This window comes from Helianthus annuus, chromosome 13, assembly GCF_002127325.2.
Source record: "Helianthus annuus cultivar XRQ/B chromosome 13, HanXRQr2.0-SUNRISE, whole genome shotgun sequence".
Taxonomy (NCBI): domain Eukaryota; kingdom Viridiplantae; phylum Streptophyta; class Magnoliopsida; order Asterales; family Asteraceae; genus Helianthus; species Helianthus annuus.
In genome coordinates this window covers 101,094,218-101,166,306 of record NC_035445.2, presented here as the reverse complement: position 1 = coordinate 101,166,306, position 72,089 = coordinate 101,094,218, and the positions used below count along the sequence as shown (strand labels likewise).

Genomic DNA, 72,089 nt, shown 5'->3' with positions numbered 1-72,089 from the left:
GAATAAAAGTCTAAAACATTATGTTCATCACAGATTAAACGAGAAAGAATTGAAAACAACGACTAACTTATTGCAAAATCTTCAAAGTTCCAAACTTTATGCTCCGTCTTCGATCCAATCACCTTCTTCAGTTGCAAATCACCCTAAGTTTACCTAAGAGTCGTCTGGAAGTGCAAAAGTGCGAACTAGGGTTGAAAAATAGGTTTAAATAGCTAGAAATTCGCTTTTCCGACTTAACATATGTTAATGCATCGCGACGGATAATGATCAACGGATCGTGACGTGCTAAGACCCATAAGATGTCTAAATAGTCGGGTGGCTAAAATTGTAATTTTTGTGAACTTTTTTGAAGCTTCATGTGTCGCGAGGGACAATCCCTCTATGCCTCGTGACATGCCAACATTTAGTTTCCCCGAAATATTGTTTTCTTCTTTCGGATTCTCCCGTGTGCTCGTTTCTTCTCCGTTTTTGCTTGTTTTGGCTCCATTTACACATGAACACCTGCAAATACATAAACCAATACATACAAGCTAAAAACTACTAAAAACGACAATGAAACCACACAAAATTATACAACATACGTAGGACAAGTAGATGTGTTTTGCAACACATCAAACATCAAACATCCCCACACTTGAATTTTTTCGTCCTCGAAAAGAACTACAATTGAATCATTATAAAAGTATTTGTGTTTCAAAAACATTAGATTACTTAATTTCATATATGATAACAAATTAACTAAGATTGCAAATTTTGTTATCCACCTAGACACAATCACCAACAAATCAGGCCCCGATCATGCTTATTCTTTTATGTTCAAGTTAACAATCCATCTAAGGGCCTCACACTCGAGAATCCACAATTCTACCTAATCCCATATCAAGCTTTCAAGGCACAGGCAAGACCATTTAGATTTTCCTACCACTGCAAACGAAACCCTACATGTATTTGAAATTAAACTTTCTAGGTGGATGAATTGATGATTTTATTTTTCATATAGCCCAACTCAATGGTGTTCAATCAAGCTACAACTTGATATATGACACATAAGCTGCAACTTGGTAAGGGTTGTACTTGGGCCTGATCTAGTATCTTCTGATCTTTTCAATTAAGCTTGTATTTTAACTTGGAAAATCCAACTTTTTAACTACAAGACTTGCAAAACACCAATAAACAAACATTTAACCAATTCAAGGTGAAACTGCAATAATCAATTACTAAAATGGGAGGGTAGGGGGAGTTTAGACATTGAAAACTATTTTGTCTTTCATGCACATCAATATCAAACGCTTCAACACATCAAGTGTGCCTACCTACTCTAAAGACTAAAATAATGCTACAATGTCCATCTAGTTTCTAAACCAAAGTAATTTTCTTTTTATTAGTTATACAGGTTCAAAGGAGCTCCGACTTTATGGTTCTCCTAGGACCTCCAAAACTAGTGGACCGGCAATGTCCATGTATTATACGAGGTATACGAGTTGAACATCAGAATACAAATAACTAATATCTTTACAAATATAGATTTTAAATGAAATTACGACAACATTAAATAAAAAAAATACAATAGTAAATAGGTTTAGTTGGGTATAAAGTGTGGTTTAAACAATATTGGGCTATATGAGTTTAACTATATATGTGTGTAAACTAATCAAATGTCGATGGTTTACCAAACAAATTGGGTTTTTAAAATCAAATATAGTCTTTTATCAAAATTTGTGTATATATAAAATATATTAAAAAAATTGGGCTATGTGCGGCCCCTAGGACCGGCCCTTGTAATTACTGGTTGCATACATGTCACAATTCTGTAAGCTAAGGTTTTTTTTCATGTTTATCTTATTTCACACTTTGTAACTTATCTCTTCTCTTTGTAAATATATCTTATCTCAAATACCGTTTTATAATTTTTAAATCTTTATTACTAACTATTTAATATTTAATTTACTTAATCTGTGGAATACACGAGTTTCTAACCTAAGCCTGATTCCATATAAGGCCATGTGTAGTCATAAAGCCCCTTGTGGGCGTTATGCGACACGTGTTGTGCCACGTCACACAAGGGCTTTATGGGGCGTTATATCACTAGAACCCGTAGTTATAAAGCCCCTACCTCATCATTACTCAATTAATTAATAATCCCTTCAATTATACATACATCTGTATGTATATATATGTGTGTGAGTGGGGGGAAAAGTTTGCAAATCCTTCACGCCGCTATGAACATAGCGCTGACATCAAAAAACTACCCCATAGCGCCGCCTGTAATGGTGTGGCGGACGCTATGGGGCGCTATCAGCCACAAAACCCACTCCATGGTGCCCCACTACGTTAGACCTAACAAAATATACAGTGACAACTAGAGTTTAGATGGCTTTTTGGTTTGGATGGACTTGAATTCTCCAAGTTGTATTATGAATCTTTTTGGCAAATATCAAAATCTTATGACTATAATTGTTCGTATGTATAAAGACAAACATATGTCATTAATAATTTTGTAAAGATGCAAACTGAAATGAAAACACATTTGGCCTCATTCCAAAAAGCAACCATGCATGTTACCTCCTTCCCCAGAAAGAACTCTTTGTTGGACTTCATTCATAAGATAATCTCACTTAGAATATAATCATCAGAACTCACACATGCACTCTTCACCCTGTACATGTACTTTTTGCGGAAAATCTATACTATATAATAAAAGAAACCGTATAAGAGACACATGTCATTCTATGGAGCAATCTTCATGAGATTTTTCCGCCTAAAATATTATATTATTAATTAATTAATATTAATATAAGGATAATTATTTTGATAAATATATGATAATTAATTTGATAAATATATATCTGATTTATTTAAATCTTATTTTTCAAATTTCAAGATTTCAAATATATTAATAAATCTCTAGATTATAACGTTTTTCCACAACATCAATAAAGCTAAAAAAAATATTAATAAAAATGTATACTATGCATCACCATCCAATAAAGATTTATAAACACTTGATATCCAGAACAAATCATATGTTACAATTAATGACACCTCAAGCCAACAAATCAAAACAATCATCGTGTGTTTTTATATATATTTTGTAACAATTAGAAGAGGGGGAAAATTGAAGACACCATCAAAATATGAATGTAAACTAGGTTAGAACTCTGTGTATTACACGGGCTGAATAAATACAATTTGATATGCTAAGTAATAAAAAAATTACATTTTTAAAAACCAATGCATTGTATGAATTGAATAAACAAAGAGATACATGATCATTTAGATGTGTTTTTAGCTAAAAGAACACACAAAAATAAGCATAATATATGTCATGTAAATAAGTGAGGAAGAATGGAATTAAAAAAGGCCGGTGGAGAATAATGAAAAGTCAAATGTATTAATATTTTATTTATATATTTTGAAGATAATTTTCTGTGAAATTAATAGATTATTTTTATATATATTTGAAAAAATTATAAGAATAAAGTAGCATATTATCCGTTTCAAAATAAAGATGACGAATTTAAATTTGATACAAAATTACATTCATTTAACCCATGTATTACACAAGATTTTTAAAGATATAACTTTTTTTATTATCTGGTATATAAATTACATTTGTTAAATCCATACAGTACACGAGTTTTTTTAAGGATATATTATTTTTATTATTTAGTATATAAAATTATATTTAGTAAACCCGTATAATACACGGGGTTCTAACCTATTAATAAATAAAAAAACAAAGTAAAATGTTATAAACCATGTAATACACAACTCTCTAACCTAATAAAAAATAAAGTGAGATGTTACAATAAGTAAATAGTACCTCAAAGTTTCTTTTGTTAGAAAACACATCTTGATGACTAAATGTTTTAACGAATTACAGTATTCGTGTAAGACATGTGTTTATTCATATCGTGCAATACACAAGTTTTTAAAAGATGTAACTATTTTATTGCTTAGTATATAAAATTATATTTATTCAACCCGTGTAATACACGGGGATCTAATCTAGTTCAATTATATATAACATAATGTTATTTTGGCGTTATTAATAACAACGTAAATATGTGGGTTTTAAACTCTTGACATTATGGTGTCGCTTGCAAAAGTGTAACTATTATCCACATGACTTTATGTCTTTTAAATAGAGAAAAACAAAAATTAAATTACTTGTTAAGTATATTTATATGACCATTGGGGTTGGTGGTCTAATGGTTTGTCTCTAAAAGCACCTAAGGTTTGGAGGTCACAGTTTAAGTCCTACAATTGACAGTATTAAAGAAATTTGTCATTACACAAGTGTTCATGTTAGATAAGGTTTTTTTTATTAATCTTCATAACCATGAAATACCCAGGGTTTTTTTTTGTTATTAATCTTCATAACCATGAAATACGTAAAAATTATCTTGTATATTTTGTTTATGGTCAAATATAATTATAAATACCCTAGAAGATACAAATATTTCTATTGATATTATGAAAACACTGTGAATTCTAAATTTGTTCACATATCTTATGACTATACAGATAGATCTCGTTTATATTATAAATATAAATATATAGTATGATCATTCTCGTGGTTTTCTAGGTATATATGTTATTAATCTGGTGTCGAAATTTCAAGATTTGATTTACTGAATGAATTATTTATCGAAACAATCACATCAATACCTTTTCACTTTCTTGTTGCTTTGTAATGTGTTATTTTATCTCATTGATGATGTAATGGCTATGATAGAATTTCTTTTCAAGAATCTGAAATAAGTTAATATTTTCTTATACATTCCGTTGTTAGAATTTTTGGTTAAGTATATTGAAACTATCGGATCGAGCAAACAATACAAACACAAAGATTTATGTAACTAATCACTATAGTTACGAACTCTATATTATTATGAACAAAAACTACACATTTCAATTACCCTAGATCATCTATTTATACTAAAGGATACTTGATCACCAAATTAAGAAACCTATCCCAACTAAACCATGACACCTAATTAAATAATAACTCAAATAAACATAATCCTTAAAATTAAGTAACTAGATAAACATTAATTAAAAGATTACAGTTTCTTCAATCTCGTGTTTTTTGTGTTCGATCAAAGATCTGATTCCATCAATTGGTGATAAAATTACATCGTAAAAAGTTGTAAAAGACCGAGTTTTTTTTTTCAAACTAGTGTTGATGGAAAAAGTATTTACTATTTTAGTGTTACTTAAAAATTATTTACCTTGTGTTTTTAATTTGTTTTGCATTTACCTTTTCTTTTATTCACATACTAGACTTTTTTTATTCACTCAGCCATTTTTCTTATTCTTTTTTAGGTTTAGTATTTCAGGTATTTTTATCAATCTAGTGTTTTTAACAATTCCATATTTTTTTTTAACGGCCAACAAACTCAATCCCGAGCACTCTCGGGGCACCCACTGGACAAACGGAGTACTCCGAGAGTAACCCGAGTCCACCACCAATTCCGGGGAAAACCCGGTAACCCACCCGCCCGTAGGCACGACAGTGAAATAACCGGTAAAACCGGTTTGGCTCAAGGATTCAACCCAGGTTTCCCTAGGTCTCCTATCATTGCCCACCAGTGCCTCACTCTGCACCAAGTGGAAGTCGAACCTGCATCTCTCAAAAGAAATGCAAGCCCTCCACCACTTGATCTAGAGATCATTGGCTAACAACTCCATATAATTCTTTCCATTTGCAGTCAACTTATGTGAAAGTTTGACTATACAAATCCCAAATGATTTAACACTGAAATAAAAAAAAAAATAATCAAAATTAAAATCTGACTCATCACCGGTCTCCATATCAAACAAAAACAAAAAGAAATGTCAAATAAAGTCAAATCGCTCCCGTTCTCAATGTCAAATAAAAGCGAGTCAATTCTGGTCTTTATATCAAACAAAATAAAAATTTTAATCTGATTCATATTAAAAACACGTTTGTTAAGCGAGGAAAACCATTTTTATCTAGTTTTGAATCCTATGAAATAATACATTAAAATGGGTTCATTATGTAAAAGAAACCCATTTTATTAAACAAAAAAAAAATGAAATTTGTTCTTCTTTGTGTTCCATCATAAAAATTATAAGATTACAAAGAAAGTCAACTTTAATGATATGTAGTCATTCTGTTCCGTATAACAGATTAATGTTAAAAATTCTAATCTTTCTGTTCGATCATAAAAATAAAAATGATGAATTCATAGACCAAGTCCACGAAGTCAATGTTTAAACTATGTAGTCCTTGTTTTCCATATTAAAAGCTGATTTAGAGTTTTCAATCTTTCAATTATGTTATATTGAGTCAAATATAAAAAGGGTGAGGGTATTGGTACATCCCCTAAAATTAATGACACACCCCCCTAGCAGCCCCATATAAGGTAATGAGGGTTGTATAGGGGTTGAGTGCATTAATTATGTCAGAAAAAGTAAAGTTATACAACCCTCATTGCCCTATGAGCGGTGTATTAAAAAGGTGGTAGTTGGAGCATTAAACCCTATACGCATCTCATTGCCCAATACGCCTCAAACTAATGCCAATCATTGGGTGTCAGCCAATGATTACCAATGATTGGGGTGTAAGTAACTTTATTTTGATAGGGTATTTGTATGGGAAAGTGGTGAAATATTAAGAAAATTAATTTTTTTATATAAAATGTTGTTATAAAATATTTTGTTAGTATTATAAAAACTTTATATTTTTATAAAATGAATTGTGTATATTTTTAATAAAAAAATGTGCATGTTTTTTTATATTGTAAAAAAAAAAAAACCACCACAGCCGACCCACCACCACCACCACAACCGACCCACAACCATCACCACCACCACCACCACAGCCGACACACCACCACAACCACAGCCGACACACCATCACCACCACTGCCACCAACATAGCCGACCCACCTCCACCACCCTAGCAGACTCACCACCACCACAAGCACCCCAGCCGGCCCACCACCACCACCATAGCCGGCCCACCACCACCACCACAGCCGACCCACCAACATCACCACAGTCGACCCACCACCATCACCACCACCACCACCACAGCCGACACACCACCACCACCACCACCACCACCATAGCCGACCCACCACCATCACCACCACCACCACCACCACCACAGCCGACACACCACCACCACCACAACCGACCCACCACCACCACAACCGACACACCATCACCACCACTGCAACCAACATAGCCGACCCACCACCACCACCCTAGCAGATCCACCACCACCACTGCCGACACACCACCACCACCACCACCACAGCCGACCCACCACCATCACCACCACAGCCAAGACACCATCACCTCCACAACTGACCCACCACCACAGCCGACACACCATCACCACCACTGCCACCAACATAGCCGACCCACTACCACCACCCTAGCAGACCCACCACCACCACAAGCACCCCAGCCGGCCCACCACCACCACCATAGCCGACCCACCACCACCACCACCATAGTCGACCCACCACCACCACCATAGTCGACCCACCACCATCACCACAGCCGACCCACCACCATCACCACAGCCGACCCACCACCACCACCATAGCCGACCCACCATCACCACCACCACCACCACCACAGCCGACACACCACCACCACCACAACCGACCCACCACCACCACAGCCGACACACCATCACCACCACTGCAACCAACATAACCGACCCACCACCACCACCCTAGCAGATCCACCACCACCACTGCCGACACACCACACCACCACCACAGCCGACCCACCACAGCCGACACACCACCACCTCCACAACCGACCCACCACCACCACCACAGCCGACACACCATCTGTCACAACTGAGCAGAACCCGCAACAATCCTGATTTCGCACTTCGTTTCTTTCACACGTGGCGCTTGCCAATTTCGGGACGAAATTTCTTTCAAGTTGGGGATGATGTGACAACCCGAACATTCAGGTTAGTATTATGTAAATCACTCGCGAAACCGTTCATGCCGTTTATGCATTTCTTGGCCGTTTGGGCCTCTCCTTCCCTTGGCCCGCATAGTATATCCGACCCATTTCGAATTAATATTGAATTCCTTGTGGCCCACTCCTAATAAGGAGCCCAAACCCACCTCGTTTTAATATTGAATAATTAACAACATATTCCTTTATTTAGTTTAAAAGGTAACCGGTCCAACGCATTCCTTTATTTATCGGCCCAACATATTTATTGTGTAGTCATCCGGCCCAACTCCTTCATTAATTGTTTAAACGGACTAACCAGCCCAACACCCTAATTCTATTAGATATGGCATCCGTATTACACTCTGAAACGAATCCTTATAGTTTAAAATCATAACAAACTTTACTCCATATCTCTCTCTCAAATCGACATACGGCAGCAGGAGATCTACCCCCCTTCGAGTCGACATCTTGTTTGATCGGGCTTCCGGTCAGTATCTTATTATGTTTATTGAACTTGGTTATCATGGCTGCATATTCATTTAATAGAGTTGTGCATTTAATAAAGTTGAGTTGATAAAATCATGGCTGCATGTTCGATGATAATCTGCTACCTAATTGGGCCGCGCTGTGCTACTTTATTTTCAATTTGATTCATGTGGTTAGATAGGGAATTGCATTAAATATTGTCGGTGGTCAACATGTATCAAGTTCTATGTGATTTAATTAAGGGATGGGTTGTCATGCAATAAGTGGACCGAACGATGGCCCAATGGGGCGGCTCGGTTAACTCAAGAAGAATAACATGAATTGATTATCAAATCTTTGCACTCCCCCACATAATCTGTGATAGGGCCGCATGTCTGCTACTATTATACTTAACATGTAATGTAATAATTGGTTTTTGACTTGTATGGTAGACAACTGTTGTAGTCTATATATGCTATATTGATTTGGAGCATAAAAAGTCGATGTATGGTGGTAACTATGATCTCAATCAGACTTGTTAGTAACTTGGTATTAATATTGGGTTGGGTTTACAAAGTTGAGGATCTGGGCCGAAGGGTAATAGTAGACTGCATAAGCTTTTATGTGAAATATTAACTTGATTAATATTTTACATATTCTTATATTGAAGGATTGAGGTTTATGTGTAATGTAAACATGAAATTATGATATGAACCTACTTATGAACCGAATACCTGCTAAGTGACTACTTGATGATAATGGGTTGATGGATCAACTGTTGTGACTTGGATTATATGTGTGTGCTACATATACAATAATTGTTATTATGTGAACGAGGAATGCATGAATTAATTGTACGTGAAATATGTGAATTATGTGCACCTGAGATTGATTGTTGTCGGTAACCATGTTAGGACGTGTGTGAGTAATTGATAAACAAGAAATTAGTCATACCGAGCAAACCAAGGTGAGTTCACTACACTTTTCTCAAGCATGCGTCCCGGTGGTTTGGGACAACTGGTAAACATTTGGAAGGGAAACATTGGGTAAATAACTTAATCGGTTTTGGTATTTTTGCCTGGAGGGCAATGGGGGTGATTAGTTGATAGCGCTATTAGGTACTAATTATCTGGGTTTCACTATGGTTGTTTAGAGGCACACTCCTCGGTTACGTAAGGGCGGTTCCCCTAGGGTAACTAACTGGACAACATAGTGGGTTGCTAAGAGGCACACTCCTCGGTTACGTAAGGGCGGTTCCCCTAGGGTAACTAACTGGACAACATAGTGGGTTGCTAAGAGGCACACTCCTCGGTTACGTAAGGGCGTAGTCCCTAGGGTAACTAACTTGAGCAACATCGTAACGCACCATTGAATCGCATTAACATATAACTGGTAACACAACACGTAAGCAACACTTTGAACTCACCAGCGTAGTCTGACACACTTGTTTGCATGCTTGTAGGTCATTATCGTTTGGAACATGGACTTGCTATCTGGGAGTGCTGGAGTGGTCATGGATCGAGACTCTTGGGTGATTTATAAACGTTACATTGATTTTGAATGTTATCATGAAACTATTACTAAACGAATTAATACATGCTTCCGCTACACAACTTTTGAGAATTGATAACATGTTGACATTTTATAATAGTAGTTAATGTCATGACTTATTTAATATCTATCATTGGTTCAATGTGATTGGTGGCTCGAACTCTGATGCGTAACACGCCTCGCGAGGTTTCCGCAGGTGGAATTTTGGGGGTGTTACAGTTGGTATCAGAGCCACTGGTTATAGTGAACTAGGTTTTAAAACGTTTTGTAAAACCAGACTATAACCGAACAACTTCGAAAATCGATCATGACACTCAGCTCCAGATTGCAAGGTTCGTCTCTCTCTCACTTTATGCGTTGCTTGCTTAGTAGTCACACACTCACAGCATACATGAACTGAAACGTTTAACACCATAAGTGACTTGATAGTGTGACACTACTCTTCGACTCATGTAAACCATAGAACTGTGATATCATCTGTTGTGTTGTTTGAACGGGGGAAACTTCGAGCGCAAGCTAAGAGGCACTGAGATAAGCATGCAAATTGCCTTATTATTATGGGTGCACACTTAATAATAACGCGGGGTGCATGCAAGTCCCAGTGAGGCTTATCGAGCGTGAGAAGGGTTCTGCCTTACTATGTGTGAACTTGGTAGTACGTAAATATCAGTATGATACTTGACTCCTATCTCGTTTCGATTCCTAAATCGGTTTATTCCCAACTATAGAAACATGAGTGGACGAGGACACGGACGTGGTAACATCACCATGACTCAGGCTGAGTTGACTGACCTAATCAATACTCGCGTGGCTGAGGCTTTAGCAGCCTATCAAGCTGGTACGGAATGTACCAAGTACTTTTTACTCTTATACCACGTACACGTCTTTTCATTCCTATAATGTGTTTCCTCCCGTTAATTAGGTCAACAAGCGCAACCTCAACCTAACCAGCCTGCGTGTACATTCAAAATGTTTATGGACTGTAAGCCACAGACCTTCACCGGGACTGAAGGGGCTGTGGGACTTCTAAGATGGTTCGAGAAAGCAGAGTCTGTGTTCGCTATCTGTAACTGTCCCGCTGGGGACAGGGTGAAATATGCTGCGGGTACCTTGGCTGATGGTGCCCTAACGTGGTGGAACGCCCAGGTACAGTTGTTGGGCATCGAGGCAGCGAATGCCACAACTTGGGAAGATTTTAAAGAACTGATCAGGGAGGAGTACTGTCCTCGGGACGAGGTCCAGAAATTGGAAAACGAATACTATAACTTGAAGATGGTTGGATCTGAAGTCGAAGCGTATGTGAAGCGATCGTATGAACTGGCCGACATGTGCCCAAACTTATCCCGACCTATGTCCCGGAGGATTGAGTTATTCATCAAAGGGTTGCCTTCGCGTGTGAAGAGCTTGGTCACTGCAGCCCATCTCAATGATTTGACACAGATTGTTCGTCTGACTCATAAGATTGTGGACCAAGAGGTGGAAAGCGAATCGTTACCTCCGCGTATTTCGGCCGCTACTGCTGCTACACCCACTGCCACTGCGTCCACTAATGATAACAAGCGAAAGTGGAGTGATCATGACAAAGCATCTGGTGCTGGCCAGACTCAGAAAAGGCCAGACAACAGCAGCCGCAACATCAGCCAGTCGTCTTCTGTCAATCCAGGCCAGGGAAGCGACCACAGCCAGGGTTCGTATGCAGGGAGGAAGCCACAATGCAACAGGTGTGGCTATCATCATTGGGGGCCGTGTGGTCGGACGTGTAACAAATGTGGTAAGTCAGGCCATGAGGCCAGGGATTGTAGGGCCTCACAACCCAAACACCAGCAGCAACAGAACCAGCAAAACCAAGGACAACAGGGGCAACCACCCCAGCAGAACCAGGGCTTCAGGAAGGGGTGCTATCAGTGTGGTGATGAGGGTCACTTTAAACGGGATTGCCCTCAGTTAAACCAGAACGCCAACAACAACAACCGCCAGAATAACGACAATGCTGGAAACAACAGCAATGGCAACGAGGCAAGAGGTCGAGCTTTCGTGTTCGGACAAGGGGACGCGATGAACGATATTTGAACTTATAACTTATTTTGGGTTTTCATTATTATGTTTTCGCTACTCAGACAAAGTTTGGTTTGAACATCAATCGTATTGGGTTTTATGAATTATTTTAACTACTATACTTTATGTTTGACATGATGGATGGTTTGATATTATTGAACGCACCTACCGTATTTATGAACATTATGAACAGGGTGTGCAAACCCTATCTTGACAAGTTCTTCATTGTCTTCGTCGACGACATTCTGATCTACTCCAAGAGTCAGGAGGAGCATGAGCAGCATCTACGCCTTATTTTGGAGCTTCTTCGAAAGGAACAGCCGTACGCCAAGTTTTCGAAATGTGACTTCTGGCTTCGTGAAGTCCACTTCTTAGGCCACGTAGCGAACAAGGATGGGATCCATGTCGATCCATCCAAGGTAGACTCGATCAGGAACTGGCCTGCACCACGTACGCCAACGGAGATACGCCAATTCTTGGGTTTGGCAGGTTACTACGGACGGTATATCAAGGATTTCTCGAAGATTGCGCAGCCACTTACACTACTGGCACAGAAGGGTGTCACCTATCGTTAGGGAGAGCCCCAGGAGACTGCTTTTCAGCACCTGAAGGATAGGCTTTGCAGCGCACTTATTTTCTCTTTGCCAGAGGGCACAGATGATTTCATAGTATATTGTGACGCATCTATCCAAGGTCTCGGGTGTGTATTAATGCAGTGTGACAAGGTCATTGCTTACGCTCCGCGCCAACTTAAGAATCACGAACGGAACCACACGACACACGATTTAGAGCGGGGAGCTGCAGTTTTCGCGCTTAGGATATGGCGGCACTACCTGTACGGTACCCGGTGCACGATTTACACCGATCACAGGAGTCTCGAGCATATTCTTAAGCAGAAGGATTTGAATATGCGTCAACGACGATGGGTTGAACTACTGAACGAGTACGCATGCGCTATCAAGTACCATCCAAGCAAGGCCAATGTTGTGACTGACGCCCTCAGTCGGAAGGACACTTTACCTTGACGCGTGCGAGCGCTACAGCTTACGATTCAGCCTAGCCTTCCAGCACAAATACGAAATGCTCAGGTAGAAGCATTGAAACCCGAAAATGTCAAAGCCGAAGTCTTAAGTGGCACACGACAGCGATTAGAACAGAAGGCAGACGGCGCTTACTACGTAACTGGACGCATTTGGGTCCCATTCTTTGGCAAGCTTACTCTCCGACGCGTGAGACATTCGGAATACTGGAACAAACGGTGATTTGGTTCACAAACTCAGGCTAATTGATGACACGGGATAACTATCGTAATGGTATGTATGCCTTAGGGTTACGGCAGTGGTGGCCCGATGAAACCTTAGCGATACCCTCACCGGAATTTAAGGTCATCAGATCAGTTGTATATATCAGGGAATCTATCGAAAGCATGGGCTAAGAAGTCAAGGTTCGTTGTCACAGTCGAAGGTAAATCGTGAGAGTTGGTTGGAACTCAAGGCGTGGACCAGAGTTCACGTGGGAGCGCGAGGACCAGATGAAGCTAAAGTACCCCCACCTATTTCCCAAAGATAAAGCAGAGTCAAGCAAAACTGGTGAATCTCGGGGCGAGATTCCTCTTCAAGTTGGGGATGATGTCACAACTGAGCAGAACCCGCAACAATCCTGATTTCGCACTTCGTTTCTTTCACACGTGGCGCTTGCCAATTTTCGGGACGAAATTTCTTTCAAGTTGGGGATGATGTGACAACCCGAACATTCAGGTTAGTATTATGTAAATCACTCGCGAAACCGTTCATGCCGTTTATGCATTTCTTGGCCGTTTGGGCCTCTCCTTCCCTTGGCCCGCATAGTATATCCGACCCATTTCGAATTAATATTGAATTCCTTGTGGCCCACTCCTAATAAGGAGCCCAAACCCACCTCGTTTTAATATTGAATAATTAACAACATATTCCTTTATTTAGTTTAAAAGGTAACCGGTCCAACGTATTCCTTTATTTATCGGCCCAACATATTTATTGTGTAGTCATCCGGCCCAACTCCTTCATTAATTGTTTAAATGGACTAACCAGCCCAACACCCTAATTCTATTAGATATGGCATCCGTATTACACTCTGAAACGAATCCTTATAGTTTAAAATCATAACAAACTTTACTCCATATCTCTCTCTCAAATCGACATACGGCAGCAGGAGATCTACCCCCTTCGAGTCGACATCTTGTTTGATCGGGCTTCCGGTCAGTATCTTATTATGTTTATTGAACTTGGTTATCATGGCTGCATATTCATTTAATAGAGTTGTGCATTTAATAAAGTTGAGTTGATAAAATCATGGCTGCATGTTCGATGATAATCTGCTACCTAATTGGGCCGCGCTGTGCTACTTTATTTTCAATTTGATTCATGTGGTTAGATAGGGAATTGCATTAAATATTGTCGGTGGTCAACATGTATCAAGTTCTATGTGATTTAATTAAGGGATGGGTTGTCATGCAATAAGTGGACCGAACGATGGCCCAATGGGGCGGCTCGGTTAACTCAAGAAGAATAACATGAATTGATTATCAAATCTTTGCACTCCCCCACATAATCTGTGATAGGGCCGCATGTCTGCTACTATTATACTTAACATGTAATGTAATAATTGGTTTTTGACTTGTATGGTAGACAACTGTTGTAGTCTATATATGCTATATTGATTTGGAGCATAAAAAGTCGATGTATGGTGGTGACTATGATCTCAATCAGACTTGTTAGTAACTTGGTATTAATATTGGGTTGGGTTTACAAAGTTGAGGATCTGGGCCGAAGGGTAATAGTAGACTGCATAAGCTTTTATGTGAAATATTAACTTGATTAATATTTTACATATTCTTATATTGAAGGATTGAGGTTTATGTGTAATGTAAACATGAAATTATGATATGAACCTACTTATGAACCGAATACCTGCTAAGTGACTACTTGATGATAATGGGTTGATGGATCAACTGTTGTGACTTGGATTATATGTGTGTGCTACATATACAATAATTGTTATTATGTGAATGAGGAATGCATGAATTAATTGTACGTGAAATATGTGAATTATGTGCACCTGAGATTGATTGTTGTCGGTAACCATGTTAGGACGTGTGTGAGTAATTGATAAACAAGAAATTAGTCATACCGAGCAAACCAAGGTGAGTTCACTGCACTTTTCTCAAGCATGCGTCCCGGTGGTTTGGGACAACTGGTAAACATTTGGAAGGGAAACATTGGGTAAATAACTTAATCGGTTTTGGTATTTTTGCCTGGAGGGCAATGGGGGTGATTAGTTGATAGCGCTATTAGGTACTAATTATCTGGGTTTCACTATGGTTGTTTAGAGGCACACTCCTCGGTTACGTAAGGGCAGTTCCCCTAGGGTAACTAACTGGACAACATAGTGGGTTGCTAAGAGGCACACTCCTCGGTTACGTAAGGGCGGTTCCCCTAGGGTAACTAACTGGACAACATAGTGGGTTGCTAAGAGGCACACTCCTCGGTTACGTAAGGGCGTAGTCCCTAGGGTAACTAACTTGAGCAACATCGTAACGCACCATTGAATCGCATTAACATATAACTGGTAACACAACACGTAAGCAACACTTTGAACTCACCAGCGTAGTCTGACACACTTGTTTGCATGCTTGTAGGTCATTATCGTTTGGAACATGGACTTGCTATCTGGGAGTGCTGGAGTGGTCATGGATCGAGACTCTTGGGTGATTTATAAACGTTACATTGATTTTGAATGTTATCATGAAACTATTACTAAACGAATTAATACATGCTTCCGCTACACAACTTTTGAGAATTGATAACATGTTGACATTTTATAATAGTAGTTAATGTCATGACTTATTTAATATCTATCATTGGTTCAATGTGATTGGTGGCTCGAACTCTGATGCGTAACACGCCTCGCGAGGTTTCCGCAGGTGGAATTTTGGGGGTGTTACACCATCACCACCACTGCCACCAACATAGCCGACCCACCACCACCACCCTAGCAGACCCACCACCACCACAAGCACCCCAGTCGGCCCACCACCACCACCATAGCCGACCCACCACCACTACCATAGCCGACCCACCACCATCACCACAGCCGACCCACCACCATCACCACCACAACCGACACACCACCACCACCACCACAACCGACCCACCACCACCACCACCACTGCCGACACACCACTGCCACCAACATAGCCGACCCACCACCACCACCATAGCCGACCCACCACCACCACAACCACCCTAGCCGGCCCACCACCACCACCATAGCCGGTCGACCACCACCACCACCATAGTCGACCCACCACCACCACAACCACCCCAGCCGGCCCAACACCACCACCATAACCGGCCCACCACCACCATAACCGGTCCACCACCACCATAGCCGACCCACCACCATCACCACCCCAGCCGACCCACCACCACCACCACCACAAGCACCCCATCCGACCCACCACTACCACAACCGACCCACCACAACCACCACCCCAGCCGACCCACCACCACCACCATAGCCGACTCACCACCATCACCACAGCCGACCCACCACCACCACCACCAAAGCAGACCTACCACCATCACCACCACCATAGCCGGCCCACCACCACCACCACAACCGGCCCACCACCACCACCACAACCACCCCAGCCGACCCACCACCACCACCACCATAGCCGACCAACCACCACCACCCCAGCCGACCCACTACCACCACCATAGTCGGCCCACCACCACCACCATAACCGGCCCATCACCACCACCATAGCCGGCCCACCACCACCACCATAGCCGACCCACCACCATCACCAACCCAGCCGACCCACCACCACCACCACAACCACCCCATCCAACCCACCACCACCACAACCGACCCACCACCACCACAACCACCCCAGCCGACCCACCACCACCACCATAGCCGACTCACCACCATCACCACAGCCGACCCACCACCACCACCACCAAAGCAGACCTACCACCATCACCACCACCATAGCCGGCCCACCACCGCCACCATACCCGATCGACCACCACCATCACCACCACCATAGCCGGCCCACCACCGCCACCATACCCGACCGACCACAACCACCACCACCAAAGCAGACCTACCACCATCACCACCACCATAGCCGGCTCACCACCACCACCACAACCGACCCACCACCACCACCACAGCCGACACACCATCACCACCATTGCCACCAACATAGCCGACCCACTACCACCACCACCCTAGCCGACCCACCACAATCACCCCAGCCGGCCCACCACTACCACCATAGCCGGACCACCACCACCATAACCGACCCACCACCACCACCACAACCACCCAATCCGACCCACCACCACCACAGCCGACCCACCACCACAGCCGACCCACCACCACCACCACCACAGTCGACACACCACCACTGCCACCAACATAGCCGACCCACCACCATCACTACCACCCTAGCCGACCCACCACCAAGACAATCGAGATTATCATGACATATGACATAGTGAAAAATTAATAAAATCTAAGAAAAGATACATTAATCTTATGTATTTCGGCCGTTCCTAACGAACTATTTAATAATACCATTATACCACACAACAAGACATCAATAAACATTTTAATTTTCATTTGTAACATTAATTATTTTTTCTAGTAACCATCAAATTTAATAAGAAAAAACAAAAAACAAATAACCTGATAAAAAAAATTAAACTATATTAATATAACACATCAATAGAGAAAGCACATGTCTAAACTCTAAACACACCTTTTACCCTCAGTGAGAAAGCACACCACATGGATCTCAATCCCAAACCCCTCATCCACCATCCATTCAAACCCCTCATCCAACGGTTTAAAATAACTCTAAAAACACAAAATCCTTAAACACAAAATAACCTCTCAAACAAGCACACCCCAAGATCCCTGCCCCCAAGTTGAAGCTGGTCAAAATTATATCCATCTTAAAATCACTCTTGCACCGTCATCTCCTCCAAACACCCATCTCAAAACCACCTCCAACCTCATCGCATGCCCATCTCAAAACCACCTACTGCACCATCTTCCCACCACCATTGCAATCGCAGATCTAAAATAGTGATTTGGGGGTTGGGCGGTGGATCTGAGATCTGAAATTGCGATTTGGGGGTTGGGCGAAGTGACAACCGTGAATGTTATTAGTTGCAGAGGTTCTAGAAGGGGTGGTTGGGGTAGCAGTGGCGGCAGTTGGTTCTCTTCAAATGATGAAGGGGATAGCTTCAGGCGAGGTGGTAGGAGTGGCGGCAGAGGCGGTAGTGATGGAGTTGCTTATCATTGTGGTGATGGTGTTGGTGATTATGATGGGGCTGTGAAGGATGAGGTAGGTGAGCTGAGAACGTGCATCTATATTTCCTTTAATTTTGTTTGATTGACTCCAATAATTCTCAACAGATTAACGATTGGTTGTGGGGTTTGAAGGATAAAATTGTTGGGGTTTTTTTTTGGGTAATTACTCAAGTCTTTTTAATCACCTTAATGGATTGATTGGGTTGTTAATTTTGGATTGAGTTGATGAATAATTTTGTTGAATATTGGGGATTAAAGATCAAATTTATATACTCTGTATCTGTATTTCGGGGGAAATGAGAAGTTATTAGGGGAAATGATTTGCACATGGTAGGTTGGTAATAAAAGAGACATTAAATGACAAATGTACCCTCATGTGACCTGCACATGGTCACATTTAACTGAAAAAACAAACTGAGTTATGCCTAAAGGACAAAACGTGATCAATTTTAAAACATAAAGTACAAAACTTATCAATTTTGAACATAAAGGACAGCGCCTGAAAATAGGTATAAAGATAAAGGACAATCTTTGAAATTCACTCGTATTCTTATTATTATTATTATTATTATTATTATTATTATTATTATTTTAATTATTATTATTATTATGAGTTTGAAAAATTTTGAATCAAATAAATCATGTATGCTTGGGTAAATAAACATTCTTGGTCGATAAGGGTCATATAGGTCGATAAGTTAACGGGCAATCATCCCGTTAACTTAGACATGATAAAATAAACACCTTCGACATAAGCGATCGATAAAATGGAATGGTTCGGGTAAACCTCCGGACCATCGAACAAATGGAAAGTAAGTTTGATAAATAAAAAATTTGATATTTTATAATACACACAATTCATTTAATAAAATATGAAGTTTTAAATAATAATAATGAAAAAATAAATAATAATAATACTTAATAAAAAAACATATGCATATTTAAAAAACAATGTTATAACTAGTCCCAGCAGACGTTTTATACTAACACTTGATAAAAAAATGTAGAAGTTTTATAATACTAATTTAAAAAAATGTTGACGTTTTATAATAATAATTAAAAAAAATGTTGACGTTTTATACTAACACTTGATAAAAAATGTAGAAGTTTTATAATACTAATTAAAAAAAATGTTGACGTTTTATAATAATAATTAATTAATAAAAATGTTGCCATTTTTCTAAATATATTAAATAAAAAAATGACATTTATATACCTTCCTTTTATAACAATAAATAATAATAAATATAAATGTTTATATATTTTTTTTATTTTAACAACAATTTAAAAAAAATATATGAAGTTTTTTTTAAATAATATTTCACCCTAATGAAAACCCTCCATACCCTTCATGCATTTCCATTAGCCACAGTTGTACGAAGAAACTGTTCGATTTCACGGTTTGTTTGAGAACCTGATTCAGATACACAACGGGCTCGTGTGAATCTAAGTAATAATATGTAATAGTTAGCGATTTAGTGTGTAGGGTTTAGGGTTTCGGCTATGTATTGTATTACATTTTGTATGAAAGTGTTGTGTTTTGTGTTATTTTATCAAACAATGTTCACTTACATTTGCGTTTTGGATTATAGAGAATTTGACGTTTTATAATAACACTTGATAAAAAAAATGTAGAAGTTTTATAATACTAATTAAAAAAAATGGTGACGTTTTATAATAACACTTGATAAAAAAAATGTAGAAGTTTTATAATACTAATTAAAAAAAATGGTGACGTTTTATAATAACACTTGATAAAAAAAATGTAGAAGTTTTATAATACTAATTAAAAAAAAATGGTGACGTTTTATACTAAGAGTTGATAAAAATTGTAGAAGTTTTATAGTACTAATTTAAAAAAAGTTGACGTTTTATACTAACACTTGATAAAAAATGTAGAAGTTTTATAATATTAATTATAAAAAATATTGACGTTTTATAATAATAATTAACTAATAAAAATGTTGCATTTTTCTAAATATATTAAATAAAAAATGACATTTATATACCTTCCTTTTATAACAATAAATAATAATAAATATAAATGTTTATATTTTTTTTTATTTTAACAACAATTTAAAAAAAATATATATATAAAGTTTTTTTTAAATAATATTTCATCCCAATGAAAACCCACACATCCCCCCAATTTTATTCCACACAAAAGAGCCAATGATTGGACAATCATTGGCTGACATCCAATCATTGACAATTAATAGGATGTGTGAAAAAGTAACCAAAAAGTAAACGTATAGGGCAATGAGGGGCTTATCAGGTGGGTCCATTTTCAGGCGAATAGGGCAATGAGGGGTGTATAAGGTTAAGGGATGTGTGGATAAATTGAGGGGATGTGTGGATAACCAGACCCTATAAAAAATAATCTGATTAAGTATTCAACTCAATGTCGGGGTCCATTTTTTTAATCTTTAACAAATAAAAAGTAAACACAATATAACATAAAGGGAAAAGATCACTTTAGTAAATAGTTTTCAAATAACACTAAAATGGTAAATAGTTTTTCTATTGGGCAAACTCGTAAAAGACCTGTCCTTCCTATCAATTGTCTCCAACAAAGTACACGTCCTTCCTACAAATATGACAATGATAAATACACGACTTAGAGTAAGAAGGAGAGTAACGAGGCAAAAATGAACGCATTCCAGATGACTTTAGTGTTAAATTATTAAGTGGGGTGCAATATAACTGTGTCAGTGTTGAAGCTGAAACAAAACCCCAAAAAAGTTGCTAAACTAAACAGTCAAACATCACTTTATAATATTATCTTTGTAATAAAATATATTAGAAGAATTTATGAAAACATTAAAAAAAATTGTTTACGTCCTAGAACTGTTGTTAAGTAATTAGTATTTCATACGAACATCATATAAAGGACATCTTTAAGTTCATTTTTCATGGATAACTTACTTTCAAAATATGTGGAATCGATTTTATTTAAACAACCTTCACGCATCATTCACAGTGATCTAAAATATACTTTAAAAACATTTATGGGAATATAATCGTATTATGCTGTAAGCGCAAGCTACGGTGTTTTTTGTTCTTCTTGTGAATATTTTATAATTCATGTTGGAACCAGGAATAAAGAATAAGGAATGAGCAGAAACCATGACATATTATATATATTCTTGCTCTAACCCTAACACCAAGACGTATTAATAATTGTAAATTTGTAATGTTATGATTAAACAAAAAGAATTATTTTAACAATTTTTTGTTCTTTCATTTTTAGTTGCGTAAATTGTTGATTGATATAACCTACACGTTAACTTATGTCCTTAATTTCAGTATGTAATTGCAGTTTGTAGTTTCTATAATTTGGTAATAGATATGAAATTTAGAAAACCCTAAAAATTAGAGACCCTCATGTAATATCTCTATCATTTAATATGTATTTTTTTCTTGGGAATTAGATGTATGGTGAAAGTGTATTGTACGTTTTGCCTTAACGTACGAGCGTACACAATCTCAAGTTCGAACGTTATAACCCTAGAAAGGAAATCTCGCATGTGAAAAAAACCAGAAATCGCATGTTAAAAAACTTTCGCATGTTGTTCAAAAAATCCAAAGTCGCATGTTCAAAAAAAATTGCATGATATTGAATTTTGTATGCACCGTACGTTAAGACAATTTGTACAATAACCGGTTTCTATGTTTATGTTTGTTTCGTGGTTACGCTCATTTAAGATAACTTTGGTGTTTAATTATTAAGTGGGGTACAAGAACTATGTCATTGTTGAAGATGAAACAAAAGCCCAAAAGTTGCTACACAAAACAGCCAAATATTCAGTACACGCCACCTCACTTTCGATAAATCCTCATTTGTTAATTAGCAACGAATTTGTCACATCTTACTACTTACAGTTCCCCTTTTCCCCAAAAGATTCTCTAAGTACCTTTCACTTTCCCTCAAACTAAGATATACACTGTCCACCTCCTTTTTGTCTCTCCTCTTTAGTCATTTGGTTCAATTCTTGATCCATTATTCCTTATGGATCAATCAAGATTTTGGATCCAAAAGCAACAACCGTGTTTGAATCCTCATGTCTTATCTTCTTTCGGCGATTCGTGGGAAGAACAAGCATTTGCAGAAGACGCAACCGGGCCACTTGGAGGGTGTGTATGGCCTCCAAGATCTTATACTTGTAGTTTTTGTAGAAGAGAGTTTCGGTCAGCTCAAGCTCTTGGTGGTCACATGAACGTGCATAGGAGAGATAGGGCTAGACTCAAGAAGATTTCAAGTTCAAACAACATGAATCAAGTTGTTAATCAACCTCATACATCTTTTGATATATGTGTGTTACCAAACCCTAATAAGATTTGTAACCCTAATTTGGACTTGGATCATTTGCATCCTCTCTATTCATCTTCTTCTTCTCCTAGAACTTCTACAGTTTCGATTGTTCGTCCTTTCGCTTTCTCTTTTGGTCAAGAACATCAAAAGGGTACCCCTATATTATCATGCTCCAAGTTTGAAAAACCTCAAAAAATATTTCATTTAGCTGATATGGGAAATCTTGATAAGGGTGGTACTAAAGTTCTTGAATCAAATTTCACAACTTTAAAGAGGAATAATCAGCAGATTGAGGTTCATTTAGCAAGTGAATTGAATACACTTGTTAAAAGAAGATGTGATAGAGAGGCACATATCTTTAACAGCAAGGATGATGAACAAGATTGTTTCATCTTTAAGAAGAGGCGAATAGACCGCGGAGATGAAGCTGAATCAGTTGTGCCACTTGAACGTAGCACAAACTCGAGTTTAGAGACTTTGGATCTTGAGTTAAGGCTCGGTGATCATCGGCCTTAATCGATCGATCAGGTATTGTGTGCAGAAACTGTCTTTAATAAGTGTTGTTGTTTCTTCCTTTTGTTTAACTTTTAATTAGTCCATTTGATTAAAGATTTGAGGGCAAGTCTTCTTTGATGAAGATATGATGATAACAAGCCATGTGAGTGTAACAAGATATACATGTAATTTACATGAATATTAATTGATTGAACTTTTTGTAAATTGAATTGCTTGCTATGAACTACTGATCGAATGAACGCGTTTTCATGTTTCACTACTAAACAAAGGAGTATCACAAAACTAGTATTTTCACTTTTCCGGATCATATATATGCCACAATCGTGTTGTTCTTACGTTAAATTCAATCTAGTAGGACATACAATTTATGTAAAATTACTAGGACATGATCGATGAGATACGAAAAAGACTATCGTCTTCTATTTTTGGTCCACCAATCTCATCTTCTAACCGTTGATGATTGATCTGCTGGTTGGCTTATGTGATTAGAAATAAAGATGAGATGCACATATATTGAAAGAAAAGATAGACGAAAAATCATATAAACACATGGGACATGTTTATGGACCCAATCTAGAGACTAAGTCGATCATAGAGCATATTTTGTGTCCCAAAAGTAGGGTAATATGGTTTGTTCCATGTGTAAATTCTTTATCCGACATGCATAACTGTATATAAATTTATAACATATAAAGGACGTAAATTTAAATTAGCACAAATCTTTTTTTTTTTATATAGATTTAAAACATACAAGGACGTGAATTCAAATTAGCACTAATTAATCTTTTCTTCTTATGCATTACTGTATATAAATTTATAAGATACAAGGACGTAAATTCAAATTAGCACAAATTAACTTTTTCTTTATATTTTGAGCCAAAACGAATTCATTTCCATAAAATATGAGTTATAGTTTTCAGATCCTGAGAGTATATATACCCTTTTCTTATGTATGTAGACCATACGTAACCATTAAATATTCATTAGTGTTTTCGTTATTTGATATACATACACTCAAAACAATTATCGAACTGGCTGCCTTACTGGTTCACTACCTAGTTGGATCGAACGATCCACTGATTTGAAAAACGGGATCATGGCATCGTTGATATTTAAAAACTATGTGATTTGATCTGAGTTTAAAAACAACAAAAGAATATTGATGAGTGATATTTACATTGATCCCAAATGATTGTCTCAACGATATAAAAAAAAGGTAATCAAAACTAACAATAAGAGATAAGCCTTGACCATCCATAAGCTAATATTCTCGCATAGCCATTTTCGAGGGACGAATCGGGGCTTTAATCCTGGGTTCGAACCTGACAGGGGGCAAGGGTTTACGGATTCCATCCGGCTCCCGCGCATCAGGGGGGCACGGTCTCATGGCGGCCGAGGAGTCAACCTTGGACATAGCCCCGAGCAGATGGGTTTACACATGAGATTCTTTGCCTTTAAAAGAAACATATATGAGATAAATGAATAAGGTCTCTTGTAATTTTCAACAAACAAAATGGCAATTAAATTCAGTTTGTTTTGTCCCTTTATAATAAATTAGAGTTTTTTGAAATATAAATGAGCACTTGAGTACAATTTAGACGAGTAGGAATGAACGATGGATTATTCTGCATGAAATAATCTACTAAGCCATGCAAGTTTTACTGTAACAAAACGATACTCACTTAAACTTAGGAAATAATGTTGCTGCCAATACCTAACCCAATAGTTTATAGTCGTCTCCCCCTCCTTTCTTCCAGTAGAACCTACCCGTTTCATTCCACATCGCTAGCGACCATAGTACGTGACAGGTTGATCTTCACAACCAGAAGATTGGCATTGGGTTTTCGAAAGGAAATTATTCAGGGAAGCTTGGAAGGAAATGGATACAAGATCAAAGGAGACAGGCGTGATGAGTGAAAACATTGTGATTGATATTAGGGGGATAAGCCTTAACTTTTAGAGTTTACAAAAAGGTATCTCTTTTGGTGTTTATTACAAACTTTCTTCCTTCGATTATTTAACAAAATTAGAAGAAGGTTTGGTGTTGTGAGAATTCTTGGTGTACAAGTTTCCAATAGACCCATTCAATAATTGCGATCTATATGGTCCAATTCGGGTCTTAACATTTGTTCACTGACATAGCTCGCTTTGATCGAGCTGTTCGTAAAAATATTAGCGATAACATCCAAGAACAAAAAGAAAAATTCAGTACAATAGGAGACACCAAAACCGAATTACTCATAAGGAAAGCTATGTCTAGTAATCAAGAGAAGGAAACTAACTATGATAAGGGTCGGAGTGTTCATGTGGACAGATCACATGAAAAGATTAGTTTGGTACAAATTTATAAACACTTAATAAAGCTAATATAAAAATTGTTTTTTATGTTTAGAAACCCTTCAAAATTAAAAAATTTAGAAACTCTTAAAAGAATACTTTTTATGTTAGAATTATTAAACTTAGTTATGTTTATAGTATTGTTAATTATGATATGTATAAGTAATTAGAACAAGTATAGACTTCGGTATGATAACTTATGATCGAATGATAAGCGGGTTTGATAAGCGGGTAATTCAAACTGTTTCGGCAGTTATTCCTGCCTTTGTTAACCGCCAAATCATTGATGTATATAAACTAGATAGCCGGCATTAACCACCGGCACCAAGACATTTCCTTATTCAATAACGATTTGTCCACCATTTGTTCTATATTTTGATTTCATCACAAACTCACACACTATGCAAATCCAATTCGGTACATTACCTAATATGTATTCAAACGATGTGAATACTTCCGCTGCAAACACAAGTTCTGATCCCCAACATAGTGGTATCAGAGCGGTGTTGGGGAAGATGAACAAAACCGAAATTAAACCCAGTTCCACGTTGCTCCCTTGTCAACACTGTACGGATGAAGCAAAAGGCAAAACCAGACGAAATCAGAGAGAAAAGACATGTTACTATTGTCACCAACCAGGGCATCAGATTCACGCGTGTAAAAGGAAAGAAACCGATGAAGCGACACAGTTAATACGGCAAGCAGTAAATGAGGGAATACAGAGACAAGAAGGAGAGATTAACAATCATCAAGAAATGATTGTCGTCGGTACCGAAGGAGGGCTATGGAGGGACATTTGGTACGTAAGTTCTGTATTTAAACATCATATTGCCGGAAACTTGAATCTGTTTAAACGAATTAAACACATCATTGGGGTTGATACACGCACTGGTGAACATAATTTCTTGTTCACGCGTGGGGTTGGAGCAATAGAAATAAAAACAAGTAATGAAACTATGAGAATTCAAAGCGTCTTTTATTCACCGGAACTAGATCGGAATGTATTAAGTTTGGATCAATTGACGCTGCAAGGATATACGGTCAAAACAGCCGGTGATACTTGTAGGATTTATCCAATGTTTTCTTCTCCGGTGAATAATCCTGTGAATAACTTGAATGGTCTGACAAGAGAGGAGGAAATCGGGTTATATGAAAAATAGAGCATATTAGAAGAAAGCGTGTATGACGATGAATTCAAAGAAAAATATTTGAATTCCTATTTTGAAGAACTTCATCTGTCTACACAAGAGACAGATTGGAGCATCATGATTGTTAAGGCCATGGAATTCAAAGAATTCGAAGACTGCAGAGCATTTATGGATTTATTGGATGATCGAGACTTTGTTCTCAAGTATAAACATATACTTGATTCAAAGTTTGAAGAATTGGTTAAATGGTTCTTATTCGATTACATGGGAATAAAAACTAGACCGGTTCCACCAATAGTTTCATACATGAGGAAGGTTAATTTGTTGAGTCTGTATTTACTCGTGGCCATGGACGGGGGTTATCGAAATGTAACAACGGAGAACATATGGGCTGCAATAGCTAAGGATCTGGGATTCAATTATGAAGACGGTGATTACATGAGAGTCACATATGCCATGTATCTTGATGTCCTAGAGTATTACTACAAGTTCAAACAGGTTCAAAAGAAAGTGCAGGACAAGGAGACTGTTTTGGAAGAAGGAATCTCCACCGGCGGTCGTCAAGAAAGTTCAAAAATTGCAGGAGATACTCAACAAGATTCTGCAGAGATGGAACCGGTTGCTTTATTTGCAGGTGTTGATGATGAAGACTGGAATAAAGGAAAACGAAGGAAGCGTTTTAATTTCAACTATGCAAAATGGGCAATGGATGAAGCAAATCGTAGCGTACTGGATCAAGCTCGTAAACATAACCTAGTTTAAGGGGGGTTATGTTAGAATTATTAAACTTAGTTATGTTTATAGTATTGTTAATTATGATATGTATAAGTAATTAGAACAAGTATAGACTTCGGTATGATAACTTATGATCGAATGATAAGCGGGTTCGATAAGCGGGTAATTCAAACTGTTCCGGCAGTTATTCCCGCCTTTGTTAACCGCCAAATCATTGATGTATATAAACTAGATAGCCGGCATTAACCACCGGCACCAAGACATTTCCTTATTCAATAACGATTTGTCCACCATTTGTTCTATATTCTGATTTCATCACAAACTCACACACTATGCAAATCCAATTCGGTACATTACCTAATATGTATTCAAACGATGTGAATACTTCCGCTGCAAACACAAGTTCTGATCCCCAACATTTTAAAGGTTGGATGTAACAATATATCTTGATTATTTTAATATAACTGAATTGGTTTGAGCAAAGTGTATCTTGATATAAATCAAACAAGTTAGGAGAGTAGGAAGGTATGCGTTTGTTTGAGTTTATTATGATTCTATAACTATTCGAGAATCTTATTGGCTCTTAGAGGCAATGCATATGAGCAATAGGGATTGGTGGGGGTCCGATGGCAGAGCCCCTAACTTATATATATAATGGTATGCTTAACTTGAATCTTGATTTTGTTTTGATAATGAATCTCTTTGCACGACATATAAGTTTTAGTAGTAATTTAAATAAACGAGAATTAATGCATGTTAGACTGAGACATGTACATTATAAGAGATTAAAAGACATGTCTAATTAAAATGAGTTTGATGCGCTTTTCACATAATTAATGAAAAATTAAAACTTGCATGTTAACCAAGATTACTAGAAAACCTTTTAAGCATGTTCACATGGAAACCCATATATTATATTTAATACGTAGTGATTTATGTTATTATCATGTTACACCTACACTTGTTAATAAAAGTATACCATTACTTTATTGATGATGCATATTGCAATGTTTAAATTGCATGCTAAGGACGAAGCTCTTGATAAGTATAAAATCTATAATCAAGAAGTATAGCTACATCTAACGATTAGAACTATGCGTACTCATCAGGCCACAACTCCTTATACACCAAAGCAAAATGGTGTAGCGTAAAGGAAGATTAAGACTTTAAAAGAAATTTCCATGTTATCCTATTCAAGTTTGAGTTAAGGGTTTGGAGCCAGGCTATGTTAACGGCTTACTATTTGCTAACAAAAGGAACAAGATTACCCCTGCTTATGAACTTGGGTATAAAATGCCACTGATATTGAGTTACTAAAGAGTTTGGGGATGTAGAGTTGTACTAAGGCTCACTGAACCTAAGATGTTGAACATTGGTGAAAAAGGTATTGACTGCATTTTCATTTGATATGTTGGGCATTTATGTGTTATGTGCATGTAAACTTTGTGATTGAGTCAAATGCCCTGGGAGTAAGGTTAAAATGGCGCAACCCCTAGTTGGAGTCGACCTAAAAGACTACCTTGAAAAAGTTTTATGCAAATTAAATTACATCATTAATAATGCACTTCTTTGAAAATTAATTTGAAAAATTAATTTTACTAAAATTGCATTTAAAATTCGAAAAGAATTTTGGATCCTTTTAAAGCAATTTTGAATTGAAATTAAAAAGACTGCTATCCGTATTCTTCCCTCTGTATTTCTAATTCACGAAAATCACACAAATACATACCAGTTCTTGCAATGTTATTGTTTGAGTTTTATCCGATTGAAAAATTCTAATAATTCATCGAATTATAATTTCAATCTAAAAGTATCAAACACGATTCTCACATTAATCTGGTATTATTCTAATTCCCTGACAATACCTTTAAGTCTACTTACCCAATTAACAGACTTCACTTTTTTTAAACACGCCTTGTTTAAGCTCTTGAAGTCTGCTGGTTCAATTAGCAGACTTTTCTCATTCACTTGTCCAATTAATAGACTTCAAATTTTTCTGTCACCTCCTTTAAAGTCTGATAATCAAGATAGTGGACTACTTAAATCCATTCAACCACTTATAAACACCTTTAAAACTTCTAAGCCATTTATATTTATAAAAATAAATAATCTAAGCCATTTAAACAAATAAATAAATAAAACTATATGAGAGGTTATATATTTACCATAATTATGTATCAAGCTTTTTCCCTTTCGGTCTCCAGCTTGTTAATTTTTGTTTGTTTTTCTTTTTGTTATTTTATGGTGATAGATTCATAATTCCTTATATCTAACATGCATAATCTATAAACACAAATATGTATATATAAGAAAACAGTGACAACTAGAGTTTCGATGGCCTTTTGGTTTGAATTCTCCAACTTGTATTATGAATCTTTTGGCAAGTATCAAAATATGACATAAATTGTTTTTATATATAAAGACAAATACATATCATTAATAAATTTGTAAACCTGGCAAACTGAAATGAAGACACATTTAGCGTCATTCCAAAAAAGCAACGTGTTACCTCCTTCCCTAGAACTCTTTGTAGGACTTCAAATCATCATAAGGTAATCTCACTTCGAATATAATCATCAGAATCTCTTCACCCTATATTTTTTTGGGAAATGGTATATATAAAATAGTTTTGTTTTGACATTATTAAGAACGTAAAGTTGTAACTCTAACTTCATGGCTGTCGCTTGTGTAACAATTATTGACGTGAGTATATCCCTTTTAAATTAAGAAAGTTATAAGAACAGCCATTCTTTACTTATATATAGTGATTTTTTACTTACAAGTTTAATTTTATATTAGAAAAAATTACACCATTGGTCCTTTTGGTTTTTGTCAAATTTCAATGTAGGGTACTATTAATAATTTTTTGTTGGAAAATCAGGTATTAACTTTCTAATTTGTCACAATGTTGAGTACTAAGTCCAAACCTTTTTAACTTTTTTTGCTAAGTATTAATAAAATGACTATAATGTCCTTTAATTAATAGAGAGTCTATTTTTAATTATTTATATTTGACTAAAATAATTTAAAATTTTTTATATTTTTCTGTTTTATTTATATTTTTTATAAAATTATACGGATTTGATGTTTATTATTTATAAACTTTGAGTTCATATATAATATTATTTAGATTAAGTTAAAAAGTTTATTTTACTAGCATATTGTTATATATAAACTCAAAGTTTATAAATGATAAAGTTCAAATCCATTTAACTTCGTAAAAAAATATAAATAAAACAGAAAAATATAAATATAAATAAAACTTTACATTATTTTAGTCAACTATAAATAACCAAAAAAAATAGACTCTCTAGATATTAAAGGACATTTTAGTTATTTTACTAAGACCTAACAAAAAAAAGTTAACAAGGTTTGGCTTTAGTACTCAACATTGTGACAAGATTTAGCCTACTTAACATTATAAGGTATTAGAACATTAATATCTGATTTTGCAACATACCCAACATTGAAATTTGGCAAAAAACACAAAGACCAACGGTGTAATTTTTTCTTTATATTATTCAAGTATCTATTTGTGTATCTAATTTACTTTCTCATGTTTAAAAAAAATTAGTTTCTCATGTCTTCTTATTTTCCATAAACTTTTAAATTTAGATAATCCTGATTATAGTTATTTTTTACTTACATTTTTGTACTTTAGTATTTGCCGACAAGTTTAATTTTATATTATTCAAGTATCTATCTGTGTATCTAATTTAGTTTTGCATGTCTTCTAAAAAAATAGTTTTTCATTATTTTCTCTTTTTAAATATATATGTCGATCATTTTAATATTCAGAAATTCATATATATGTATTAACTAGGTTATCACCCGGGATTGCTTCTCGGGCTCAAGAATTTTTTTTTTATATATAAAACTATTTAGTATTAATACATATCATACAAAAAGTATGACATATTACATGTCTTGGTTATAGATAAATCATAAAGTTTTTATAAACTTAATCACGGATTGTAAACGTGTAATAAAAATTATAAGCTTAGTGATTGCTTATGATTCATGTTTTAAATTACTTTTTATTAATTTAAAAACAATTGAATAACAATGTAGCCTATTGCACACAGAAAGCATCTTAAAAAATTAAAGTCTTAAAAATCAATACAATACTAAAAATAAATTAACTGATAGATTTTGTGGTCACAACTACAATTTTGTGGTCAAAGTTAGGGATGAGCATTTGGTACCTGGTACCGGTATCGAATTTCCCGTACCAAATTATTTTCGGTACCGATTCGATACCCACTTTTTGGCATTTTCGATACTGGTTCAGTACGGTACCGGTATTTTACCGAATTTTACCTTCAAATACTGGTACCGTCCTGGTACTCATATTTGACGATTTTTAGTACTGGTACCGAGCTCATCCTTAGTCAAAGAATTGTTAAATTTAAAGAGAATAATAATATCAAGGTATTAGAACAAAATTAAATGTCAAAAGTCTTATATCAAAGACAAAATAATGCAGGCCATATCTCTGAGTTTTCTAATAAAAGCAAATACAAAATATATAAAAACATTCTTTAAGCTATGATTTTGTCAACAACACTTTTGCTAATCCTAAACCTCAAAAACAGAAAGCCAAGAACTGATTATAGCGAATTAAGCAAAGTTAGACCCGTTTCACATACTCGGCTCATTGACATGTTTATTATTATACTCGTTTGACCCGTTAGATATTTAACATAACCTGCATCGATCCATGTAAAAGTAAATGGGTCAAATTTGCTAAAGTCAAAGTTTAAATCACGGTGGATCATGTAAAATGTCGAAAGTAAAAGCATTTAATTTGAGGATAAAGCACTCAGTGTTATGAACTCATGCATGCAAGGGCCTTTCACCCTTCCAATATTCCAAGGGTTATGTTTTAATTCTATTACTTCTTCTTACACCAACTGTCCAAGTAGACCCGCCCCCTGCAAATAAAATGAATAAACATTCCATAGTAACAGGAAAATTATAAAACTTGTGTTAAATACAACAAACCAACTTTTACCAAAATATAAGTTAACTATTTAAGTCCTCAAAGTTTGAAACATGGTGCCCCTTGTTAAATAAAAAAGGCTATATTATATTTGTATGATACGAGCAAGATCTCCACCCAAAACATGTCTAGGACCTGACAAAGAAACACTCGTCACACCAGCAGGCAGTAGCTACCAGCATCGAATTATTTATAAGATATAGTTGATCAATAGTCCGCAGTTTCATCGAACCATATGAAGTTCATATAACTTAATTCCTATAATTATAAAAAGAAAACATAATTTAGGGCGAATTAGAACCAATACTTACCACACCTACCAACTCAAAGACCTAGCAGGCTCGTATTTTTAGTTACATCAAACCTATCACTTTAGAGCATCAAATAAAAAACATAGAAAAAGTCTCAAAATCACTCAAATTCAACCAAAAGTAAAATTACAAAATCTGGTTGCACATGAATAGAGACATAAGACATACCTGGGTCGCAGGTGGCCTAAAATTCATCAACAACGTAATCGAGAGCTCGAATGATTCTGTAGGTGGCGATCACTGTAATCCTTGAATTCTCTTCGACGGTAGTCGGAGTTGAAGAAATCACAGGCATTTCTATAAATTGTAAATAGAAAACGTTCAGATCTAAGAGAATAACAAATGATCCGCGAACACCGTCCCATTTTCCCGCCAAAAAACATTCCAAGAGGCTCTAATATCATGCCACCTCAGCCCGAATATATTCAAATTATATATAATAGAAATAGATGTGATCAACTTAACGTTTGTCGTACGTTTGTTAATTTTTATCACCCAATCCGACCCGATCCGATTTGAACCGGACCGAAAAATTATTATATAGCAATAGACAAATGACCCCTATAAATTTCCGCACCCCATAAAAAAAATCCTAGGTCCGCCACTGATATGCAGCCTGAACCATGTGACCCGTACTCTACCATATGCAACCTGAACCATGTAACAAAGCCATTCGTATTTATTATTTACTAAAGCTCCAACTGTTGCACCATATGCAGGTATACCAGTCATATAATCAATAAATTCAACCGTTTTGACCCATATATAAGTATACAACCCATCAATTTTAACACCTATAGATTAAAAAAAGGTTTCCTTGTGTAGTTTTAGCTTTTGAGTATTAGTAATAGAGGATAAGTAATGTAGTTTTAGCTTTTGAGTATTAGTAACAGAGGATAAAAACCAAACTCCAAAAATAAGTAACACAAGGTATATTTTTTCTAGACCACTATGAAAACATGACTATATATTATAATTTAAATAACAAATGTTTTAGATGAAGAGATGTTATGTACCCAAAATTTAAAAAATAAGGCAAATACCAACACCAACTATTGTTTTGTTTTGGTTCCCTTCCCTTTCAGAAAAAGATCTTTTCTCCCCAACTTAAAAATGTCCTTGCCACTGTCATTATCCAACTTGTGTTTGATTTCGGTTGTGGCAGATGATTTCTTGGCATTAGAAAGGTGGACTTGATAAAGCAGCCTAATGCTTGTTGATTACACCAAGTAACCAGAAATCAGTTATTATTATATCAATGATAAAAATAAACTAAAAAATGTTACAAACATAAAAGGGGATATGAGTACCAGTTAAGAAATGGGATCAATGAAAACCTTAAAGAAACAGGTGCTGAACCAATATGACTTGATCTAAAGAAAGAAAAAGAATCTACGTTTAGCCTTTCAATAACCACTTAAGCTACAAAGTCATAATAATACCACTAATATTAAGTACAAATTGGAATATATTCATCAAGATCACAAACGGTGAAAACAAACGAAGATTAGCATAACATCATAAATACATCTTACAACGGGAAATTCATCAAAATAACATAAATATCACTTACACATTGCAAAAATTTCTCCAGAATAAACTAATTTAAAAATTGGGATAACATGCTCGATAAGGCATGAGTTCTAAGGGTGTAAGGGGCACTCACCTAAGAGGTGAGTCCCCTCTCTTACGCCCAACCAATCAAATAGTGCCACGTCAACTACCCTCTTAAACTCCCCTAACACCCCATTTTGATGGCGGCACTCCCCTCTTAGGGGAGTTGGGGTTTTTTTTTGTAAAATTATGCATGTTTATAAATAAAAGACATTTCATTAAATTAAAAAAAAACAACCTAGAAAAATAAAAAATACATTCAAACTAGAAAAATAAAAATTACATTCAAACTAGAAAAATATAAAAACAAACTACTCGTCGTCCGAACTCACTTCAAGGTGAGGCAGATCGAAACTTCCGAGATGCTCAACGAGATCGTGTTTTAGTCTCCAATGCGTGTCTTCGTCAATGAGCTCCGTATAAGCTGTATCATCGAAGACGGTTTCGACTGGAGGATCTTGAATATGTACCGGTGCTATCGCCCTACCGTCGTCTTTTATAATCATGTTGTGTAAAATAAGGCACGTATACACGATGGACCTTATCTTTCTCACCGTTTTCGAACGCATTGGATGATTTAGTATTCCCCACTTCGCCTTTAACACACCAAACGCCCGTTCCACATCTTTTCTTGCGGCCTCGTGTTGCCTCTTGAACTTTTTTTCATTCGGGTCGTGAGGATATGGAAAAGACTTCACAAACACGGACCAGGTAGGGTAGATCCCATCAGTAAGATAATACCCACGTTTGTATAAATGGTTGTTCACTTGAAATGGACAATTTGGCGCCGTTCCGTTTCGTTGAGCAAGAAATAATGGAGATTGTTGCAGCACGTTGATGTCATTTTGTGAACCCGCCGGGCCACAAAAAGCATGCCAAATCCACAAATCTTGAGACGCCACCGCTTCTAACATAACCGTCGGGTATTGATGATCGCCTCTCATGTATTGTCCACGCAATTCTGTGGGGCACATTCTCCAGACGAAGTGTGTACAATCCAGACTACCCAACATACCAGGTAGGTGATGCCTCTCCTCATGAGTCTCATACAATAACGCAACGTCGTGGCTCGTTGGTCTACGTAAGAATTCACCGGCATACCTTTTACAGACCGTCTCGCAGAAATATTCAAGGCACTCACGAGAGGTCCTTTCAGACATATTTAAATACTCGTCATTTTCGTCTGGTGGGTTACCGGTTGCAAGTTGTTTAATCGCCGAAGTAACCTTTTGCAACGGCGTGAAACTTTTTTTCATTCTCCCGTCTAAGCCTTCTTTAAACCACTCGTCATACGCTTCCACGTCACTAACAATTTTTAGGAACAAAGACTTGGACATACGAAATCTGTGACGAAAAGTATCGTCATTAAATTTTGGATTTTCAACAAAATAATCGGCCATGAGTGTCTCATGGCCTCCCTCACGATCTCGACGGACAACTTTTTTTTTACTAGACGATGCCGTGTCTAGTAGCTCCGCTTGTTGGATGATATTTTGGAAGAAAATTAAGCTACCATCGCTTGACGATGCATCTCCATCGTCGGGAAAGTCGGGTAGGGTAGAAAGAAACGGAAACTTGGAACCCATTTTGTGTTGTATTTGAAAGATTTGAGAGTTTGAGAGTGGTGGTGTGAGTTTGAGAGTGGTGGGTGTGGTAAAAAATTTGATTTAGGTTGGTTTATATTTATATTGTTTAAAAAAGTTGATTTTTTTTATAAATTTGACCGTTGAACAACGGTCCATTGTCGAAGATCGTGCCAAACCAAGCGGTGACTCCACACCGCTCCCCTTCACCGATTCGGGTCCCCGCTTTGATGGCGGCGGTGTTCCCGATCGGTGACTAGGGTCACTGATGACCTCCCCGATTGGCGCCCCGTGCACCCTAATACATAATCAAATCTATTAACTTCAGCATCAAAACAAAAGATACACTAAAAAGAAACGACCAACCTGCTCACATATAAACAAAAAATAATACATCAGATGAAACAAATTTATCTTTTTATCAATGTCTCAACTAAATTGTGATACGGTACCAACTGCCGGTATGAAGAAACGGTTTCAAAGATCTCTTTCGGACCTTTCATCTTCATTATCATCCCTAAAATTCATTGTTTATCAACAACCGATTTGTGTTTGTAGAGAATCTGCTATCATCGGTGATCCAATCTGCCCAAACATTGAAAAATAAAAAAATGGATAATAAGATCGAAGGAATTCCAAAACGAAATAGAAACAAATGAAATCAAGATAAATAAACTTTGAAAAATTTAGATTCGATATAGAAACAAAACCTTGGATGAAGATGTTTGAGAGGCGATGCGAAGAGAGGGAGAAGACGGTGAAACCCTAGAAATGAAGAACTATTAATCTAACCGAGGTACCAATCAAAATGAAGAACTAAATATGTGTAAGATCCCTTTTGAAACTGAATGAATCTCGTAGAAAAAAAAAAGAAATTGATACTCAGCCAATACCACAAGATCAATAGAATTGAAAAAAGATTTGGTATTAGAAGATTAAACATACCTCATGCTTGATGCTTTGAACTAGAATGGAGATGGAGATGAAGGAAAACGGAGATGGTTCTCTAGGGTTTTTGAAAACAAACATAACTGCGTATAAATATAGTTGGGTCAAAATAGGATTTGGAGCAGGATATGGAGCGCGCCTAACCCATATTTTTTACCCAAAATTTTCCCGCCCAAAACAATCTGAGGTGCAATATCACGCTAACACGTGGCCCAAATTTTATTCATTTATTATAGATAATAGATAATAGATTTGAAACATTGGGATGAATAGTGCCACAGTAATTTTTCTTTTTTCTTTTTTATTTTTGGTCTTTGACTTTGTCTTTTTGTCTTTGTTTTTACTTTTAACCTTTAACTTTCAGTATTAACTCTTATGACCCCTTAACTTTCTAAATACTTTTTAACCGAGTTTTACGTCTTTATTTTTATTTACGTGTCGATATAAACTTAAGTTGATTTACATTTCGATATAATTTTTTTTTTGTGTTTTCTCAACTTTCAACATTCACACTGACAACCCTTTAATTTTCTAAATATTTTTGTAGTCGGTGATTTTTTTTTTTTTTGTCTTTCTGTTTTTTTTTCTTTTTTTTTTTTACTTTTAACCTTTAATTTTCAGCATTGACTCTTACAAACCCTTAACTTTCTAAATACTTTTTAATCGACTTTTACGTCTTTATTTTTATTTACAAGTTGAGATAAACTTTAGTTTACTTATATTTCGACATATTTTTTTTTGTACTTTCTCAACTTTTAGCATTGACACTGGGAACTCTTTAACTTTCTAAGTACTTTTGTAATCGAGTTTTCCGGTCGATGTAAAACACGTGTCGACATACTTTTGTACTTACCATGACTTTATTTTGTAAGTTTTCTCTTTCGACTGCTATATCGGATCAAAAATCGGGTCGTCGCGCCGCGAAGCGCGACTGTAACCCACTAGTTAAGTTTCAAGATTCAGTTTTTGATGAACAGTTCATGGTTGTAGCTTTTGTATATTGGATCTCTATTATTATATTTGTTAGAATTAATCACAAAATTTAATTTATCAATATCAGGAAAAAAAAACAAAAGAATAGATGAACGATTTTATTATATGAAAGTTTGAACACGATTACAAGAACTAAAATGTACTCGAAATAAGTATATTTTATAGAGGATTAATGAATTTAACATTCAGATCTCTCTTTTATATGGTTACATATTACAAAAGTGAGAGAAGTTCCCTCAAACTTTGATAACTGTAAACATATGACCCAGAAATAACATCTGGACTTATTAATAGGGCTGCAAACGAATCGAGCGAACACAAACAAGACCTTGTTCGTGTTCGTTTATTAAGAAATATATATGTTCGCGAACCGTTCATGAACACTTATCGAACGAGATTTTATGTTCATGTTCGTTTGTTAAGGAAATGAACTTGTTCGTGTTCGTTTGTGTTTGTTTGTTAATTTTAGGCAACGAACGTTGACGAACACAAATGAGCACAAACTAATGTTCATGAACACAAATGGAAACAAACGAACACAAACAATCGTTGATGAACAGAATATATAATACACTGATACTTATTAGATATATAATTTGTCGGAATTTTGAAGTATTTAAATATATACAAAAACTAAAAACACAAATGAACTATCGAACACAAACGAAAATGTTACCGAACGTTCACGAACATAAATGAACGAACACGGCCTCTGTTCATGTTTGTTCATTTAACTAAACGAACGAAATTTCATGTTCGTGTTCGTTTGTTTAATAAACGAACGAACACAAACGAACTTCCCGCCGAACGGTTCACGAACTGTTCGCCGAACGTTTGGATCGTTTGCAGCCATACTTATTAAGACTTTAATCAAACTTAATTATTTCTAATTCTCCTATATATTAAAAAGGCAAGTTTGTGAATAGTATTCTCACCATTTAAAGCTTGCCATATGTCAAGCCTTTTTTTCCTTTTGTGAATAGTACCCTCACCACTCAAACCTTGCCACGTGGCAAGCCTTCTTTTTCATTTAATGAATAATACCTTCTCCATTCAAAGCTTGTCACGTGGCAATCTTTTATTTTTTTTCCCCATTTATCCATCTTTTATCAAAATACCGGTATGGTCTTGTTCGGTCTTGGTACATGAAGGTAAAAATCGGCACCAGCCTGGTACAGAAAACATCAAATGTCGGTACTGAATTGATATTGAGAATTTTTAGTTCGGGAAATTCGGTACTCCTAACCAATAACATTTGTTCTTCTCTGATCAAGGGTATCATACAAACATCAACGGTATCGTACAACTTTTTTTATTGATTTTCTTCAACTTTTAGTGTTTCCTTTTTTTTAGTTTCAGCGCTAGGGATGAGCTCGGTGCCAACCGATATTAAATCGGTACTGGTACCGAAAATACCGGTTATGGTACGGTATATGAAGGTAAAAACTGGTACAAGGAACGCTAAAAGTTGCTGCCGAATTGACTTAAAATCTTTCGGTTCAGGAAATTCGGTATTTTTTTTCCATTTATCCATCTTTTATCAAAATACATGTATGGTCATGTTCGGTCTCGGTACATGAAGGTGAAACCGGCACCAGCCTGGTACAGAAAACATCAAACGTCGGTACCGAATTGATATTGAAAATTTTTAGTTCAGGAAATTCGGTACTCCTAACCAATACCATTTGCTCATCCCTGATCATGGGTATCGTACAAACACCAACGGTATCGTACAACTTTTTTTATTGATTTTCTTCAACTTTTAGTGTTTTCTTTTTTTTAGTTTAAGGGCTAGAGATGAGCTCTGATGTGTGTAAAATGCAACATATAAATCACATCAATTAAGGCATAAAACTAACCCTTTTTAAGTACTAATGTTGGAAAAAGAGTGTTTTTGTCTTTCTTTTGTATTTTCAGGATGAAATGAGCTCAAAATCACAAAAGAAGCAAAAAGACAACTAATTCTAGCTTAAATACAAGAAAAGGAATGAAAGTAGACTGCCCGGACCCTCAACGGCACCCCCAAGGCAAAGAAGAGAAAACAGAAGACTGAACACGCCTCGTGTCCAGCGAACACGGGGCCGTGCCCAAGAAGCAGCAGAAAAGACAAACTAGTAGAAGCTTCCATTGCCCACCACGGGGCCGTGTCCAGCGGGCACGGGGGCGTGGTGAAAGTACAGCAGGCGCATTAATTGTAATTGCGAATTACAATTAATGAAGAGAGAGAGTGTCAGACGGGCACGGGGGCGTGTCCAGCGGACACGGGTCCGTGCCCAGCCTTCTGTTCAGCCTATAAATAAGGATGCTTGGTTTCATTCCATCTCATCCCTTGGCACACCACCTCTCTCACACTTCATCCACCACCCACCACCACCATAACACCATCATCCACCACCATCATCCATTGTCCATCATAGAGTGTGTGAGTCGTCTCGGGATCCAAGATTGATCGTAAGAGTTCTTGACAATCAAGGCCATGTTTGCCTAAGTCTCTTACATCACTTGGTGAAGACAAGTGTTTAGTATAATACTTTTTATTTTTAATCTTTTGCACTTTTTATTTGGTTTTGTATTAATGACTTTAATAACTAGTTACTTATGTTGAAGGTGATCTTTCCTTATCGTTTGTCCGTGGTGTCTTGGCGTTATTTTACTGTCTATATAAAATAAAAGATTTTCACCATTTATATCTCCACGGTCTATATGGAGGTATGTTGGCTACCTGGTCGGGGGTTAAGGGAACGGTTTGGTAAGGGTCTTGCCCTTGTTCAGCGTTTAGAGGTCCTGCTTGGGACCTGGGTCAAATTTAGTAGGATCTCCTTCAATACCCATAGGTATTGGATGGCGGGGATCCAAACTCTTTGACCCCCTCATAAGTTAACTACTATTAATACTATAACCCGGCTATTTAGGACTGTATCCCTGCTGACTCAGACTACTTAGCCGAGGGTAACGTCACCGCCGAAAGCGGGGCCTACCACAATTTGCATTAATAACTTAATTCATTATCTTTCAATAATCCGACCCTTTAGGATTGTATCCTTGCTGACTCAAACTACTGGGTTGAGGGTAACGTCGCCTTCAAAAGAGGGGCCTACTACAATAACTAAGATAATCTCTTAAACAAGTGCAAAAGTGCGAAAATAATCAAAGGTTATACTAACACACGTGTTGGATCCAAGTGATTCATCTTGTCTATCTGTTTTGATTTTATTTTATTTTTCAGCATTTAGTTAGTTTTTATTTTTCTTAGTTTAAAACATTTTTCTCACTTTTTGATTTGATTAGACGTTGAGGATAAACCGGTATTAAAAGCTCTTGTGTCCTTGGACGACCTCGGTATCTTACCAACACTATACTACGTCCACGATGGGTGCACTTGCCCATATGTGTGTTTAGTGTTAGCAAATATCGTGTTTTATAAATTTAAAACTTGTCTAAAAGTGTAAAAAGGGGCTTAAATATTCATTTAAATTATAACACACTTCACGCACATCAAGTTTTTGGCGCCGTTGCCGGGGACACAAGGATTTTAAGAAAGTTAGGAATCAACGGCCTAATCATATTTTTATTTTTTTCTTTAATTTTTAGGATTTTTCGTAGATTTTCAGCTTCTGCAGAGCTCAGCACGGGGCCGTGCCTGGTCGGACACGGGCCGTGCTCAGCATCGTTACTGGCAGTTTTTGTTTTCCAAGTTACAGAAGGCTGACCACGGGGCCGTGCCGGTGCAACACGGGGCCGTGTCCAACTTCCAGTAACTGGGATCTGGAAAACAATCACTGAAATTCCGACCACGGGCCGTGTTCGCTCAACACGGGGCCGTGGTGAACCTTCTGACCAACATTCTTTTCTGTTTTTATTGCAGGACTTGGAATCCGACGCCAACCTCACGTAGTGTATGAGCTCCAGTTCCAATAAAGACATAAAAGAACCACTAGAAGAACCCGAACGCTTTCTCAGAAAAAGGTTAAAAGCCAAAAACCAAGAGAAGGTTTCGGGTGATCCACCTCCAATGGCGGACCAACGTACCCTTATGGATTATCTACGACCCACCGTGGGTAATCTAGGCGCCGCTATCAACACTCCGAATGTCGAAGCCAATAACTTCGAACTTCGGCCGCATTTGATACAAATTCTCCAAAACTCCGCAACCTTCCACGGGCTTGCGGACGAGGATCCCCATCTACATATAACTAATTTCTTGGAAATATGTGATACCTTTCGGATCAATGGAGCATCAAACGACGCCATCCGCCTCCGTATGTTTCCCTTCTCACTAAAAGACCGAGCGAAAGCTTGGCTCAACGCCCTCCCAGCTGGATCGGTAAACACCTGGGATGAACTAGCCCAAAAATTTCTATATAAGTATTTCCCTCCGGCTAAAACTGCTAAGTTAATGGCTGAAATTAATACATATTCACAAGAGGACGGGGAATCCTTATATGAAACTTGGGAAAGGTTCAAGGAGCTATTACGCAAGTGTCCCCATCACGGCCTCGCAATATGGCAACAAGTATCCACTTTCTATAATGGATTGTTGCCACACACTAGGCAGACACTTGATTCTAGCTCCGGGGGACTTTTAGGTAACCGACGCCCACACGAAATATATAATCAGATAGAGGAAATTGCTCAAACCAATTTTCAATGGCATACCCCCCGGGGAAATAAGTCTATCGCCCCGGGCGCCCATAAGGTCGACGAAAGCACTTCTTTACAAGCCCAAATCGAGGCCCTTTCTTCAAAAATAAAAAAAATTAGAAATGACAAAAACAGTCTCGGTTGTGGCTTGTGAAGGATGTGGTGGGTCACATGAAAATTGGAGTTGCATGAAAGAAACGGACGATTAACAAGAAATGGTAAACTACATTGATAATAGACCTAGGCCGTCGGGTCCCCCAACGGGAACTTACAACCAAGGATGGCGAAACCATCCAAACCTTGGTTGGAGGGAACCCGACAATACTAGTAACCAACAAACCCAACGAACAAACTTTCAGCAACCAAGAAATGAGTGACAAAATTTCACTCAACAACAAGGTGGACGAGAAAGGCTCGAAGATACTGTATCTCGCCTCGTCTCTGACACTGATAAGAAAAACTCGGAAAGATTTCTACAATTAAAATCTAATTTTAGGAATCAACAAGCTAGCATTCAAAACATAGAAAAACAATTAAATCAAATAGCTCAAAATTTTTCCGAGAGACCGCAAGGCGCATTACCTAGCAATACCGAAACAAACCCAAAGGCGCAAGTTCACCTCATCACACTACGAAACCGCACCGTAGGGCCTGCAGAAGTGCCACCACCAACGGAAGAAACAGTGCCGACACCTCTGCAGGAGAAGAACTCTCCTCCATCACCAGTGCCGACCAAGGCTCCTCGAGTTCCGTACCCCGGTAGGTTAATTCGTCAAAAGACAAATGAGTAATTCGCAAAATTCGAAAGTCTGTTAAAACAATTGCACGTCAATATTCCTTTTATCGAAGTCCTAACCCAAATGCCCAAATACTCTAAATTCATGAGGGACTTCCTTACGCATAAGAAGAAAATTGAAAATTTGCAATTAGTCAATTTAGGCGAAGAATGCTCTGCCATCGTGCTCAATAAACTTCCCCAAAAGAAAATCGATCCCGGAAGCTTCACGATTCCGTGCTCAATAGGGGAATCGCCCGTTCGCAATGCCTTAGCCGACCTAGGGGCTAGCATTAACCTCATGCCCTCATCAATGTTTAAAAGACTCGGCTTGGGAACCACAAGCCCTACAAAAATGAGCATACAACTCGCTGATCGATCCGTCAAATTCCCATAAGGTGTCATCGAGAATGTCTTGGTAAAGGTAAGCAGATTCGTTTATCCAGCTGACTTTGTCATACTCGATATGGAGGAAGACACCGAGGTCCCCCTTATACTAGGGAGACCCTTCCTTGCCATAGCCCAAGCAGTGGTAGATATGAATGACGGGACACTCACCTTGAGGTATGGGGATGATGAAGTGAAATTCGGAGTTGGGAAGAGAATAGAGGACGACGACCCGGTCAATTACATGAAGGTTATTGATTCGAGCTTGGATGCTGCTCTCCGACGGTGTAACATGGGACGCCAGGCATCCCACTCAGAAAATATATAACCTCGAATCGGGTCTAGCCAAGGACCCTTATAAACGTGGCGCACCACGGAGGCATTCCGCGGAACTATCCTTAGTTTAGTTTAATCTTTTAGTTTTATTTTGCAGAATAAAACTCACTCATGGTGGTAATGGATGAAAAGGGGAACGAGAAAAATGGACCCATGCACGAAGAACAGAGCAACCCGACACAAATCTCCATCACAGAAGGCTCAACACGGGCCGTGCCCAACCAACACGACCCCGTGCTGAGCCACCTGCAGAAAAACACCCAGTTCAGGTAACTGGACACGGGCCGTGTTCAGCGGACACGCCCCCGTGTCCAGGCTTCTGTTTTAATTCTTTAATTTATGTTACTGGAACCTGACCACGGGGCCGTGCCCGGTCACCACGGGGCCGTGTCCAGGATGCCAGTAACATAAATCTTTGCTTTTTAACCTACTTTTACACATTCTAATCAACCAAAAACCTTATTTTTGGACACATTGAGGACAATGTGTAATTTAAGTGTGGGGGGGATGCTAAAACCTTGAATTTTGCAAATCCTAATTACAAGCCTTACACAAAACTCTATTGGAACCGCTAAACACCCCAAATTTTTTCAAAAACTTTTTCATTTTTTTTTATCATTTACTTGTCTTAAGTTTAATTTGGGAATAACAAGTTCTAAAAAGGTTATATTTTTACAAATTTACAACCGATAGCGTCGTGATAACAAAGAACCAACATAAGAAAATTACGAAACGGCATAACAAGTCTAGTTAAAAATTCGATTATATATACTTGATCACATTAAAAACCCATTCCCACAAAAGTGAGTTTTGAGCCTTTATTGAGCACAAAAATATACATATTTAGACTAAATGCTCATTTTTCGTTTCTTGTGTGAATAGCCGCTTGGTTCTTACAACTCTAGAACTTGCCACGACGATACATTCCCGGTCCTTACCAACTTAAACCCAAGTAAGTAAGTGATGGAGGCATTAGGACTAACCATATTTTTCTTTCTAAACCATTATTTTTCGTTTTTTTGCCACCTACCCAAAATCCCCCTAGATAGCCCCTTTGAGCCTAAACCTTTCATTTCATTACCCCAAAACTCTTTTTACCCACCAAAAAACCCTTTTTATTTTTCACCCTTTATTTTAGTAACAAGCTCGGTTTTTCGTAAACTCGCCTTTTTATGTGATGAAAACAAAAAAAAAAAAAACAATGATGAAGTCAAAAACAAACAAAAGCTATATAAAAGCTTGTTTGGAGAAATACTTCAAAATAAAAAAAAGTCACTAAAAACAAGGAATGTCACGGAAACCGACGCTTTTTACGATTTTCGCCCTTTTTTCTAACTAACCCAACCGACCACCTTTAACCCAAGCCTAACCCTTCACCCCAAAAGTCCTCTTGATATTTACAAAGGTAAAAAGTTAAAAAGGAGGAGGATTGATTGCTTGGAAAGCCTATGGAAGGCGTAAGTTCCATGCCGCTCACGAGTGATTCACTAAAAAAATCCACACCTTCGGCCGAGTGTTGAGTGATCTCCCGCGAGGTATGTGAACTTGTATATAAATGGAATTTTAATAAGGCATGCTATGACCGAATAAGTAATTTATCTTATGAAACGTTCAAAATAAATCATAACAAATAGGATTGTAAATAAATAAAAATAAAACCTACAAGGACCTTGGATTCCCGACACTCTAGGACAAGCTAAAAACTTTCTCTTCTACCCATTCCATTTGGGAGTGTAAGCCACATTTAAAGAGTTTTGCTTGAGGACAAGCAAAAGTTCAAGTGTGGGGGTATTTGATGTGTGTAAAATGCAACATATAAATCACATCAATTAAGGCATAAAACTAACCCTTTTTAAGTACTAATGTTGGAAAAAGAGTGTTTTTGTCTTTCTTTTGTATTTTCAGGATGAAATGAGCTCAAAATCACAAAAGAAGCAAAAAGACAACTAATTCTAGCTTAAATACAAGAAAAGGAATGAAAGTAGACTGCCCGGACCCTCAACGGCACCCCCAAGGCAAAGAAGAGAAAACAGAAGACTGAACACGCCCCGTGTCCAGCGAACACGGGGCCGTGCCCAAGAAGCAGCAGAAAAGACAAACTAGTAGAAGCTTCCATTGCCCACCACGGGGCCGTGTCCAGCGGGCACGGGGGCGTGGTGAAAGTACAGCAGGCGCATTAATTGTAATTGCGAATTACAATTAATGAAGAGAGAGAGTGTCAGACGGGCACGGGGGCGTGTCCAGCGGACACGGGGCCGTGCCCAACCTTCTGTTCAGCCTATAAATAGGGATGCTTGGTTTCATTCCATCTCATCCCTTGGCACGCCACCTCTCTCACACTTCATCCACCACCCACCACCACCATAACACCATCATCCACCACCATCATCCATTGTCCATCATAGAGTGTGTGAGTCGTCTCGGGATCCAAGATTGATCGTAAGAGTTCTTGACAATCAAGGCCATGTTTGCCTAAGTCTCTTACATCACTTGGTGAAGACAAGTGTTTAGTATAATACTTTTTATTTTTAATCTTTTGCACTTTTTATTTGGTTTTGTATTAATGACTTTAATAACTAGTTACTTATGTTGAAGGTGATCTTTCCTTATCGTTTGTCCGTGGTGTCTTGGCGTTATTTTACTGTCTATATAAAATAAAAGATTTTCACCATTCATATCTCCACGGTCTATATGGAGGTATGTTGGCTACCTGGTCGGGGGTTAAGGGAACGGTTTGGTAAGGGTCTTGCCCTTGTTCAGCGTTTAGAGGTCCTGCTTGGGACCTGGGTCAAATTTAGTAGGATCTCCTTCAATACCCATAGGTATTGGATGGCGGGGATCCAAACTCTTTGACCCCCTCATAAGTTAACTACTATTAATACTATAACCCGGCTATTTAGGACTGTATCCCTGCTGACTCAGACTACTTAGCCGAGGGTAACGTCACCGCCGAAAGCGGGGCCTACCACAATTTGCATTAATAACTTAATTCATTATCTTTCAATAATCCGACCCTTTAGGATTGTATCCTTGCTGACTCAAACTACTAGGTTGAGGGTAACGTCGCCTTCAAAAGAGGGGCCTACTACAATAACTAAGATAATCTCTTAAACAAGTGCAAAAGTGCGAAAATAATCAAAGGTTATACTAACACACGTGTCGGATCCAAGTGATTCATCTTGTCTATCTGTTTTGATTTTATTTTATTTTTCAGCATTTAGTTAGTTTTTATTTTTCTTAGTTTAAAACATTTTTCTCACTTTTTGATTTGATTAGACGTTGAGGATAAACCGGTATTAAAAGCTCTTGTGTCCTTGGACGACCTCGGTATCTTACCAACACTATACTACGTCCACGATGGGTTCACTTGCCCATATGTGTGTTTAGTGTTAGTAAATATCGTGTTTTATAAATTTAAAACTTGGCTAAAAGTGTAAAAGGGGCTTAAATATTCATTTAAATTATAACACACTTCACGCACATCAAGCTCGGTGCCAACCGATACTAAATTGGTACTGGTACCGAAAATACCGGTTACGGTACAGGTATATGAAGGTAAAAACTGGTAGCAAACCGGTACCAGGAACGCCAAAAGTTGCTACCGAATTGACTTAAAATCTTTCGGTTCGGGAAATTCGGTACCGGTACCCAATACTATTTGCTCATCTCTGACCACGGGTGTCATACGAACAACATCATTACCATAAAACTTTTTTTGTTGATTTTCTTTCGGTTATCTTTTATTGTTTTTTTCTACATTTTCTTTTTATTCTTGTCAGCGGTTCTTTGCGTAACGCGCTCGTAGTGATTTCAAAACACATGTAAACACATACTAAATGACAAAAGAAGTTCGCCGCAACGCGGCCATAGTGATAAACCTAGTTATGTTAATTATGATTGCTACCATGGGTAATCAACTAATCACAACTTTTGATGAAGAGAAATCGAGTTACCGCAGAGTAGGGCTGTTCATGAGCCGAGCTGGCTCGGCTCGGCTCGGATTTGAAGCCGAGCTGAAAATCTAAGCTCAGGCTCGGCTTGGTTTTAAACCGAGCTGGCTCGGCTCGGCTTGGTTTGACTCGATTTTAAAAATAAAAATTAATACATAGCTCTCAAAATTCAGTATTCTAAAATATTATTTAATACTTCAAAAGAACATATTCAAAATAAGTTCAACCTAATACATTACAAACCAAAATCACGTTTAACAACGCAAAATAAGTTTTATATTTCAAGTAAATACAATATTTGTTCATTAGCACGCCAATTAACCTTTAAATATGTCATATATATCAAACTAAAAGCCTAAATACATGTAAATAATAATCATTTTTTTGTAATATATTAGATGTATATAAAAATAAAATATATTATAAGTAAAATAATTCGAGCTAAGCCGAGCTGAGCTACCAAGCGAGCCAAACCGAGCCAATTTTGCTCGTCACGAGCCGAGCTGAGCTAGGCTCACTTTCTAACCGAGCCGAGCCAGTTCGGCTCACTTTCAAACCGAGTCATATCGAGCGAGCTTTTTCCGAGCTAAATTCGAGCGAGCTTTTTCCGAGCTAAATCCGAGCGAGCTCCAAGTCGCGAGCTTTTTGGACAGCCCTACCGCAGAGAGCCAGAGAACATGTTCATGCTAAATAGAACATGTTATTACCGATGTTTTGAACTGCTGAAAAAAAGTTGCTACTATAAAAGTTAACTTGCTATTGATGCAAAACACTGCTAAAGAAATATAAGTACTTGCTACTGATACAAGTTTATACTGTAGGTCAAATTAGTGCTAAAGACTAAGTGTCCGCTGATAGTATCTGAAGAAACATCAAGTTAATCCGTAGGTTGACTGATGGGATTAGTCTCGTTCAAATAAGGTTAATCTTCTTTCTTCCTTGATTGATTACTGCTTGATCCTACAAACAACACAATACTGTGAAGCTCGTTACAAGGAGGAGGATAGGGGGTTCTCCTTGTAACCACCATTCAGCGTGAGAATAAAAACTTGTTTTGAGGATAATAAGTGTATGTATTAAGTGAGAGAGCAAGAGAGCGATCTTTAAACCGAAGAGAGTAAAGAAGGAGATGGGCCGATGAGCCTTGGGCCCGACATCGACATCAAGGAATATCTTATTTGTCTCCCTGGACACAACGTTAGTGTCTGCAGGTAAATGGTAAGATGGCGCACATTGAATGGGTCCACGTGGCCTGACAGTTGTCCTTGTTGTCGGGTTTCTCATCAGCGGTTAATGGAGATCATGGAGCAGTGGTTGGTGCACGGTGATTGGTAACACGTCACTGTCCTTTTGTACTTCTTGTCTCCTGCACGATCGTTCATCGTACAGCTCTACTGGACATAGCCTGGCATGCCCCTATTGGTTGCATACTCTAGCCTTTGTACTGGTTGTAATATGCCTTGTTGTCATACACAGGCTCACGCTGACGAGGCTTGCGCTAATCTATTGAAAATGACTAAGTATCACATACGTTTGAGCTGGGTATGAATTTCTGTGCGCAACCCATGCTTGTAGTTGCGCATGTCGGCGCAGGATTTGGTACCATACCCTATCAATGTACTAAAGAATAACAAAGAGTAAGTTGTTACTGATAATGGAGTTAGCTGTGATAGACTAGCTTATTGTTAATGCAAATTAGTGCTAGTGACAAAGTAACTTGCTGGCTATAGCAAGTTACTACTAATGAGGTCAAAAATCAATGTATCGCTGAAGTTGTACCATAAGTAATGCAGACAAGTTGTTGAGCAATTACCAATGTTGGCATTAAGTTGTTATTGAAGCAACTTAATGCTTATGAAGATTCTTCATATTGATAAGGAAGTTGAGGATGATTAAAATATGTGCATAATAACAGAGGAAGATTGAGTTAAAGAGAAAAAGCTATCTTTACTTATATGTATATTGTAATCTCGTAATTGTCTCTAGAGAATATCTAGCTAGAATACGTATAGGAATCGTATATTGATATGTGAAGAACTATACAAGTTTTTAACCCATGTTTATCCCCCGTTTTCATGTGTTTCGATAGTAAATTCATTAGATTGATACTTATTTGTTGTTTTTTTGTGAAATTACACAACAAAGTAGCTCACAAGAAGAAAACAAAGAAAACTTACAGTTTCAGGGAAAATTCGGTCAAGTCCAGCAAGTTGCACAACCTCCTTTGCATGACGGTGTGTACCTCGGGAACAGAAGAACAAACAAGTTCCCGACTTTGCACAGCCATGCTCAAGCCACGCACGACCGTGTGTTTCACTCTCAAGCCCAAGTCGTTATTACACGACAGTGCTCAATGACCAGCTGACCATGCCAAAGTCAAAGACTAACGCAGGATCGTGCAAGGACCCTATACAACTATGCACTGCCATGCTGGGAATGATTTCGAGACTTAGCTTAAAATAGAAACAGTATAAATCGAGCCAAAGAAAAATTAGTTTCGTGCCTTGCACTACTGTCATGTCCCGTTGCACGCTATGCACCTCTGCTTATTTCTATAAAACTCTTTCATTTTTTCCATCACGTGTTGTTAGATCTTGGGGTTTAAAATCCACTTTCAAGTGATCGGTTTCTAGCAGTTCAAAGAGGCGTTTGAAGGCACTGAAGCATTAAGGAACACCAACTAGCTACCCTACTTACCTTGCTTTCTTATGGTTTGATTTCCTTTATTTCTACCATAAATTATGTTAGTTTAGCAAGCATGTTTGTAGGTGTTGTAGGACAAGTAGACTTATTATTTAGATTATCATAAAACTATTGTTAATGTGATGGTTATTATGTATGAAATGATGATAATGTTTTTATGTTAATCTTTATGGTCAAGTTATGATTTATTCCAATGATGTTGTATGATTGTTTTGTTTAGATTTATATAAAAACTGATGAATATTTCTTATGATATGTTGGAAAACTATGTAAAGACATTTATTTATAAATCACATAAACTTGTTAAATTTATTTCACGAATTAGGAATGGTGATTGGAAACTAAAATTGTTTTGAAAACTAAAGAATAATACTTTTTTGCATATGCATTTAGAAATATCATTGTATGTTATTATGAATTCTTAAACATGACAATTATGTAAGTTATGAATTTGTGGCCAAAATTACCTAGTTTCTATGTTCATGTCTTAAGGTTTGTTGGAATAATTTGTAACTTGGTTAAATTTACACAATTTAGGGTGATTAAAATGTGTAATTCATGATAATTTTTCTTAAGTTGTGGAATTAGAACTTTTGACAAATGGGTAATTCATATATCAATGTTAACATAGAAATTATGAAAATGAGCATTGTATGATTCTAGGTGATTAAGGTGTGTTTGTCATTTTAAAATTTAAATTTGATGTAGAATTATGAAATTAAGATGCCTTAGTTGGGACCTAGTCATTTGTCTCATCATTGTTTCATAATTAATTTTATCACTTGACTAGTAGATTCTTATTCTAGATAATATCTCATCCGTCATTTCTTGTGATCGTTTTGTTTGTTTATTTTCTTAACTCGTATGCTAGTTAAGAAAAATAAGTTCATTGCTTGGTTGGTTAAACAGTGACAAAGGTTTAGTATTGAGAGTTATCATGTTCATGGATTAATAGTTAAGAAAAACAACTTCCTTGTTTGGTTGGTTAAACAGTGACAGGTTTAGTTTTAGTATTGAGAGTTATCATGTCGATGGATTAATATCTGGTTCTTACCTTTAACTATATCACTTTATGATTGGTACACTTGTATATTGTGATTGATACACTTACATATCGTATGTGATTTAGTGTTTAGGTGAAAACCCTTTCTAAAGTTGAATTTTGTGTGAAAAGAAATTGAATTTTGTGTGAACAGAATTTATCAAAAATACTATATACTTTTGCACACATCATATATATTCAGTTATAATTCACAAACCTTTATTGTACATTATAGTATTATTAGTTGATTAAAGGCAATTCATAGTTCTTGATCATGTTCTTGTGATTTTTCTTGTTGATTAGTAAATTTAGCTAATTAATTACCTATGATGTCAATCAAACAAACTTTTTAGTCGTTGAATCAATCATGGTGCTAGTAAAGTCATGAATATAAACATTACACGACCAATATCAAATCCATTGTTGACTAATATAACACACATCATATTCAATAATATTATTTATCAGAATTTTAAATAATCTAAAAAATATATTTGATACTAACATTTTACAATAAGTTGTACCTAGTGTTCTTTCAAGTGTCTTGATCATTGCCTTGAGATTTTGATCATCTTTATTTCATTTAGGGCTTAATTTTAAGATTCGATATACTCCTTTTTTTCATTTAGGGTCGATTTTCAATACATGATTGATAAGTTATAGCATGTCAATTATTTATTATTGATTTGCTTAACTAAAAATAAAACTCTCACAATCAAATCAACAACTTTCACAATCAAATCAACAACTTTCATTATTTTCGCTTGATTGTGTATTTGCAAAAACATCCCTCAACTTTTTTCACACATACAAAAGCATATAAAAATATCACTACTAACTAACTCATTATCACGAACAAAATATCACCGACGAATAGAATTGTTAATAATTATATCGATAATTACCAATGAGTCAATGACGGATTCGAAAATACCCAAAAAAAAAACAAAAAAAACAAAAAAAATATGATTTTTCATTAAGTACATACATATATGTGACGAAAATTAAGGATCAAATTTCGTTCAAGATTCTCGCACGTACTCCCAATAGCAAGATAGTTTAGTTTTTATTTGAGCATATTTTCAGCATATATTACAGAATTTGAGCAAGATAGTTTAGTTTTTTTTATGTGAACATATGCATGCATACCAAAAAAGTTGGATTCGAAATATTAGAAAATCCGTATCCAAAAAATTTTAAGAAGAATATGGGAGTTCAATATGGAGAACAAGAAAACATTTTTTTTTGCTATATTAGAGCATCACCAATGCAATGCAATCCAATTACTAGTCTAACCTTCCATCTCAACATGTCACATTAACTTTCAAACAATAATAAATAATAAAAATATTTATTTAAATTATATTAAATAAAATAAATAAAAAAACTGGATGATAAAAGATACAAAATTAAAAAAAATACAACAAATAAATTACACACAAAATTTAAAAAAAAAACATACAAACTTTAATAAAAAAACACACTAAAATGCAAATATAAAAACATACCACATTTAACAAGAAAAACACACATACCTACTAGATTTGCTCTTACTCTTTAAGCGACCAAAGGTACTCAAGAATTAACGTCCAAGTTAGACAGAGTTAGAGGCATAAGTAGTCAGATAGTTAACACTCATAAACCCAAGGCCATGATCTGAGGGATGGAGAGAGAGGGAGAGAGAATTGATACTCAAATGGTTAAAATGGGTAATTTCACTTTTTAAGGTTCAAATATTGAAAATTTGAGGTTTTGGCCCATTATAGCCACATCACCAAATTTGACATATATTTCAGTATCTGTGACTACCCCCACAATCTTCAAGACCGTATATTTTCATCATCCCAAAATGATCTCTGACTGATCCAACGTGTTTCCAAACACCCGTACTCGACACTGAAAACCAAACACACGATGTCCCAAAATTATGTACAGTGATACCCCTTAAAGTCAAACCAAAATTAACTCAACAGTAGATTATCAACGATTTAGCTTTGGGTGTGTATGTTATGCGACCCCAAGCGACTTTTTTCATGTTGCTATTCATGTAGTGACTTACTCTCTAGTCACTCGTAGTGACATATTTTATAACGTATGTTTTAGCCTGGCGAATTACGCATCTTTATATCTCCGACTTCTTATCGCACTCTATCTCTTAAATCTTATGCATGATCTCACTCCACCCACGGAGTTCGATCTCTTGTCGTCTTTAACTTCCCTTTTCAATGATAACTTACTTCCAAAACACCACCATCTCTCTTTATTCGATCAATAAATACGCTGAACATGTATCATTCATACCGATTCATGATATAATTTAAAACATTCATCATCATCATACTCAGTAAATCCCACTAATAGCAAAGCTAAGGTAGGGTCCGAGGAGGGTAAGATGTAGACAGCCTTTCCTCTACTCGTTAAGAATAGAGAGACTGCTTCCAGTGAGACCCCCGGCTCGATAGTAGTTTTGCATCAAGCCTTGGACATAAGGCACATAACACTCAACAATTAAGACAAATGCCGATTAGTGCATGTACTCCCTTGTCTTTCGGCTATCAACGCCACCACATGATGCATGATTATCCATCCCCCTCTTTTAACGTTATTTTTACGAAATTAGTAAAATAACGTTAAAATTAGTGCACTTTCACTTTTGCCCCCGAACACCCACATATATATTATATGCGTATACCGCCAGCAGGGCATATATATTTTAAAACATTCATGGGATATTATCGCATCAAAACTACGGTGGTTTTGTATCTTCTTGTGAATATTATATAAATCATGTTGGTACCAAGAAAAAAAGAATAAGGAATGAGCAGAAACCATGTCATATTATATTGTGACATTAACCTAACACCTAGACGTATATTGTCGGTTAACTAGTAATACTTTTTATGTACAATTTAATTGATATATAGTACTAGGTTAGAACCCCGTGTATTACACGGGCCGAATAAATGTAATTTTATATACTAAATAATAAAAAAGTTACATTTAAAAAAAACTCTGTGTATTGTACGGGTTGAATAAATTTAATTTTATATATTAAATAATAAAAAGTTATATCTTTATGAACTCCGTATATTGTACGGGTTAGATAAATGTAATTTTATATATCAAATAATAAAAAAGTTATATTTTTAAAAACCATGTGTATTACACAGATTAAATAAATGTAATTTTGTATACTAAATACTAAAAATGTCGTATCTTTAAAAAATCCGTGTATAATCGGATTGAATAAATCTACCAAATAATAAAAAAATTACATCCTTAAAAACCTCGTATATTACACGTGTTGAATTGATCTAAAAAGGAGTTATATCTTTAAAAACCATGTGTATTACACATATTAAATAAATATAATTTTGTATATTAAATACTAAAAACGTCATATATTTAAAAAACCCGTTTATAGTCGGGTTGAAAAATCTACCAATTAATACTGCAACAAAACGCAGTTTTCCAAAACTTGATTATTTGCGTTTAGAAAAGAATTTTCACTTGTTTAATTTTTTTAATATATATTTGTCAAACACTCAAATAACTGATTATCTGGTTATTGTGATATCAAGCAACATAATCAAATCCAAACAAGATCTTTCAACATCACGTTTTGTTACATTTAATTATCTGATTCTTATTATTCAAAACGCATAATCTATTTTCAAAACTCAACCCCAAACACCCTCATACACTTTTAAATAAATGGATTATTTGTGAAAGCAAATAATGCTCTTAGATATCAAATCATTAGAAGAATCATGATTCAAATACTAAATCACGGTCGTTGAAAAAAAACTTATTTACTCCTTTATTTATTTAAAACAATGACACAGTTTTGTATATCAATTTGAAGTACTTGAAGAGATCCAGTTTTGGGTAATGTGCTATTTCTAAGCCCACAAAACAATGTGATCTATTGGCCCAATAGATATAATAACATTAGTTATAACAAATCATATTGAATGTGTAATCACGTAATAGTTTTTATATTGAATGTGTAATCACATAAAGGTTTATGTAAAATGTGTAATCACGTAATGGGTAGGGCTGGCATATCGGGTCAACCCGATCTGTTAAGACACGAACACGAAACCTGTAAACACGAACACGACACGAAATCTTATCGTGTTTGATTTTCCAAACACGTACACGAACCTGTTAATAAACAGGTTACACGAAATGACCTGTTAAGACACGAAAATGTTACCAACATATCATACGACCTGTTAATACACGGGTGGAATAAATGTAATTTTATATACCAAATAATAGAAAAATACATCTTTAAAAACCTCGTTTATTACACGAGTTGAATAAATGTAATTTTATATACCAATAACAAAACAATATATCTTTAAAAATCTCGTTTATTACATGGGTTGAATAAATGTAATTTTATATATTAAATAATAAAAAAAGTTATATCTTTATGTACCTCGTGTATTGTATGGGTTGAGTAAATTTAATTTTATATATTCATCATCATCATAATCATACTCAGTAAATCCCACCAATAGCAAAGCTAAGGTAGGGCCTGAGAAGGGTAGATGTAGACAGCCTTACCTCTACCCTGTAGGAATAGAGAGGCTGCTTCCAATGAGACCCCCGACTCGATTGTAGTTTTGTATCAAGCCTTGGATCTAAGACACATAACACTCAAACAATCAGGACAGAGACCGATTGATGCATGTACCCCCGTGTCTTTCAGCCATCTATCATTTTTAACGTTATTTTCACGAAATTAGTAAAATAACGTTAAAGTTAGTACCATTTCACTTTTGCTAGCTTATGAAGAGTGTTGGATTTGAAATTAAATTATGCCTAAAATTTAGAGTTGATAGGATTTATATTAATTTAATTAATATTTTATAATTTTCATTAAATAATAATTATTTACAATTAAGAATGGTCTAAAATAATGACAAGTGTCCTTTTATTGGTTTCTTTTATTATATAGTATAAATTATATTTACCTAACAAAAATATAAAAATACACACAATCAAAAAGATTTATATTTCATATTTATTCACTTCATTAAATAAAAGTTATAACATGAGCTGCGTATTATCTTAATCTAGACCTAATAAACTTATCTTAATCTAGACCTAATAAACAATGAAGGGTCCAGACTTAATTTTTTAATGGACGATAGGGGTTCAACCGAACTATTAAAGAGGTGATCGGAATTTTTGCCTACAAAATAATCCAAAACTTTTAAGCCCCCACCCAACCGTTTAATTCTTACAAAAATTATAAAAATATATATTTTCTTTATGATTATACTAGGTTAGTTCCCCGTGTGTTACACGGGTTGAACAATTCAAACTATATACTATAGATATTTCCTGTAAATGCAAAACAAAGACAGAGACATTTACATACCATATTGACATAAATGAGTTAATATAAATGTAACCCATCAACTCGTACATGCTAATTAATGTCGTAGAGTTTGATAAGACGGCTCTAATGTCAGTTGAATGAGGTCAATCAGAGTCTATTTGATACCCTTTGTACGACTTCTTATTTTTTGAATCTTTGTATTTGATTCTAAACCTATTATTAATATTATTGATAATAATTTTAGTTATATATATCAATAATATATTTTATATATATATATCAATAATATATTTAGTCGAACGTATTAATATTATTATGAATTTCGAAACTTGTTTAGCTAGGATTTAAGATTCTATTGAAGTTTTAGTTTAACAATAGGTTATTGAAATAATAATGAGAATTTGTATTAGATTAGATTAAATATTATTATTATTTGTATTAGATTAGATTAAATATTATTATTAGTATTATTAAATAATTTTAATCAATTAAATGAGAGAATGACAAGTGTCCCAAAACATGTTTCTTTTATTATATAGTATAGATATTGGATAAATATAAAGAAGCTATCCCTATTTTTTTATAATAAAGTTTGTATTTTATTGGATAAAATACTTCTTGTTTGCATATCACAAGTGGGACAAGTTTAGGTAGGTTAACGACTTAAAATCGTTTTTAATTAAATAATCGCAGTAGATAGATATAGAGATGAGAGATGATGGGCACAAAATGTACTATGCACCAATAAATTAATAAACAAGAATAACTAATGTTAAAAATCCCATCACATGTAACTCAAAACAAATCAACTGATTGACGTTTAGACATATATTATTGTGATTTATTGACGTATATATAGTGCTAAGATTGAATTATGAAAATCTTGATTGATTTAAAGTTAAACCATTATGTTAAAATGGAAACCGAATATTATGTTGAGAACCAGATAATCACATATACACAATGTTTTAGGTGTTGTTTGTTTTTGCAGACAAAAACTGTATGCAGTCTGATTTCAGCTGATTTTATGTCTGCAACTGAAGATGTGGTCTGAAGGTTTGCAAGCTGAAAATATAATACTGTTTGTTTTATAAACTGGATATCGTCTGTATAACATAAAAAAAAAAACCATAATACTAGAACGTGTACCCAAGAAAAAAAATATTTTGTATATTTATATTACCTCTACCATAGTATAGTAACGGTTCATTTTACTAGTTTTTTTTAAATAATTATTTGATAGGGAAAAGTTCTATGCAGAACACTTCATATTGCGAGAACACGCAGAACAAAATGAAGCATATCCAAACACACCTTTAATTAGTTGTAAAGTAAAAAATGAAGAATGAATACATGAGGAATATACCTCTTGTGATTCAAAGATATCATTGTGGGTCCATAGTTGAAATGCAAGATAAGCAAAGTAAGCAAACAGCAAGACAACGGAACAAGCTATGGACAAATATAGTATTGCTTTAGCACTGTTTGACATGTCAGCAGCGGGATTTTGATCATTGTGTTTGGAGAAGGTGCCCCAGACTGTGGTGGTGGTGGTCGGCCGATACACAGATCGAATGGGGGGTGGTTTAGAGGGTGTGGATGTGTGGTGATCGGAGTTGGCTGGTACCATCGCCGGAGTCCCGCGACTCGATCTGAGGGAGAGAGGGGAATCGAGAGGTGGATGAGGGGAGTGTTGTGTCTGTGTATAAACCTTCATTTGTGTTAGGGTTTTTGTTTTGGTTCTTGTGAAGATATTTTAAGCAGGGGATCCATAGCTTATTTTTTAAGATGAAAAAAGCTGAGTTCAGATCTGTTTAAAGAAACAAAACAAACAGTCTTCAAGGCCTTATGTCTGCCCGCCTGCAGACATAGGCTCTTTGCAAACGTTTTAAGCAAAAACAAACAACACCTTAGTAAAATATGTAAAAAAAATGTTTGTCTGTCTAATATTTTCTTTATAATATATATAGGGTGGAGTTTTAGAGTGAACACTATGTATATGTGAGCTGATTGAACAAATCCTGACCATTGATTTACATTATCAAATCGTAAAATACAAGGGCTAAACAAGGGCGTTAAATCCTGGCCATTCTTTTACACTTATGTATTGATAAACAAGGGCTAGGATTAGTTCACTAGTATTCACAATCAAGAGGGTTGTTCACTAATGAACCTTACCATATATATATATATATAGCGGTTATCATACATTACCAATAATCCTACATTTCGTACTTGACAATTCTGACCGTCCGATAAGAGTGATTAGTGTGTCATTCATTCTAAACGATTAGCAAGGGCAAAGTTGTAATTGCTCTTCAAAAAGGTTAAAAGCGTAATTTACCTTCATTATATAACCGACATCATCATCTTCTCAAAATCAAAATACAAATTTAGAACCCAAAAATCTCGCTCTGATCGACGGAAAATTGGATAAAAGGTCAATGACGATTACGGCATTTGGAGGTAAACGAATAGATTTGTTAAAATTTTTCATCCTTTTACATCAATTTTAAAGACATTTGATTTACGATTGACGATACTGAGTGTGTGATTCATGGTGAAAAAAACTTAGCTACAAGGGAAAAAAGGAGCAAGAAACGAAACGATCCGGCGTTGATGGCGAACAACATACCAGGTTTTAACTAAATCCCCATTTTTAGGGCTTGATTTTTTAGCATTCGGTGTAGAACTTTTCAACTTGCGTTTAGTGAAATTGAGTTTGGAACCAGTGGTTGTTGTATTTTGATTTGGGCCAACAAGCGTTATTTTCAGATTGACCTGAACTAACAAGCGTTATTTTAAATTGGGGGTTTTTAACAAGCGTTAATTTAAATTGGGGGTTTTTTAGTTTTAGGTTAACTTGCGGTATTATTTGAGAACATGCATTATTTGTCAATGGGTGCATTCAAAACCATGTTCATCATGTTTATCCATTTGAAAATTGATATGCTCTGTATGATTAACCTTTTAAGAAAGATGGTGTTAATAAACAAGTCTGCTAATACCTACGGCAGTGGCTGTATTGTATGTGTATATTATCAGAAATCTTTATGCTTTGCGTGATTTTTATTTGATTTGTTTCCTATGAATGCAGAAGTTGCTAACGATGATGATGATTTTGAACCCCTAATTGAGCTGACGAAAAGACTCATGCCTCCAAAGTTAACTTAAGGATCAAAGAAAGTAACTGATGGGGATGATGATGATTTTGAACCACCTGTAGAAGATTTTAGAAAAAAAAGGGATAAAACACAAAAAAGAGGCCAAATAATAGAACTGATGACGATGATGATGATTTTCAGGAGCCTATAAATATAAAGAAGATGAGAGTGGGGAAACAAGATAAGGTTCGTGACACTACAAAGCCTACAAAGACAATTAAGGTACCGGAACCAATCAGGGTGGGACATAGACCATTCTATGCTTATCATCACGAAGCATTAAGTCTAAGGTGTAGTCCTTCTTCTTTCTTAGAAACAATAAGAAAGTTTACTCAAGCACAGATAGCCGATGTTAAAAGCATAGGATTTGGACCAGTTCTTGATATAAATGTTAATTACATATGCACCCATTTGGGATATTGGCTCGTACGAAACTATGACGAGCAAGATAGCACGCTAAACATCGGAAATCATAGGATAAAAATAACACGTGATTCAGTACATGATGTGTTTGGTATTCCGAAGGGGCCAAATCCGGTAATCGAAAAAAATAAGCCTCGGAAGGGTGCAATAGGACAAAAAAAATACTGCTACTGATGGGGTAGATACAACCATAGATGAGTTCAAAAACCAGTGGCCCGATAGGAACAGGATCACTCATGGATTGGTTGCAGACACAATGCATCTACAACCAAATGGTGGAAGGTTATTCAAGTTAAATTTTTTAGCGTACTCGAACACCTTATTTGTAGAGATTACAAAGTCAACCACAATGAAACAAAGTTTTTTGCTTGCAATTGACAAAGAGGAAGACATATTGAAACTGGACTGGTGTTCGTTTGTTTTAGAATCTCTTAAAAGAACTAGACAAGGTTGGAAAAAATTTGATTCACAATATAACAGACCTGTTGCTTTTCTGACGGTATGTTTTTCAAAACATCTTGATAATATCAAGTAGAAAAGTCGATTGCTACTAACATTTCAAAATTTTGATTTTCATGTCTATGCAGCTTCTATACGCCCACGAATACAACAAAAGGCGCCATTTTTTCAAGGAAGTTATCGAAATGCCTGTCATAAAGTATATGACAGGGATTATGGTTGACGACTTAGAAGAGCATATATGCAACAACGGGCCGCTAACAGATGTTGAAGATAATTTTGAAAATGATGAACAAAGGCATCTGATTGAAACCCAAACGCATGGGGATGCCCAAGCCCAACAGGTTCAACAGCAGGATCAACATCCGCCACAGGTTCAAGAGCATCCGGTAGCCCCAGACAACGATGAGCATGAGCAACAAGAGGCTGCGAAAACGTCAACAGAAGTCCTAAATAAGTATGCTCAACAGCCTTCGACATTATTGGAAGACCTTTTCCATGACAATATCCCAGTACACGAGGCTGCAGCAGTAGAAGGAAACACCGTTGGATTAGAAAAGACGGGTGACCCTATAACAGATGAGTTCACAATACCACCTGTTGATACGACAAAGGTCTACAAAAGGCGAAACGAGCGTGAAAAAGATCCAAACGACGAATGTTACATACCATCAAGTTGAACCTAGTTACGGGCATCGGGACCCAAATGCAAAAACTTATCGACTATTGTAGCACACTGATTCAGCTGACAGGGGTACCCTGTGACGCTGGTGCGCGTGAAACCTCGAAGAAAAATAAGAAGGTACACTATTTTGAAATAATCATGCACGATCCATAATGATATTTGACATAATAACGCTTGATTTATGTATAATAACTCTTGTTTTAAAAAGTGATAAAATAATGGCGCTACTTAAGATTAAAGAAAAGCTAATGTGAATATTGACATTTAAATCCTGTAGGTATTGTTGAAAAACATGGATCGTAACATAAATAAATACATTGCTCTTGTTACGAAAATGAACGAAATCGTTATTAACGCCAAGGAAAAGTATTTTTGGGATATAGAAATAATGAGAATGTGTAAAAGGTGGGATGATACAGTGAAGGATATCGTCTCAACGGCTGATCATAAAACTTGTGGTAGTGATGAAGTTCTTTTAAACATAGATGTAGAGGATGAAGCTAATATTCAACAGTTCGTAGGAGATAAAGATGCATCAGTACAAAAGGAAAACACCGAAAAGACAAAGACAAAAGGTAGACAACATTTTGTGTATTTTTTTCTAATATTTTTTTTTTCTAAAACACAGAAAAGACATGATGATAAAACGTTTATGTTTTCTTAAGGTTGTGACGATGATGAGATTGTGATTGAAGAAGATGGGGGCATTTCAGACACATGTCTGGCACAATTACAAACTGTAGAACCAGGTGTATACAGACACCCTGACCAGACGAGAGAAGGTAACAAATCTAATCATTACTACAGTAGTTAGTGCCTTCTTACTGATGAACTTTATCATACAAATAGTGATTAACGCTGAGACAGATGTGGTACAAGAAATAGATCAAGAGGTCAATTTAGCAGAGTCCAGTCAACAAAAAACACCAACGCAAAATACGGTAACCAACTCGATGTTGAATGAACTAGAAAACATAAACCCTGACGCTTATGGTGAAAAAAAGAAATCCGACACATCCGCTGAAGAAACAAATGATCAAGTAACGGATGCAGAAATGCAGTCGGTGGAGACGCTTTTAAAATTGGCTCCCATCCTACAAACAACTTCACCGGTCAGTACACAAAATACTACTACGGGTGTAAACAAAAAAATATTGAATGAAAAAGAAAAGGATGAAATAGTGAGGGCGCATATTAAAAAGTATAAGGCTATGAATGAAAAACGAATGATAGAATTAGGTGATGCATACCGATCACCTTACTGCAACAGAATAGTAAGCTTATATGAGCCACTCTTGGATCGTGACAAAACGATCATCTCATACTTCTTATCTCCGGTCAGTGATATTGGGTAAGTTCTACATTTTGTTTCTTTAAAACACTTAAAAAGATCCACTAATTGAATTGTTGGTAATATAAAACAGGTCAGTGATGTACAAGTCAGAAAGTGGGTTGGAAACCTTCAAAATAATTTTTGAAAGCTTCCACCCATCACAATTCATAGCTTCTAATGGAGTGGACGCTTTTGTAGATGTGTTAAACTATGAAGAGAAAAAAAGGGACAAAAAATCATCACCATACAGGCTGTTCTTGCCAAGTTCAATGATTGTAAGTTAATAACGCAAGTTATTTTTTTGAAACAACTAATAACGCATGTTCATTTTCAATTAATCACGCATGTTATCGAAAAATTACGCTTGTTTAAAAATATTCACACAAGTTGTGGGGTAATCTTGCACGTATGATCATTAGGTATTAATCACGCATGATATCATTTAATTACGCTTGTATATAGATATGTAGATACTATACTTACCGGATACATACAAATTTTTACAGCCTGAACCAATTTATGGGCCCGAGTACAATGACAATGCATGATTGAAAGTATTTGAATCAAACCTTGAAGATACACTGGATAAATATGGAGTGAAGAATATTGAAACAATGGATCTTATCTTCATTCCAGTTCTATTATCTCAACATTTCTTCTGTATATGCTTTCACTTAAAGAAGGGCGATATTGAGTTAATTGATAACTCTAGGATCAAACAAGCGTTTGGTAAGCGTTACCGTGGGCATCCCGAAATGCTGGTCAAACTGCAAAATTCAACTTTATAAACTATAATACATAGGTACTAATATAATTTTTTATCTGATTATAGCATAAATCTCTCATTCAATACCTTAAAAACAAGAAACGACAAAAAGAATGGATAAAAAATTAGAAACAGCAAGGATAATAAGGAAAGAAATGGATTAGAGGACTCTTGAAAATGGAGTTGATTGTGGTGTCTTCACTATGAGGCATATGGAGACATACAAAGGCAAAACACCATGGAATCCGGGGTTTGCCAACGAAGATAGAAAAGACGTTCAAGATTCACAACTTCGGTTCTTGAGGTATCGGTACCTTAGTAAGATTGTATTGTGGGAGTACAATCTTATAAGAAAACAAGTGTTTGAAGCAGCTAAGGAATTTGAGAAAAACTCGGCCAAAGTGGATATGTTGAAAGATCTAGATAAAAAAATCAGTAAACGATTGGATGAGTTCTTTAATCTTAAAAAAGTGTGAACAAAAATGTTATGTATTTAAAGTTTTTTGGTTACAGTGACATGTTCAACAATTTTTGTTTTACTAATGTTGTGTTTGTAATTTTTTTATTTAGAATTTTCTTGTTTTGATGTTTTTCTATACTATACTACGAGACGACATTAATAACAAAACACAACACCTATGATACGTTATCCAACAACAGGTGCAATACATAGAAAACCACTTAGATAAAACAAAAAAAACATGGTTAAACTACTCGAAAACATACACCAAACACACATGCTTAGACAACTTCAAAAAAAGGACTCTAAAAACTTGATCTTAGTGTCCATAGAGCATCTTAAAACGGCTAATGCATCCGAAAGCACTTTTAGCTGTTTCTCATCGCGCTCTCCTAGATCAACCATGAACATCATAGCTACCTCTTGGACACTAGACTCTTTCATTCCGGACAGCAAATTGAATATTTCTTCTCTCCTCTTCATGTTCTCTCTTACCCTAGAAACGTTAGTCTCCAACAAGTCTTTACAAGACCTGTCTTCAGCAATTTGTTCCTGGATCCTCTTTTTGAGGTAAACACTCATACCAGATGATGGAGAAGATCCAGTAGATGAATGAATTGAGAGAATCTGACATCTTTGAAGGTAATATTGAAATGGTGTTTCAATGAAATATAAAATAAAATACCAAGAAGATGACATCTATAATTATTAAGCATGCCAATTATTGGATCAGAATACACTGTTGATGTTTTTTGGAATTTTGTTAGTCCAGTACAGATATTTATAAAAAGTACACATGTTAGAAAATTATTGAAGTTCAAAAATAACGCACGTATTGTACATAAGACAAAAAATCACGCACGTTATAATAAATGAAATTGGATATTCTAAACAAAAAATTACATGAAACAAGTAAAGTGAATTCAAGTAATATGGATGTTTTGTTAACAACATTAAAAAAACATGCTATTTGTAATAAAATATAATAATCCTAAAATTAATGATATCTACAAATAGCATTCCAAAACTACCTGAGAGTAATTATGCTACATATTTAATTTTACTGAACAATTGTCACCCAACTACCCTATTAAAAGAATATCTTCATAAATATTTGATAACCCCCGTTGGACTTTTGAGAAAAAAACCTACCCTTAGTAAGTTACAGGAATATTGTCTGATAAAAACAAATTGCTGCTTGTCAATAATTACGCATTTAGAAAAAATCACGCATGTGATACATAATCACGCATGTTTTAAGAAAATGCAAAATGCATATTCTACCAAAAAAAAAAAAAAGAACCTTGTACATTGAATGAGTGAATTTAAGAAAGTTGGATATTTTGTTAATAGTAAGCAACTTGCAACTTGTTTTTAAATTAAACTCTTCATACATATTATATACCCCCCATTCCATTTTTGGCAAAAAATAAGAAGCCTAACTAAGTAGAGCAATGTCGACTGAGCCAGGAAACAAAGCCATCAAGGAGCTCCTCTCAAGCCGCAGTTTGACAGAGCTTGCATCTGATGTAAACCCTACTAGCAGTATTTTTGATGTGCAGAGGAAGGTCTTAGAACAGCAGAAGAAGAACCAACAAGTCTGGGGAAAACAACTACAGGAACCGAAATCTTCGTTGAGGGACCGGCATAAACCTCATGTTGGATCAGTCATCTGCTGATCACTTGGTTTACTCGTATCTGAAAGATGCAATGAAGACGGTGCAAGAGAAGATGGAAATAAGTGACAAGGAGCTTGGGAAGATATTCACATCGAACTAGGTGGTATGACTGATTAATCAACGTTTTTTGTTGATTTTTGGGGATGTTATAATGTTGGTATTTTGAAAACTTAAAACTATGGCTTACTTTTAGCATGTTTTGGTACATTTTCAGGCATCTATGTATGGTCTTTTGGCGTTATTATATGAAAAAGCAATGTTAAATATTATCACGCGTGTATAAAAAATTATGGAATATTATCACGCATGTTTAAAAAGGAAGTTTACATCAGACGCTAGTTATGAAAAAAAAAATATGTGTTTGGGTATGATTTTGCTTGAAATAGCTGTGGACAGGGGATACTTGAAATATTATCTCGCATGTTTAAACAAAAATGAAAAATTATCACGCTGGTTATGAAAAAAAAATATGTGTTTGGGTATCAATTTGCTTGAAATAGCTGTGAACAAGAAATACTTAAAAATGAGATATTATCACGCATGTTTAAACTTTCTTGGAACAATTATCACACATGTTTAAAAAGACAGTTGAGATAGCTATGAACAAGGAATACTTAAAAAGGCATTTGAGATATTATCACGCATTTTAAAATGTCAAAATCACAGATAACATAAAGTTGTTTCTTATAAAAGGCATGAAAAAACCAATGTTTGTATGCAATTGTGGGTCAAAAATTACTCGTCGTCTAGCTCTTCCCATTCAGAATCACTATCATCTGCTTCGTCAACCTCCTCATACTCCTCATCTCCCTCACCGGTTTCTGTCTCCTCGTCCTCTTCGTCTACTAAACCATGATCAGTCTGTAACTGAATTACTCTTCTTTTCTTCCCTTTCTTATCGGCAACACTAGCTTGCCCTTTAAAACCCCGCAAGTTCGGATATCATGACCTTTGGTATTGCAAACACTGCATGTCTGACTTCTCTTGCCTTTTAGACTAATAATCTTTTCTTTTTTTGATTTAATTCGCTTATGTGAACCACGTCCTTTGTTTCTAATACCTGTTGGCACACGGACTGTAGGTGGAACATCAGTGTTCGGTTTCTCATAATCGATTAACCTTGAATATCTATCAAACTTAGGGTCGATGGGCTTAGTTATGCGAAGTTCATCAACCATTTCTTTCATCTCCCTCATCCGATCCCTAACTATAACTAGATGATCAAAATCTCTCATCAAGTTACCAATAAGATACTCTCCGGTCTGCATTATCTCATACACAACCTCTTTAGCCTTTTTATGGCCATCATTATTATCAACACTTAAATCAAATGTGTTATTTAGATCATTCGGTACCACGTCTTTGCTCCATCTTCTCATAACGTACTTGTTAGGAATTTCTTTAACTTTGAACATCTTGAACACAAAGTATATATGTTTGCACAACAATCCATATTGTTCAAACCTGCGACAACTACATGATGCAATTACATCCTCCCCCTTCTTGAAACAAACCTAAACAAAAAAAATTGAAAATTAAAAATCAAGGAAAAACGCACGTTGTTATGTAATAACGCATGTTAGCTGGTATAGATAGTGTTACCTCTAATAAGCCGTCACCGTGGGCTTTCCAGTCCTTCATACTTATCTTCAAGAAAGGTTCCTCGATTTTAGTCTCCATAGGAAGGCACTCAGACAGTGTTCCATATAACTCTGCCTGTTGATCAGTAAAAATGGACCTGGTGTAAATTTTCATAGCATCATCCTCTAAGGTAGTTTGAGAGCAGTTATTTGGGGTTGTATTTCTAGAAATATGGTCATTTTTCCAATGGTTGAATCTTTGCACATCCATTGCACCATCAAAATGGTTAAAAAACTCAACAAGGGTAAGTTGAGAATTCGCCACCTGACAGAAAAAATGGTTTTCGCTCTCTGATCTGGAGGTGGTCCGCATGAGCCCAGACATAGGCTCATGACGATAGAAAGCTGGAATCCACGAAGATCTCATGCCAAACATATCGTCAATCCATTTATTCTCGGTTAGACCGAATTCAATCATTATCAGTTTCCATTCTCTCTCAAACGTTTCTGGCGTGATCGAATCAGTCCATACAATGTCACACATACGTCTTTTAAAGTCTTCGTTGTTACACAACTCATGTCCCACCTATTAAAACAAAGGATTGGAATGAACAAAAATCAGAAATATTTATAATTATTCACGCTTTTTGTAAAAAAAATGAGTGTAGGAAATAATAACGCATGATGAGCTTTTTGAACAAGTGCATATAAAAATCAGAAATCTTTATAGTTATTATGTCGGCCATAATAGTAATAACGCATGTTGTAGTTGTGACTAACCTTATCGGCAACTTTCTTCATTATGTGCCACATACATAATCTGTGCCTACTCTTATCGAACACTGCCTCGATAGCTTGTTTCATCGCCGGGTCCTGATCAGTGACGACCACCTTCGGCTGCTTACCAAATGAGTCCAAAAATGATTGTAACAGCCACTTGTATGATTCAGTGCTTTCGGATGCTAGCAACCTGACTCCAAGCGTCACATTTCGACAGTGGTTATTAATACCAGTAAAGGGTACAAACAGCATTTTATACCTTCAAAATGATGAAATAAAATGAATAAAAAAACAACAAAATTATAAAAAAAATAACAGATAAAACATTACAAAGACTTACTTGTTGGTTTTGAATGTAGCATCAAACGATATGACATCTCCAAACTCGGCATAGTTACGCTTGCACAAACCATCGGCCCAAAACAAGCCAGTTAATCGTTTGTTTTCATCGACTGAATGTACAAATGAACAATCAACCATAAACTGCTTTTTATCGTTCAACCTATTGATAACCATATCTGCATCATACTCTCCTATGTAGCTATGTATCCTAGAACTAAAATTCTTGCAGTCGTCTTTAGTTGCGCCAACATTTTCAAAACCTCCGTATCTTTGTCTCATTATATTGAAGGCTTTCACTGGCCCAAGATTCAATGTACCAAGCTCCCATATCATCTCTTCTTATGTTTCGGACAAATGCCTATAAGGCGGTAATAAATGCATATCTTTGGGGCACACGAATGAATGATTATGCGATTCAACAAACTTATCATCCTTATACAACACCCCATCGGTCGAAGAAAGCTTAATTTGTGCTTTACACCCGGTTCGAATAGTCGGTCTGTTCCTACTTTTATATGGCTTAGACAACTTCGAATAAGGATCATCAAATGCCTGTGGTTTATGCCCCTCCTTTGAACACACAAAGTATTTAGTCTTGATAATACCACTACTGTGATGTTCACCTCCTTTACGAGCAGAGAATCCTGCCTTCTTAGCATATATCTGATAAAAAACATATGCTTGCTCTATGGAAGTGAATTCCATTCCTATAACAGGAATACAAGATGAAGCTACCTCAGGAATATACAATCTTTCATCTACACATTTTGAAATGACAAACAAAACATCAGCTCTAAAAGAAGACAGATAGGGAAATAAAAAAGGAAATCACGCGAAGAACAAAATCATGCATGTTGCCTCAATAATAACGCAGGTAGAAAAAAAAAACAGCCAATTCTGAAAACTTCATAAAAGTAACGCATGTTGTCTTGAATTACACATGTCTCCTACACTATTTAGCTTATCAACATGCGTGATTTATCACACATTCATTTAAAAAAAACTAATTATCAAATAATGATGCATGATCAAATACGAAACATCAGACAACAATAATTTCTTTGATTTCTAGAAAATTAAAACGATTAATTGACAACTTACTGGTCTGATCGTCTAATAAAACGGAGTTGTCTGATGTCGGATTCCTCAAATGCTGAGCAGCATCATGGACGGCTTGGCCTTCAGCATCTTCAAATTCAATATCATCTGTGTTGCGTGCGTTACTGCTCTGTGGATCCATTTCAAACAATAAGTGATAGTAACCCTAATCGCACACCTATAACCGCTAATTTGATACTTTGAAAAATGGAAAATATTTGAAACTGATTGGAATCGTAATTACTGGGATGTAGGAGATAACGAACTCGCATAATTCTCTTGATGTTAGTAAATGTCTGAATTACCCTGTCTCAAAAATGAAAATGTCTAATTTGCCCTTAATGAGAAATCTTAATCGGTGCCACGCGTTGTGATCTCCTTGTCACGTACATGAAGTATGATTAGGGTTTTTGTACATTATACTTTATATATATATATATATATATATATATATATATATATATATATATATATATATATATATATAGGATTTTTGAATACTAAAAGCAGCGATTTAAAATATATATATATATATATATATATTAAAAAAATTGTGTTTTTAGATTTTTAGGGGTTTAGCTTTATGGTTTAGTTTTTAGCATTTAGTTTGGGTGTGTGAGTGTGTTGGGGGAGGGGGTGTCACACCCCAACCACGTAAAACAACAAATCGTGGCGGAAACGTCGGGGAGTGTTGTAACAGAATCATTGTTTCACAACCATGGATCAAATAGTTTTGTTTTATTAAATTATTGAACTCAATGTTTTGGAACAAATCAGATAATTACAAATAAATTGTTTCTCAGTTTTAAAGTCGCTAAGGCACAGGTCCATCCTATATGAAGCATGCATCAATAATCATCACACAGCAGTACCTGAAACATATATGAAAATAGGTACGTCAGCATAAAAATGCCTGTGAGTAACATAGGATTTTGTGTATTAAATTCATGGCTTTGGATAATGTGAGAAAAAGTTTTGTGTTTTCAAAATAACCATGAATCTAATATAAAAGTTTTGTTTCTGAAAACGTGTCATTTTGGAAAAGAGTTTATATTATAGACAAAAATTTACTTTGGTTTTGAAAAGCTTGTATAAATAGTATAACAAAATATACTTTAGTTTTGAAAAAGTTAAATGGATAGTATATCGAAATATACTTTAGTAATTAAAATAATAGTTTTGGTAGTATATCTCAAATATACTTTGGTTTAAAGATAAAAGTATTGGTAGTATATCAAATTATACTTCGGTTTGAAAATAGCATATCAAATATGCTTTGGTTTAAAAATAGCATATCAACTATGCTTTAGTAGTATATTAAATTATACTTTGGTTTATGAAATAACAATGTTGGTAGTATATCAAATTATACTTTGGTAAATAACAAAGTAGTATGTTAAAACATATGTTGGATTTTGTACTTAGTATATCAAAATATACTTTGCTAGATCACATTTGAGAGCACATCAAACTGTACTTTTGTAGTATATCAACATATACAAAGAAAGTGTGATTTGGTATTCAATCAAGCCTTAGTGTATCAAACTACACTTTGGAGACTATAGAAATACCACGAAGGCAATTTCTATTTGGTTTAAATTTGGTTTCTGACATTCCATACAACAGGAATGGGGTGTCTAGTCCTATAGCGCTATATCGTACTACCAATCGGCTGGGTGAATGTATAAAAATAGGTACAATCCAACAAATTAGTTTTATAAGTTTTGGAAAATCAGTGTTTAAACCATAGGTAATTGTTTAATTTGTCAAAAGAATGTGTACTAAGCATGTGTAATCATATAGTTTAAAATCAGGAAAATAACAGATAGGCATATATGTTTCACCCCAAAACATTTGAAAATAGTAAAAGAGGGGACTATCTACTCACTTGAGATTGCGAGTATCCTTGATTAAGTGTCCTAACAAAGCTCGGGAAATCAAGGAATCAAGTGGCACCTAGTACGGATCACTATGTTAAACAATCGGATCCTAAATCGGGAGATATGATAGAATGGTGTTCTATAAATCAAATGAGTATTTAAACTCATATGGTATGATTTAATGGAACTAACATTCTGATTTGGAAGTTTACCTAAGTGCTTTTGACCCGTTTCGACCCATTATGGTAGTATAAGCCACTATAATGCGTCGTTTGCGTAAAACTTATGTTCGGATGGTTAACTATGTGCTATGTCAAGTCTTACATGCCCAATTATCCCTAAACATGTTACT

General features: G+C 36.1%; 2 protein-coding genes, 1 long non-coding RNA gene and 1 other non-coding gene across 4 annotated transcripts; 2 read left to right on the top strand and 2 right to left on the bottom strand.

Moving 5' to 3' along the window:
• The first annotated feature begins 22,346 nt into the window (after positions 1-22,346).
• On the top strand, positions 22,347-23,450 carry LOC110898832 (zinc finger protein 11). Its single transcript, XM_022145678.2, has one exon. The coding sequence runs from the start codon at positions 22,409-22,411 to the stop codon at positions 23,225-23,227; it is 819 nt and encodes a 272-aa protein (XP_022001370.1). The 5' UTR covers positions 22,347-22,408; the 3' UTR covers positions 23,228-23,450.
• Positions 23,451-42,288: 18,838 nt separating this feature from the next.
• LOC118486117 lies at positions 42,289-42,395 on the bottom strand. The gene has a single exon (XR_004877973.1). It is a non-coding gene; the product is annotated as a small nucleolar RNA R71 (small nucleolar RNA).
• Positions 42,396-63,108: 20,713 nt separating this feature from the next.
• LOC110903057 lies at positions 63,109-64,425 on the top strand. Its single transcript, XR_002571633.2, has 4 exons — positions 63,109-63,170; positions 63,244-63,427; positions 63,659-63,881; positions 63,985-64,425. It is a non-coding gene; the product is annotated as an uncharacterized LOC110903057 (long non-coding RNA).
• A 2,367-nt stretch (positions 64,426-66,792) lies between these two features.
• On the bottom strand, positions 66,793-69,092 carry LOC110901408 (protein FAR1-RELATED SEQUENCE 5-like). Its single transcript, XM_022148239.1, has 5 exons — positions 68,758-69,092; positions 68,418-68,676; positions 67,660-68,223; positions 67,118-67,571; positions 66,793-66,974 (listed from the first exon to the last, which is right to left on the bottom strand). The coding sequence occupies exons 1-5, from the start codon at positions 69,090-69,092 to the stop codon at positions 66,793-66,795; spliced, it is 1,794 nt and encodes a 597-aa protein (XP_022003931.1).
• Between the last annotated feature and the right edge of the window lie 2,997 nt (positions 69,093-72,089).

Coding starts and splice junctions, on each gene's coding strand:
- LOC110898832 (XM_022145678.2), top strand. CDS start 22,409: ATGGATCAATCAAGATTTTGGATCCAAAAGCAACAACCGTGTTTGAAT.
- LOC110901408 (XM_022148239.1), bottom strand. CDS start 69,092: ATGATATGGGAGCTTGGTACATTGAATCTTGGGCCAGTGAAAGCCTTC. Junction 68,677..68,757: donor GCTACATTCAAAACCAACAA/GTAAGTCTTTGT, acceptor ATCATTTTGAAG/GTATAAAATGCTGTTTGTAC. Junction 66,975..67,117: donor TACAGTCCGTGTGCCAACAG/GTATTAGAAACA, acceptor GGGGTTTTAAAG/GGCAAGCTAGTGTTGCCGAT.